The 72,089-nt window shown below is 33.6% G+C and overlaps 1 pseudogene; it reads left to right on the forward strand.

Annotated features, from left to right (window-relative positions):
- The first annotated feature begins 28,920 nt into the window (after positions 1-28,920).
- On the forward strand, positions 28,921-35,836 carry LOC144256102 (geminin coiled-coil domain-containing protein 1-like; annotated as a pseudogene).
- Positions 35,837-72,089: the final 36,253 nt, after the last annotated feature.

Genomic DNA, 72,089 nt, shown 5'->3' on the forward strand with positions numbered 1-72,089 from the left:
TGCTGTATAGTTAATTTACATTCTGTTACCTTAACAAATGCATTTATGTATAAAACATACTTGTAAAATGTGATTTGATCATTCATCTTTCTTTCTTCAGAATTAATTCTTTGTATTCTATTTTTTTCCACAAAATTATACATATTTTTATTTTAAATAAAGGTATCATGGGGTAGGCATGAATTTAAGTTCTGTTCAGCTAGTCTTTGTCAGATTTTCATTTATTTCTCTATTTATTGCTTCCATATTTTAAATTATAATTTAAAACAAATAAAACAAATCATTTTAGAGTTATACACTTTTTGCTTTTTAATGATTTTCATTAATTAATTTATCAAACAAAAATTTTAAACAGTTTTCTGTTTACCTTTTTTAGTAATAAATTCAAATTTGTGAAGGAAGAAGGAAAGACTTATAAGAAATTTGATTATTTCCTTTAACTTCAAATTTTCTTTTCTTTCATGTGTCAGATTTAGAAGGCACATTGAAGAATTCATAACTTTACGTCCAGGAGTTTGAATGTATGTTACATTGATCAAGCACATACTGTGAACCACAAGATGTTCTATGGTGTTATACATGTGCCAGTTTGTTTGATTATTTCAGTGATACTATGAAGTGATCATGATTTATTGAAACTTGCCTCATTGGATAAAAAGTCTCTATATTTATATAGTTATGAACATTAATCTGAACAACTTTATGATCCTCTATTCCTAGAGAGTAATGTCATGTTAGGATAAAAGAAAATTGAAACAGAATGACACATTTTCTTATTTCTAAAACATCAAGTCTAATAATGATAATAACTATTGGTACATACTAAAAACCAGAGTTCTGCTAGTAGTATTACATTCATTTTCCTGTTCAGCTCTCACATAGCTATCACTATTATCCATAAGTTTAAACTAAGTTCACTTTTGTAATAAAATCCTTAAATGACTTACCAGAGTTAATCCAACCAGTAAATGGAAGAGATAGGATTCAAACCTGAGTATACAGAATCCGAACCCAAATTTCTAATTTCTTCTTATACACTTATCTTTTCTTTTTCCCCTTTGCATTATTATTTTCTTGAAACCTTTTGCTAGGGTGAAAAATATATTTGAGAAAATTCAGAGGAAGTCTGCAGAAAGAGTATATGCTGATGATATGCATGTATACAAATCTCTTTTTGGAAACAGGGCTAGCCAGATTAAGGAAAGAAAAATTAATTGAATGTAGGACCATAGAATGTGGCTCAGTATTTGTTGCCTCAGCCCAAAAGACTATCATCACAGTTACACATTCAAAATCCCCAGGAGAAAACTTTGTGTAGATCTGAGGATTTAGAATGTAAAGATTGTTGACATATTGAATTACCCTGAAATAATATGTATTGGAAATACTTTTCTGTGTTGGAAGCCTTAAAAGAGACCTTAATACTTAGTTTGATAATTTACTTTTGTAATTACCATTAGAAATTAATCTTTGGCACATTATTTTTGGCATCTGTCTTCTACTTTTAAGTTCTCAAGATAAAAGTTTCCCTTTGTTGAAAAGAGATGGAATTTATGTGAAAAGTATTTATTCATTCATTTTATTCATCACAATGGTCTAGCTTGATACCTGACTTGTATTAAGATAATGACCAATTTTTCCCTTAATCAAACGCATGATTTTGTTTTTAGCTTTTAGCTGTAAAATTTATGGCCTCTTGAGATTTCATCTATAAGTCCTTATTGGTTTTACTAAAATAGTCTTGACTTTGTATTATTTTATTAAAGATAGTGGCTCCTATTAAAATTAGAACTCTGTTTTTTTTTTTTGTCTTAACAACTTTAGCATTATAATGAGTAAAAATCCATATTAATCAGATTGTCTAATATTTCTTTCTACATTCTAGTTGTTTCCTTGTCATATCCCAGCACTCTTTGCCTGTATGAGTATACTGGTCATGTTTTTCACACATACAGTCATGATTTAGAGTAAATTTTCTGTAAAAGATGGCTATAAATATTTGTTCTGTAAGGGTACAGAGATGATTAACTTGAATAATTTATGTAAATAATTATAAATGCAAATATATATTTAATAAATAGTGACTATCATCACAGTTACACATTCAACTGAACCGTATAAATAGATAGTAATGTTCTGAGGTGGTTATTATCATTATCATAATTTTTTCAGTTGAGGACTTGAGACAGAGTGAAATGTTCTGCTCAAAATCACATATCCACTAAAGCACGGAGATTGTCTCGAAACTGAGAAAATTATTCCCTCATCCTCAGTTAATTTGCTCAATGGAAAGTATCAGACACACTCATATGCAGACAAATGAATGTCTGCTCTTTCCAGAAGTACTTGAGAATTAAAATAGGACTGGGCTGTGAGGTAAATGAAAACTCTTTGTTGGTAGAGTTATTGGCAGACGTGGCAGTACTCAGGAGTTCCTTAAAATACAACAGGGAACAGCTCTCCTATATCAAGTGTCTATGAATATCTTCTGTCTCTGCCAAGGATAAGCAAGGCAAACTTATTTAACTGTTTGAACAAAGCTATTGTGACAAACAAACAAAAAAGTGAAAAGATTCAAAAGGCAAATAATCCTATATGTCTGAAGCATAAAGTGCATGTATGGTACAGGAATGAGGTGTGTAGGGAAGATCTAGAAGGCAGATTCACTCACTGAACAATCATTATTTTTTCTCATTTGTGTTCCGGAATGTGCTAAACAACAGAAGTCTAAAGAGAACAAGACAGGTCTCCTGCCATTGAGAAATGCAATCTGAGAGAGGAGGTAGAGAAATAAGCACCTTATTTTAACATGTTTAATGACCACCGTCATTTCCATGGGAGCTTGAAGGAAGTTCTAACTGATTTGGCCCAGAGCAGTTGACAAAAGTTCCATCAAGAAGATACTAGATCCTGAGCACCACAAAAAGAAGAAGGAGGAAGAGGAGGAGGAGGAGGAGGAAGAGATAATGAATTTCAGACTTGAAGGGTTGTAACAATTGTAACAATTCCAAGTGATGAGTAAAGACTGTGAAAAAGGCCTTAACAGATGAAAGTGCATGGTCTAGGAGAAGCAAAAATTAAACTTGGTACTTAAAATAATTGGAGACATAATCTTTCAATCTCAGAAATGGGAAAACAAACAAAAAGTACCATTGTAATAAGTAGGTCCCTCATATTTAAGATAACTTTGGGTCTGGGGCTGGAGCTCAGTGGTGAAGAGCTGACTTAGCATGTTCAGGATGCTGAGTTGAATCCCCGTGCTGGACAGAAAATTAATGTACCTTTCTTTACATGTCTAGTTTTAACATACACTAGCCCCATGCACATTATTAGAGCACTCTATCATAGATTTACTTTTTAATCTGACACAAAAATCAGAGTTGGTGATCACAACTTGCTTACTTTAATTAAACTATTAAATATTCCCCATTCTGAAGCAAGGAGATTAGAGAAATGTGAGCTATATATAGTCAAAAAGACTCAAACACTCAGTAACTAGAACAGACATCTGCTTATTGGCATAGGTACTGGGGGATATCCTCTCCTCACATTACTGACATGTCAGGACTTTTAACAGCTGTTATTAAGACACCACAGTAACGCAGGGATGTATGTAAACCGAGAGCATAATCACTAGGAGGACCAGGGGCTGATGATCTGACTGTGTTGAAATTACTCCAATGTCCCTCTAATTTGTCACATGACAATGTTTAACTCTGTAATATGGTTTTAAAATCTGGATTCTTGATGATTTCTTTTTCTTTTTCTTTTCATGAAGTGGATAATGATTTGTAAACTGACTCTTCATTTTCCCAAACCACTGAGCATTTTAAAAATTAGTTTCCATGAAATACAAGTGGTTTCAAAGGAAGTCTTGGCTCAAGTAGCTTCTGTTTGGGACTTTGACTGCCAGGATATCCATTCAAAGAAAGATGGTGATTTCTAAATTATTCTATTTTTACTTTGATATCCTCCCTGAAACTCTACAATTTTCTCCATGCTACTTCCCATGATCTCCTCCTGTTTATTCTCAGGATTTGTTTCCATTAGCAACTGCTGTTACTGGCCCTCAGTGTTCCATCAGTTACCAAATCTTAGTGTAAAAGTGGAAAACCTTGCAAATGCAATAATCTAGGGAAACCTTTCCACACAGATTAGTGGACATGACCTTTGGTTTTCTTTTTCAACATGTTAATATGTTAAAAGGAGATAAAAATCAAGAAAATTATTTATTTGGTATAAAACAAGCTAAAACAAAGAACCTTAATAATAGACACACAAAACTGGATTTTTTCCTCCAGATCTTTTGACTTGACTTGTTAATTCACTTTATTGCCTTGCAAACTTGACAGTAAACATTAAATAAATGTTTATTGTTAAGTACTTAGAAAATGATTAGAAAAAAGGAACTATGAGTCTTCTCTTGAGAAATTTACCAGTTAAAGAGACACATAAAAAATGGTTTGCCTAAGGATGCTAGATGACTTTGCATGATGCAATGTTAAATCTATTGTTTTTTGAGTGGAAAACCAAACTTCATTTTCTATATTTTAGGGATTCACAAATCTCACTGTGGATAGTCACTAGACGATTTTGATGTTTAGACATGTCTGGAGGTTCAATGATGGGGACTCATCTGGAATTTCTTTTTATGAGAAACTAAAGGACTTTATGGGAAGGAGGTCTAAATAGTGGAATGGATGAGGTATATAAAACATAAGTCCCTAACACAGTGGAAGTGTGAAAAAGAAACAAAGGAAGGTGTTAGGTTTCTAAATCTCTGTTAAAGACATATATGATGTACAACAGTCCATGGGCAATTCATGGGGCTGGTAAGCACCGAAGCTCACAAAGCCAACACTTTCTAACTAATGGGCCAGGATAAAAGTAGGGGAGAATGTCATCTTTAGCATTTATGGGCGATTCTGACAGTAGCATAGGTACCATGTCATCTTCTGCATAGGTACCATCAATTTTGGCCCTTGAACTGGAAATGCTGGCTATTTTGGTAGTGTCTATGAGGCTTAGTAGTGATTTTAGCAATCTCAGCAGAAATCCTTTCAATTTATTTATCTGTAGCAGTAGAGGAAAAATGTGGCAAATAACACATGATCATTGAGAGGGATTATATATTGTGAGCTCATGTGTAATATTCTTTGCAAACATTAAGCACTTGAAGGATCCTGGAAGTATTCACAACACCAGACAAAAGCCAAACAGAGCATTCATTATTTGGTACTATTATTATATTACCTGTCTCAATTTTAAGTGTCTTTGAGATGATTTTTCTGTGAAGAAAAATAAACTCTAAATGATAACAGTATGCTTAAAATTCATTCTTTCATATTTTCTAAATACTCCTATTATTAACTTAGACCTCTAATACATATCAAGCCTGTACCTTAAAAATTTGGTCCTTGCCAGAAAAATGCCTTCTTGGAAGCTAATCAATCTATGATCTAAATGTTAATCATATCCATTTCAAAAAGATCCATACAAGAAATTTATGTATACTCTTTAAATTTGTTCTGTGTCAACTGTGCCAGTTACCAACTTATTATTGTTCATATCTACCTTCACACTTCTTAGACCTGCTTTAGAATATCAGAGTAGGACCCTGTGAGTTTTCTCAGTTGGTGGAATATAAGTCCTCATTGGTAAAGGGCACAGGAGTGAAACTACAAGATGATGGAGAACAGGAGGAAGGCTCTTTTCTTTTGTTCAATCCTCCATTAACATTATTATTCAGAGAGGGGAAATTCAGGTTCATCCTCAGACTGTATTTCCCCAAAGAAAGCACTTCCAAGCAGCTCAGTACTTACGAAGACCAGTTCTGGCCTGTTGATTCTCTCTGTAGTGATCAGCCACTGCCACAAACTGCCACAAAACAACTCAGGCTGAACTCTTTGGAGGTGTGCTGGCCATGGGCAGGATTGTGTCTTCCTGTGGTTGCCATGACCTGCTCTGCCACTGAGGCCTGCATTTCAGTTCTGGGGGCAGGCTCCTTCTGCTAACCCTTCGTTCCTTTGTTGTGTGCTTCTCTCAGGAGAGAAATGGGAGCTGCTTTTTTTGCACCTGTCATTTCTGGACCTTGTAAATGTTCTGTTGTACTTTTAATAGTTTTTAATAGTAAAATATGATAGTTAAGAACTTTTCTTTAAATTTCTCTGTGTAAATGACTGATGTGCTCTTAGTCATCTGATCGCTCCCTGGTGGAAATATCTCATTTTCTATGTTATTTAATGTAACACATAAATATTCAAATAATAAATTTAGCATCACAGATAAAAATAAATCCCCATCTTATTGCATAATGGAAATCCATTTGTTTTACTTTCTATTTTGGTGTCTAGGAAACTGAGTGCTCAATAAATGTTGGTGAAAAATAATGGAATCCTTATACCAGGTTTGGCAAACTTTTTATATAAAGAGCCAGGTAGTAAATAGTTTAGGCTTTGTGGGTCACACAGTTTCTTTTGCAAATATTTAACTCTGCTAAAGCAGTCTTGGACAATAAAAACTGAATGAGAGAAGCTGTGTTACAGTAAAACTTTATTTACACAAATGGGCATCTGGCTGGATTTGTCATTGAGGTTGTTGATTGCCAAACTGATTTAGGTAATAATCTCATTACACAGATTTACAGCAAAAATATCATATTAAAATATGTTTTTGAGATGTATTACTCTTATTTTATTTTTTAATTTTTTTGTACTGGGGTGTGAACTCTAGGGCACTTTTGTCACTAAACTATACCTTAGCCCATTTTATTTTTTATTTTGAAACAGTCTCACTAAATTTTTAAGGCTGGCCTGGAATTTATCATCCTCTTGTCTCAGCCTTCTAAGTGGCTAGATTATAGGCATGTGCCTCTGTGCCCCATTAAGTATTTACATACACAAAAATGTGTGGACACACACACACACACACAAAATAACAAAACCAAACCAGAATTTGAATGGACCTTCCAGTTAATCTAAAATGGTGTTTGAATTCAATAAGGAAGCAGGATTTGATAGACGGAACCTCAGCTTTGGAATTATACTTGAAATATTAACTCTGCCATCTCCAGATTATCTATGTGTCCATGGGTGTTTTAACTTCTTTCTCAAAGAAAACTTTGTTTTCTTCTTATGCGGAATGGAGATAATAATTATTTGTTTCAAAAGCATATGGACATAGTAGTATTTATGAAATTTTAATGAATATATATATATATATATATATATATATATTGTTATTATTTTATACAATGGAAAAAAGAGGCCAGTTAGATGTAAAACCTGCCTAGAAACTAATGTTCATTTTGGGAAACAAAACAGATACATAGGGACAATTGATATACAGGAAGAACTGAGTTGTGTAGGTATATTATGAAGTCTACTCTTTTAGCTCTGGTTCAATATTATATCCTTTAAATATTTGTTCAATATTAATTTAGAAGAGATAGCACTGATGGCAGAGGGATTCTAGCCAAAGAGGAAAGGACAGCTGTTGCTATAGTCAGTCTGACTACCCCAAATAAACTATTTTTAAAAAGAAAAGACTGAGATACCTTTATTTGTCAAGGTCAAATACTACCTACTATCAATTGTCACAGGGGTTTGAAGCTAAGTAAATTTTAATAAGAGAAAATAAAATTGTGTGCTTTTAATAATTCAATTTCTGACCATATGTACTTATATGTATATACAGATACTTCTATAATGAAACATTTCTCTGTATACCTGCAATGTAGAATACACACATGAAATGAATGTAGAGAAAACATGTTTACAGAAGTCTATATCCAGTTCAAGAAATGAAACTTTTCCATAAATGAATATCCATTCTCTACCACCCAATTATCCCTTCCCTCCTGCCAAAACTCTTTATTTTTGCTTTTATTAACTTTTCAAAATTTAATATGCATGAAAAGAGCAGAAATATGTTATTCTTAACAGTAATTTTTAGTAATATTAGGTTAGTGATTTCAGTATGTGACTGCTAGCTATGACTTTATTTTCATTACCATATAGTAATCCATTGTATAAATATGTTAAGAGTTAAATGTACATTCCTCTTCTGCTTATGGTCTGTTAGGTTTTCCAAGTTCTTGTCCATTGTGAATATTGTTGCTATGAATAATTTTGTTTTTTATACTTACATATGTTTTTTATATATATGATTGGAACTCCTCTTTCCTAAGTTATATATGTCTTTGATTTTTCTAGAATTGCCAAGCATGTTCTCTTACTTTGTTTAGTAATTTTCTTTCTTTCTTTTTTAAATGTAAGTATGCCTCTATTTTATTTATTTATTTTTTATGAGATTCTGAGGATTGAATCCAGTGCCTCACATGTCTAGGTGAGTACTCTACCACTGATCCACTATCTCAGTCCCCTATTTAATAATTTTCTATGGATATTCCCTGTGTTCTTACAATGTGCGTTATGCAGGGGTTGAGTGCTGTGTTCTACATATTTCAATTGGGTCAAGGTTGCTAGTCATATTATTCACATTTTTTGCAATAATTATGCTTTTATTTTTTCCTGTTTGTTCTATTAGTTTATGAATAAGTTACATTAAAATGTCTGTTTATAGGTTCGTTTATATCTTTTCATACTTCTGTCATTTTATTCATCATATTTTATTAGACAATGACATTAGTTTTATTATACACACCTATATTTTAATTTTTCATTCTATCTAATCCTGGTGAATTAACTATTAACCAACCCCTTGATGTTTCTCTATATTTCTAATAGATTTTGTATTAAAAACTACTTTGATACACATAAAATTTAAGAGCTTTATTTTGGTTTGTGCTTATACTCCACATTTATCTCCAATTTTAACCTAGAATTGTTGTTCTTATGATTAGACTTGCTTTGTATGTAACATATTACTTTTTTATTCAGTCACATCTTTCCTTTAAATAGAGCACTAGGGCAAGTCCTAAGTTATATCATCTTTGTTATGCTTAATATTTATATCCGCCATGTTCTTATTTGGCTTTCTATTTATCCCATCTCTCTTCTTGCTCCTCATTCTGTTCCTTTTCTGTAGATTACATATTTACTTGGCTCCAGTTTTTTCCTCTCTTAAGAGAAAGACTTTTTTTGCGGGGGAGGGATACATTAGAAATACAATACTCTTGACCAAGTCTAATATTTATTTATACTTTTGCTTTACACTTAAAAATCCAAGGAATTCCTAATACTTTGCTTCCTTTTAATATTATATTTCCATCTGTTCATTCTCTCTCTGTATGTTTGTATCCTAAGGCAATATTTTATATAGGAAATGTTTACTAGATCCATCTTGATTTTTTTCTGTTTTTATGCATGAAAATGAAACCAATTTATAACAAGGGTTTATATGACAGTGTGTCCTGAGGGCCTTTGCATTCACTATTCCAGATGTCTGGAATACTTTTTCTTCAGATATTTGCAAGACAAAATTCTTATCCTTTAGCTTTCTTGACTAAAATGAACTGTCTTCAAGGAGACTTCCCATGACCAATTAATCTAATATCCACTTGGCTATTATTATCCAGTTTTATTTTCTTCTTGGAAGTTCTCTGTAACATCACCTTTTAAATTAATTTTTTTAGTTCATATTTTTTTCCTTTCTCCTTTCTTGGAAGCAAAATCAAAACTACTCCATAAAACTCAAGATTTTATATTTTTGTTTGCTTCTGTGTCTCTCCCAAAATAGAACAATGCCTGGCACTTGGAGGCCCTTGATATATTCCTATTGAACGAGCAACAATCTCATATACTCTCACAAATATTTCAATATGCTTTTAATAGTGATTGAGAAAGGGGTGGTGATTTGGAATATGCAAACTCATAGACTTTATTGTCAACATTAATGTCCATCAATAGTTGTGGAGATTCCATATTGTTATAAGCTTTGTAAATATCTCCATAGTAGGAGTCTTAATATGGTTGCATAGGAGTTCAGGTATATTTTCTTGCTCAAGGAACATGATAAATAGAACTAAATTATCCTACACGAGAAAGGGATAAAGCTACACAGAGGGATTTTACAGAAAGTGCGTGGGGGATGGGGGGAGAATGGTGATTGACAGCAGCTGCCATGCCATAGGGAAAGGAATCTCCTAAATTTGATGTGTTCTGTGTAATTTCGGTCTTTCTATCCCCCCCCCCAATTTCAGCAAAATACTGCTTATGAGTATTTTAGGAATTGTCTTTTGTTTTTGTATGTATGGTTTTAAAATATTTCCTTTTTACTTATTTGTTGTTACTGTTAGAACGTTTAATATTGGATTATAGAAGGGTACTAAATAAAAGTCAGGTTGTCCATAAGACTCTATTACGTTTCTGTTGTAGTTATTTCTGCACATTTGATCATTTAGATCATTAAAACACCCCAAGATTCCTTAGAGCATATATTTGAAAAAAAAGAATGTTAAGAAAACAAAAATATAAATATCCCAGTTTATTTGCATTATGCTTTGATTAATCAATGTCCTAGATATCCTAGGTATTGTATTCATCATATATACATAATATAAAGAAATATCACTTAATTCACAACAAAATTCCCATAGGTCAGCATTCAATAAAAAACTCTAAAGCTTATGTTATTGAGTCTGTGGGTGATGAAAAAGAAACATCAGAAACAAACTACAAAAATCTAATTGTATTTGGATTCAGTGGTGCATGCTTGTAATTCCAGCTACTCCAGGGGCTGAGGCAGGAAGATTGTAAGTTTGAGACCAGTCTGGGCAAATTATTGAGACTCTCAATAACTGTCTCAAAATCAAAAATAGAAAGTGCTGAGAATATAGTTCAGGGAAAAAGCATCCCTGGGTTTAATTCCCAGTCAAAAAAAAAAAAAAAAAGAAGAACAAAAAACAAAAAAACACAATGATTATAGATATAATAAGAGATCTGAAGTAGTGGATGAAAGAATTGGTTCCGAATATATTGAATAATTAAAAGTATTTGTATTATATATGTAGCAAATGTGTATATATATAAACCTATATTATAAACATGTGAAAATTTATGCAACATATACATTGAACCATTATTTTAACTTTTTAAAACATTTTCATTAGTGTATTATAATTATACATCATAGTGGAGTTCATTTTGATGCATTCAAAAATACATATAGCATAATGTGCTCCATTTCATCCCCAGTACTCATCCTCACTCTTCCCTCCTCCCTCCCCCCAATCCCTTCTTTTACTCTGTTGGTCTTCCTTCTAGTTATTGTTTTATTTTTAAATAGTGTATTATAGTTTATACATAAAATTGGAGTTCATTGTGATATATTCATAATGTACATGGCATAGTTTGGTCAATTTTTCACAACTTTTTCCATTTTAACTACCATTATCTGACCTAGTATTATATATTGGGTTAAACATTTTGTTTTCTTTTAGTGAATTGAAGAGTGAGTCACAGCAAGGTTAATTTTTTTCTGTATGATTTATAGGGTTGTTGTGAAAAGTAAATACGATAGTGGATATGAAAGTGCTTGGTAAGCTATAAAAGGCTGTGTGACTGTAAGTTATTAATATTACTTGTGAAATGTCAAACAATAAATAGGAGGATCCACACAGTAGGATGCTATTTAAGTTTATTTTATTCATTAAGTATGAAACAATATAAAACTTATGAATGCCTATGTATATGTCATCAAAATTGTGCTAAATGTTTTCTAGATGAATTTAAATCCTCCACAAATCTTAAGCAGTAGATAATAAATTGGTGTACAAACAGATAAAGTCTATCCAAGAACACAATTATTATTATAAACTATTGCTATAAATTGATTTAACTTTCATGTACAAAAATAAAAAATAAAAAAGATAAATAGTGGCATATCTCATCTGCTTCTATTAAGTAAGAATGAGATAATTATTGAGCTGAAATTTTCAATGTTTCAGAAATTTATTTTCCTGTAACAGTTTTGTTAATCACTTCAGTTGAACCTTTGTATGTTCACTCAATAAAATGTTATTAATATTTGCTATGTGCCATATACGGGGCCATGTTGATTAGTAAGTTAAACACAAGGTCCACCCTTATGAGACTGTTTAGAGCAGGCAGTGTATACAAATTAAAATAATAATGCTAAACAATTATAAAAAAATCTTTATGGTGGAGAACTTTTATGACAGAGGAAATAAAATGGCCCAAGGGAACATAAATAGAAGAATTCAAAGAATACCTCATAAGGAAAAGGCTAAGCCTAATCAGCCACAAAGGTAGAGAGAGGCAGAGATAGGTAATGTGTATAACCAGCAGCATAAGCAACCTATGGGGAATCTGAGAGATGAGGACCTGATACATGAGAGAAGCTTGGTGAACTCAAGCATTGCCAGAGGGTAGTTTGAGTGGAGATGAATGGCATCAGTATGTTAAAGAAGAGAAATTCAGAGGAAAGATCATTAGAGAATTATTGGTTGTAGGAAGGAATTGAGGCTCTCATAAAGATAATAAGATCTATTGAAGATTTTTAAGCAGAGGAGAGAGTTCAACAAATAACTGGTAGAGATTGCACAACTTAGTGGAAAATAAATTAGAAGAAAGATACACTGGATATATTGAAACCCTTTGTAAGCACTTTATAAAGCTGACGTCATCAAAGGAAAGATGTTAATAATGGGCTAATGTAGTGGAAGTGTTGACACAAAGTAGTGGATTGACTCAAGAAAAATTGAACAAATGAAATGATAAGGTGATTTATTGTACAGTCACTCAGTTTCACCCTTCAAAGAACACATTTGGTAAAAAGTCAAGGCTTCAGCTGGAAAGCCCTTCCCTTCCTTGAGATTACACCCCCTTCTGGAGAGGCCCATATCCAGTGACCAATCAGTATGAGGTTGCAACTTCTTGCTGAGGAATAGCCATAGGCTTAGCTGAGGTTTCCATTGGATGGCATTTTTCTCTCTACCCAATCTTACAAGTTTCTCATCCCTTTCATAGCTGCTGATCCCAAGAATACTCCAAAATAAATTTCTGCTAATTTATGCCTCATCATTTGCTTCTCAGGAAGCCCAATCTATGATAGCCAGATAAGGGGTGGGGTTGTATAGTAGACTGCCATGTTTCTGCCTTGAGAACTGGATGATAGATGTGCCATTTAATGAGATCTCTCAGATGAAAGCCATATTGGAGATGAAAAGAACTTTCAGAGGCCAGCATGACATCCTAGTGGAACTGTTCAGGCATCTCTTAAGTTTTCCAATTGGCTCTCTGGAGAAAAGCCATTGGTGGCTGAGAGAAAAGGCATTATGCAAGGGAATTAGCCACTAAACATTTGAAATCATGAAAGGGTAGATGGGAAAATAAACTGACTAGAAATGAAAACACATTTAAGCTCTAAAATTTACTGCAAGAAACCATATTTGGTACATGTTTTATGTTAACTCATAAAAATTGAGCAAATGTGTGAAAAGATACTATGGTGTTCCACTTGCTTTCAGCATGAGGTCTAAACTTTAGTTCATTGATGAGAATATCTTCTACCTTACACTCTCTGCTTGTGTTGAGACCAGTTGAAAATATTTCTGTAGAGTTAAAATTTGAATATAACAACAAGAATTCTTAAAAGAAATGTCTCTGGATGAAAGACGCATTATAGTACAATGGAGTTTAATTCTGTCTTTGAAAGTCAACTGCATATTTTGGCTTTTGTGTATTCTCAATTCAAAACATCTGCACTTATTAGTGGCATGGTAAAAATCTTCATGTAATATGTGGCAATGAAGGATCACCTAACCCAGAAGCCAACACAGAAGATATTCTTTAGGTGTTTCTTTGGACTTTCTTAGAAGACAAATAAATCTATCTGCAACTCTGAGAATTGCCTGGCCAGAAAATTGTTGATAAAAAAATTTATATCTGTCATTCATGGCTTAATTTTTATTGACCAGAAACTAAATTATACACCCAATTTTCTAGCACAGGGAAAACAAAATAAGACTGGGGACTAAGAATACTTTATCTGAGTGTGTGCAATGCCATTTTAAATTTTATTTGAAAAGACATTAGAAACACAGAAGATAGAAATTGTAATAATGGATCATGCAGAAACTCAGAATCAACATGCAACATTTATTACTACAATAAATATGTATCTGTCTGCTACAGAAAAATATTGACATGGGCCATGTTCTCAGTTTTTGGAAATAAGGTCTCTGTTCTGGGCATCTTCTGTTTGTTCTTTCAGAGGCTCTACCTCCCTTTCCCTGACTACTCTTTGCTTTCTGGGTGGCCACTCCCCACATCCAGGCACCCTGAGTCAGGACCAGTCTTCCCACCCTGGTTACCTCCACCATCCAGAGGGCAGAGATACCAGCTTACAACAGATGATGCCACCTATTGGATGAGAAGTGAAGCATGAAAGATACGGATCTCTAAAGCTAGCTACAACCCTGGTTTCTTCCTTTGAGTTTTTTGTTTGTTTGTTTTTTCTCTTCTAACCCTCTATCTTCTGGCCCCCACATCCACAACATATGTGAAACCAAGAACTTTGCATGAAATAGGACTTTGAGGACTAAATCATCTGAATAATACAATATAGAGGTGTTGTATATGTCCTTTTTTCCCTTTTCCTTTTTATTCTTTTATTTTTCTTTCCCCCTCAAAAATTTTACTGTTTTAACATCTGTATTTTTCTAAATACATATGTGTGTTTGTTTTATTTACTCTATTGTCATCCCACTTACTTGCCTACCTTAAATTACTTCCTGTCTATTCTTTTGCTACTAATCCTCTTCATTAGATTTCTCCTTCATACATCCTAAGATATATTAACTCTATATCCTCACATCCTACCTCCTCAGCATATCATCCTCAGCCCCACCCCCAGTTTATTGTACACCATAGAAACTGTAAACCTTTTTACAAAACTACTGATTATATTTTTAGATAATAATTGAATCCAACATTTCCGTACATCGAGACTAAATTGTAAATGCCCAAATAACAACAAATTGTTCATAGGTGGTATATTGTTGATATTGGGGAACTGTTAACATTGTCCTTCCCCAAAAAGGAGAGATCTTGGAACCCTACAAGAGCACTACAAACCTATAGAATAAAAACAATAATAATATAGATCCACAGGGCTGGAAAGAAAGACACACGAGCAACATGAAAAGACAAGGGAAGAAAGTGCCCCAAACAAATGAAGACACCACATCATTAGAATTATTGGCAGCTACAGAAGAAGAAATGACAAAGAAGGAGTTTAGGATGTACATGGTTAAAAATGTTGTGTGAACTCAAGGAAGATGTAAGAGAGCAAGTACAGGCAGTGAAAGATCACTTCGACAAGAAGCTACATAAATACAGGAAGCAAAACATCACTTAAACAGGGAGATAGGGGTTCTAAAAAAAACTCCAGAAATCCTTGAGATGAAAGAAAAAATAACCAAATTAAAAGCTCAAATGAAAGCATCACCAACAGAGTAGACCACTTGGAAGACAGGACATAAATATATAATCTTGATAAGGACATAGACCACACAGTGATAATGGTAAGAAACCATGAGCAGAACATTCAAGAAATATGGGATAGCATAAAGAGGCCAAATTTAAGAGTTATTGGGATAGAGGAAGACATAGAGGTCCAAACCAAAGGAATGAATAATCTATTCAATAAAATAATATCAGAAAACTTTCCAAACATGAAGAATGAATTGGAAATCCAAATTCAAGAAGCCCACAGAATGCCAAATGTACAAAATCACAACAGATTCACACCAAGGCACATTATAATGAAAATGCCCAACATACAGAAGAAGGAGAGAATTTTAAAATCCACAAGAGAAAGGAATCAGATTAAATATAGGGAAAACCAATTAGGATAACGTCAGATTTTTTAACACAGACCCTGAAAGCTAGAAGTTCCTGAAACAACATACTTCAAGCTCTGAAAGAAAATGGGTTCCAACCAAGAATCTTGTATCCAGCAAAATTAAGCTTTAGATTTGAAGATGAAATAAAAACCTTCTTTGATAAAAAAGAAAAGAAAAAAAATAACAGACATAAAAATTGAAAAGGAGCAAGTAAAATTATTTATTTGCAGATGACATGTTTTAATATGTAAAAACCCCTAGAGATTTCCCTGAAAATTTTTGGAATTAAAAACAAACTCAATAAAGTTGCAAATTCCAAAATCAACATAAATAAATTGGTTTTATTTTTTATACACTAAAATGAACTTCCAAAATGAAAATTAAGAAAATAATCTCATTTATATTAGCACAAAATGAATTTGTAACTTAGAAGTAAATTAGCCAAATTTAGGCAAATGTTCCAAAGTTATATGAGTATTTAGCCAAATTTAGGCAAATGTTCCAAAGTTATATGAGTATGTACTCAACCTCACTAATTATCTGGAAAATGAAAACAGAGTCTACAATGTGATATCTCTTTACATGTATGAAGGTACCTATTTTCTAAAAGCCAAAAGATAACATGTGTTGGTGAGGATGTAGAAAAAAGGGAATCCTTCTAAACTGTTGGTGAAATGTAATTGTACAACCATTATAGAAAACAGTATGGAAGTTACTCCAAAAATTATTATTATTATTATTATTTAATTACTGGGAATGGAACCCAGGAGCATTCTACTTTTGAGCTATATACCCAACTCTTTGTTATTTTTGTTTTATTTTTATCTTAAGGCAGGGTCTTTCTAAATTGCCTAGGTGGTCCAAACATGCAATCATTCTGACCTAGCCTTTCAAGTAGCAGGAATTTAGACAGTACTACAAAAAATTGAAATTACAATTATGTTATTATCCACCAATTGTTATTCTGAGTATATAAAATTACTTTATTAAGGAGATGTTTGCATCCCCATGTTCATTGCAGTGTTAATTCACAGTAACCAAAATATGGAAATAACATATGTGTCCATGAATGGAAAATGAAGTATGCTAAATATATATAATAAAATGTTATTAGAATATTATTCAACCTAAAAAAGAAAGGTTTTCCATTTGTGATGCCATGGGTGAACCTAAAGAACATTATGCCAAGCAAAATAAACCATAATAAAAATATAAATATTACATGATATCATGTATATGTGGAATCTAAAAAATATCTAACTAATAATTACAGGTAAATAGTACCAGGGGTTGGGGGAATGAGGGAAATGGGGAATGCTCGTAAAAGGGCATAAACTTCTAATTACAAGATGAATAAGTTTTGGAGACCTACTGCAAAGTAAGGTGACTCTGGTATTATACACTTGTTATTTGCTAGAGAATAAATCTGAATTGAAGTGTACTCATCAGAGGAGAAAAAAGAAAATGTAATTATGTGAGGCGATTAATTATCTTAACTACTTCTCAATGCATATGTATATCAAAACATCACATTTTACACCTTAAGCACATATAATTTTATTTGTCAATCATGTTTCAACAAAACAGGAAAAAATAACCATACTTTCTAAGTTGTTCCATCTTAATTATATTTAAAAGAATCCAAAGGTCACAGACATTAATATAATAAATTGTTCCATTTAGAAGTATATAGGCCATTGTCTGCTTTTTATGCCACCCTTATTTTATTTTAGGGCTTATGTTTTTATGGCCTTTTGAAATAAATCACACAGCTTTTTCCCCCCTATAATTTAAAGAAAACGATATGCTCATGCCAAATTTGGGATAATTAATCATAAAATTGTTTTGGCTTGGGAATTTTTTCCTGATAAATAAGAAAAGGTGGTTAAGAATAATTATTGGCCTTTTTTTGGTGGTGGGGGGGGGAGGTGCCAGGGATTGAACTCAGGGGCCCTGGACCACATCCCCAACCCTATTTTGTGTTTTATTTAGAGACAGGGTCTCACTGAGTTGCTTAGGGCCTAGCTTTTGTTGAGGCTGGCTTTGAACTTACCTCAGCCTCTTGAGCTGCTGAAATTAGAGGTGTGTGCCAGCACACCTAGGAATTATTGGATATTTTAAGTTTTTTGTTTTTATATGTCAATTTTCCCATTTTCCATTTTTTTTAATTTTTCATTTTAGGTTTTTAAGTTTTTAAAATTTCTATTGAAAACTCCTTTTGTATTATTTATGATAGTTCTTTACTATTTTATATAAAATGATAAAATTATAAAATAATTAATTTTTAATGTTGATTAATAATTACATGTTATATTCAAATTCATATTTCAATTTGAATTTATTATTAATTTGAATTTATTACATTTATTGATCAAATCTTTTGTGATTTTTGCATCTCATTTGTGCATTTATTATTTTTGTAGGCTCTATTCTATCACTTGTGATTTGTAATTCTTTGCATCTCTTTCTCTGGAATCTCCAGTTTTAGTGTGATGGATGGAGACAGTCTTACTTGTTATTTTGCTATATTATACTTAACCTGGGCAGCATATCTGTAACTCTCTTGATACATATTCCATGTGTATGTTTTTTTCTCTTCTTCAGGAACATGAATCATGTAAAGTTTGGTTCTCTTTTATTTTCCCTAGCTGTTGCTTTCAAAATTTTTTATTATTTCTTTCCTTTGGTTTTATGTTTATTCATAACTCCTCCACCTCACTACTTCTATTCTAAAGATATCTCTTTGTATTCCATGGACATATTAATGTAGTTTTAAATCTTAATCACTTTTTTATTATTTAAATTTTGTCATCATATTCGATTTTTTTCTTTTTTATAATTTAAAAAAATATTTGTTTTTAGTTATACATGGGCACAATATCTTTATTTTGTTTATTTATTTTTATGTGGTGTTGAGGATGGAAGCCAGGTTCTCACACATGTGAGGCAAGCACTCAACCGCTGAGTGACAACCTCATCCCCTGGATTTTCTTCTTGATCTCTTCTAAATTTACCTTTCATGGTCTTCTGTCTGCTCAACTTTCTTTCTTGTATTTATTTTTGAGTATCTTCCAAATAATTAATATTCTCTTTTACTATAAAAATTGAATAATTTATGTTTAAAAATTTCATTTTCCAGCTATGTTTTTTATGTCATGCTGTTTCCATTTTTAAACATTTTTAATAGGTTACTTTTAGCATACATAACATCATTATTCATTTTGACATAATTATAAAAGCATGGAATATAATTTGCTTTAATTCAGTCCCCATACTTCTCATTTTCCTCCACTTCCCCCATTTCCCTGCCTTCTACTCTACTGATGTTTACTTTAAATCTTTATTATTTTTTTGTAAGTATCTTGTGGATAGACATGATGTTGAGATTTACTGTGGTATAATCCTATAAGTACATAGGATAGTTAGGTAATATTCATTTGACTGTTCTAAATCCCCTTCCTGTAATCCACTGATCATTCTTCTATTTTGATGGAATTCCTTTTTTCTTTTTTCTTCCTTTTCCCCACTTACTTTGGACTGGTTTCTGCAAATCAGAGAAAACATTCAGCCTTTGACTTTCTGGGTCTGGCTTATTTAACTTAGCATGGTGGTCTTCGGTTCCATCTATTGAACAGCAATTACCATAATTTCATTCTCCTCCATGGTTGAATAATATTCCTTTGTGTATATATACACTACATTTAAAAATCTATTCATCTGGTAACAAGTATCTAGATAATTCCATAGATTGGTTATTGTGAATTGTGCAAGCAAATTTTTTTAAGAAGTAGAAATCATTTTCTGTGAAAATTCCTATGGAAACTCATATTTTGTGTTACAAAATCTTCCTCAGACTTTTTATCTTCAAAATCATAACCACACAGATAGTCTGAACATATTTTTTAAAAAGGGAGAGAAATTAAATAAACATATTTATAAAACAGTTCACTTAGAAGTCATTATTTCTGTGAAGAGAAAGCCCTAAAGAATGGGAGAAAATCTTTACCACATGCTCAGATAGAGCACTAATATCCAGGACATATAAAGAACTCAAAAAGCTCAATACCAAAAATACAAATAACCCAATCAATAAATGGGCTAAGAAAGTGAACAAACACTTCACAGAAGAAGAAAAACAACTGATAACAAACATATGTTGAACATCTCTAGCAATTAGAGAAATACAAATCAAAACTATTCTAAGATTTCATCTCACTCCAGTCAGAAAGGAAATTTTCAAAAATATAAGCAGCAATAAATGTTGGTGAGGATTTGGGGAAAAAAAACAGCACTCATACATTGTTGATGGGACTGCAAATCAGTGCAAACACTCTGGAAAGCAGTGTGGAGATTCCTCAGAAAACTTGGAATGGAACCACCATTTGACTCAGCTATCCACTCCACCATATATATCCAAAGGACTTAAAATCAGCATGCTACAGGGACACAGCCACATCAATGTTTATAGCAGCTCAATTCACAATAGTTAAACTATGAAACCAACCTCGATGCCCTTCAATAGATGAATGAATAAAGAAAATGTGGTTGGATGTGAGGGCAATCTGGCTGTGACATCTGTCAGCCCATAGATCACCATAGGGTATATTCTGCTCATCTGGCTGGCTAGGTTGATGTCTCTTTCCTCCCTCCCCATTCCAAGTGCGTCCCTTCCAAGCTACTTGCTAGGTCAAAGAAGATTGAACTTTCCTGATAGAAAAAGTGGTGTATATACACAATGGATTATTACTTTAATTCAATCCTCAATATATTCCCTGCACTCTCCTGCCCCCATTCTCTTCCTTCTACTCTACTAATCTTTCTGCTGTTTACTTATAGTTTATTTTTTAAAAAAATACCTTAAAGAAGAATAGATTTATGGTATTTGCAGGTAAATGGATGGAGCTGGAGAATATCACTCGAAATTCTAGAAAAACAAAGGCCAAACGTTTTCTTTGATATGTGGTGCTAATTCACAATTAAGCGGTGAAGGCTAGGGAAGAATAGAGGTACTTTGGATTGGGCAGAGGTGAGTGAAGGGAGGGGAGAGGTGTCGAGGTAGGAAGGATAGTAGAATGAATAGGACATTATTACCCTATATGCTTATATGTTTACATGACAGGTGTGATTCTACTTTAAGTACAACCACAAGAATGAGAAGTTATACTCCACTTATGTATGATGTATCAAATGTATTCTACTGTCATGTATAACTAATTAGAACAAAAAATAGAAGTGATGATTGTTCATTTTGTAGACTTGTAAAATGATAAAATATTAATTTATAGTTTTTAATTGGTTAAAAATATAGCATCCTCTGTGTTATGTAAGTAAATTGCTCCCCATTCTAAGCCTTTGGCACAGAAGAAATTGAAATAACTTTGAGTCAATTTGAATCCAAACTAAACTGGATGATTTGTTGTCAAACAATTTAACAAATTTGAAATCTAATTTAATTTTAAGATGTGAAAAAAATTAACTGCATCATACATTGCTGAGAATGGCATTTAAACTATGAAGTGACAGAGTATAGTCAAATAAACTCATTAATGGCGGGGCCATTTTCTTCTAATTTTTTTTTTCTAGTTTTCACTGGATAGATAAGACATGATATTAAAAGAACGTCTGGTTAAATTGAAATAAATATCCCTAGATGGCTACTTGAGTCCACTTTTTTAAAGTTATTTTCCCTTTCTACTTGAAAAATATCATTTTAAAACTCAATTTTATCAGCATTAAAATAACAAATTGATTTGTAATAATAAATTAACAGTCTTCTATCTAAACTTTATTTCTTTGCCTTAGCCTTATTTGAGTGAAAAGAGAATTTGTCTCCTTTTAATAGTTAACATATCATAACTGGAGGTTGAAAGTTTGCAATCTTGGGCCACAGTATATTCAAGATATAGTTAGACTTAGTATGATCTGTTGTGCAGTTGAAAGAGTACTGGATAGAGGAAGTTGTATTCTATTCTTAGGTCTTCAATAAAAGTCTGCATAACCACATTAACTATTCTTCGCCTTTGGACTTAAATTGTCATATATGGACAATGGAGATCAGGTCAGATGGTATCTGAACTCTTTCTTGATCTTAATTCTTTGGACCTGTGAACTTAGAGTATAAATATACTATGTAATTGGGAGAAGAAAATAAAAACATAGTCATTTTTTTTCCTTGAAAATTCAGTGGTCATAATTTTTATATTGAGCGTACAAGATTTCAAGTTAGCAGGCAATTGCCTGGAACATTTAGCATACTGTTTAAGCTATCAAAATGACATGATGAGATTTTCCTGGAATAAAGTCTACCAAAATAAATTTCCAAAGTACTCTATGGGTTTCTGATCTGATGTCTATAAATTATTATACAGACCTAAGTGTTTAAGAGTCCAAGTTACTTTTACAAATTGAGTTGACATTCAAAAGTATGCCATGTTCTCAAGCCAGTCAGCTCAATGGACAACTGCATGCACAGGATTATGATTAACCCCTTTTGTTCACCCTTCAGACCACCAAACAGTAGCATCCTAAATGTAACACTGGACATGGTACACCAATTTAGACTTCTTTTACTAGTAGAAATAATAAAAACATAAAAGTTAAATGGGCTTCCTCATAAAATTGCTTTCTGGGGTTGATATGTTCTTCTGGCATCCAGAGTCCCATCATATAAACTGACAAGCAAAACTAACTAGGCATGAAGGATTGTTCCAAATAGATGTCCAGCTCAAAACATTCTAGCTAATTGAAGAACAAGAAGGGTAACTGCTCTGCCATTTCTACAATTACAGCTGCATTGTTTAAGAACTTATGCAGGATCTGTGATTTGTGTCTGCTGCAATCATTCAACATCACCTAATGGGAGCAGGACAGAGTGAATACTATACCAGATACTTTTCTGGCTTTGCAGATGTAGAATAGATTGTAGTAAACTGAATATAACCCAGACTAGCCTAATTAATGACTCTCTTTCAAAGAGAATTTCCAGTTCATGTTGCCCTAAGAGATAAACAAAAATTATACAGACTCAAAAAATAACTTTTGTCACAAATTGGAACTTTGTACTGGTTCTAGATAATTAATAAATCTTTGGGATTATCACTTTAATTGAAGAGATTTAAAAAGATATAAAATTAGGTACACAGGTTAAGCAGAAAGTTTAATAATTGGTGGATAACTTAACTACAGTTTTATCTTGGCTTAATGAGGTCTCGGGCACTTGTCCTGGAAGACCAGCTCAGGCTTGGGAAATTATATGCTGTCCTGTGTCATTCTTTCCAGAGCACAGTCCTGGTGCTTGAAGGTCACTGGCTAATCTCTTCACTGTTTCTTGGATGGCAACTAGGTGTCCAAATTTGGGATCTGGTCCTTTTTGTTCTTCATGTCCTTTTTAAATCTCCTTTAGATTCAACCCTTCCTATTTAGATTCTTACAGATGAAAGAAAACTTAAAGCTTATTTCTGTGATCAGAAAAGGATTCCAAGCCTAATAATTCATAAAATCTATTTGTCTTCATTCTGATGTAAGAGGACCCCAGTCTTTGAACAAAATGTAGACATAGATCCTGAAATTACAACTCTTCTTAACGTTTTAAAGGGAAACAACAGAAAGAAATATAGAAGAATTCATTAATAATAAGAGAGAGAAAGAAAGAGTTGATGACCTGTTTTGAAGATGACTAGTGACAATTAGGATAAATGAACACAAGAATAGAATGATGGAATTACAGTGATTGCTTTAAATATTGAAAAAGCACATGTAAAAGAACAATAGTCATAATTACAACAGATTACCTACAAAAGAAGCTAGCAGATTGGCCTTGGATTTCTTATTGGCAAGCAACAATTCTAAGAGAACATGGAGCCATCTCTTGATGGTGTGGATGTGGGAGGGGTGTAAAATTGGTCAAAGATTTGTACATCATATGGATATATATATATATATACACACCTGTATATAATATATGTACATATCTATGAATATGTATGTATATTAAATAATGCAGATATATAAAGTATATGTAAAGGACAACAGAAAGGCAAAATTCACTATAGTATATTCTTATATAGATAGTATAATTTGATCATTTAATTTGACTGTCCTCTCTTTTCTCTTCTCTCCTTCCTCTGGCTCTATCCTTTCCTCTACTCCAGTGATTTCCCTTTTATTTTCATGGAATTCTCTCCCAACACACACACACACACACACACCACACAAACACACTCACACACACACACTTTTTTTGCCCTATTTTACTGTAGTTTCCATATATAAGAGCAAACATTTGTCCCTTGATTTTCTGAGTTTAGCTTATTTCATTTAGTATGATGTTCTCCAGTTCCATTTATTTATTCTGAGATGCCAGAATTTCATTCTTTTTTTTATGGGTGAATAAAACTCTGTTGTGTGTATATACTACATTTTATTTATTCATACATCTGTTTTCTAGCACCTGGGCTTGTTTCATGACTTGGTTATTGTGAATTGCGCTACTATTAACATTGATGTGCACAATGGAATGCAGATTTTAGTTCTTTTTGATGTAGAACAGGAAATGGTCATATGATGTTTTCATTCCTTTCTGTTGATGAATCTCCATACTGCTATCCAAAGTGGGTTGTACTAATTTTCAGTCACACCAAAAATGTATGAGTATAGCCTTTTCTACATATGTCCTCACTAGCATTTATTATTATTTGTATTCTTAATTATTGCCATTCTAATTGGAGTGAGATAAATATCAATATACTTTTGATTTGCATTTTCCTAATTTTTAGTGATGTTGGACATTTTTTTCATATATTTGTTGGATATTTGTATTTCTTCTTCTGAGAAATGTCTGTTTAGTTCTTTTAACCATTGATTAATTAGATTATTTATTTTTCTGGCATTAAGTTTTTTGAGTTCTTTATATATTCTGCATATCAAACCCCTGTTGGAGGAATAGCTAGCAAAGATTTTCTCCCATTCTGTAAACTCTGTCTTTTTCTTATATTCTGATAATCAATCTGCTGAAAAGAAATTAGGAAAAGCATAATAGGTCACAGGCCTGTGAGATAATGATATCCTCTGTTCTCAGGGTGCCCTGGTGAGGCCTGGGGGAAATGAGAACTCCCATAACTATCAACAGCCAGGAGAAGCCTTAACAATTTATTCTAACTTGCCACAAATGTTATTTTGAAGTACTATATTATGAGAAAAGCCAGAAAGCAATGCTAGCAAGTACAGAAAAGGTTTGTCTCACTTTGCAATGAATACAGATTGGCATATATTTCCTAGTTATCTCTCAAAGATGAAGTGAATAGTTACCATTTGAAAGATATGCCCTTAGGCTGAAAATATTTTAAACTTGTGAGGATTACTATAGTATGTGATTTGCCTTGATAAAATAAATAAAGAGCTGAGGTAGTTATAAAGATATTAAAGTAAATTCTGACTGAAACTTCCAATAAAACAATATCACAAATCACACACACACACACACACACACACACACACACACACGAGTGCACATGTGCATACACGTTTCCATACAGAGCTGATCTGACTCAGTTCCAAACTGAATATTTCATTCCTGAATGCATCCAAGGCCTTTCTCTTTTCTATCTAGTAAACTGCTAGAAGTTTTTCAAATTCATTATTTTTTACATTTTTGTTACCAGGATTAACAATTGACTCTATTTTTCATGCCTTTTGTTCATGTAGAAACAGTTTTTTTCACTGCATAGGTTACTGCATATATACTGGCTACTATGCAGACATGGCAAGTAGTAAGTCTCTATTAAAATTATTGATTTCTGCATATTATTCTGGAGGGGTGAAATTCAAACTATGCTTCAACAAATGAAATATGTCAGGTTCTTCAGACATTCTAAAAATTGAAATGTTAAATTTTCCAATGTAAAACATCTTCTCTAAATATACTTTATCTAAATGTAATAATTTTCTTTACAAACAGGTGAAATAAGAAATATTATCTTTATCATTACCTGGAGATTCAACCATTGAATCAATGGGAAAAGCTATATTTATAGAAAAAATTTAGAAATTGCTTATTACATTTACTATCGAATCCACTAATGGGATAATCATGGAGTTAAACAAAAGAATATTCCATATGCCAACCTATTTATCTCCTGACCAAACTCTGCTCACTCTCTAACCTTCTCTGTCTGCAGACTTGTTTTTTTTTGTGCAAAATAAGAGGTCAAATTACCTCTTATTTTGTTATATCTTTGCCCAGACAGGAGGTGGTACCCTGATTCAACAATTGGGCTGTTTGGAGCCACATTCCCTTTAACGCCATTGCTTTAGGCACAACACAAAAGGCAGTTTTAACTAATCTTATTATTAGCAGAAGAAAAACTATCTATGTGGGTTACATTGACATTACAAAGAAATGTTAACCTCCTTCTTTCATATATGTGGATACATAAGTGCCAGAGGATTTCCCATTATGGTTTATGGGATGCAGGTTTCAAAATACTAGTCATCATCATAATAGTAACAATTAAGTTTATACCTTAGTAGTGGATGTTAAGTAAGATGTCATGCATAAATCAAATCTTAATAATTAGTTTTTTCCCTTAGTTTTTGATTTGAGAATAGATTTATGATCTGATTTATGTTTAATTGTCAATAGCTCTTTGCTGTTTAGGGGTTCTCCACCATCATGTATACTCCCAACCTACCAAGATAAAGTATTAATGATTTGCCAAATATTGTTGTGCTTAAAACCAATCAAAAACTTCTTAAAATTATGTATTACCCTCAGAAAACAAAAACCCTGTTTTATAAATGTAGCATTCTTTTTCAGTTACTTTAATAAACAAGACACAGGAGCATATGTGTGTTCAAAGGCAGAGTCCCTCACCCCTAATAGTAAAAAGAGATACTATCCATTATTTAGTCAACAAATTAGGAAATAATTAAGCATTAATAAAAATGGCTGGTTTTTCAAGTAACTTCTAATGTATGTATTACTATGCTAATTTCCCAAATAAGAGGCTTAAGATAACCCCAAGTGACTCAATCATAGCACAGCAGCTTAAATCTGGGTATATTTTGATGCAAAGCTTATAGTCCTTTTTTGCATACCATGTTTAGTCAATTACCTACTTTGTATCATTTTGGGAGCCAAAAGAAAATCTGTTTTGCAGAGGCTCCTGTGTCATTTGTGAAAGTTTCCAAAAACACAACTCCATCCTCCTTTTGCTGTCCCTGCTGCTCATCAAAAAATGAATGAGGGTTTTGCCAAACATATTGTGTTGCTGGCAGGACTAAAAGCATGAACAGTTCTTTGCCTTGAAAAAGATCACTGATTCTTATGAATTAAATGCATTTTGATATGTTCTCCTTACCCATAATCTCAGGGCCTTACAGCCATTACATCTTTTTTTCTTGTTACAGTTAGAGCAGAGATGGACCAGTCCTTCATGTCACATACTGAAATGAGTCAGTGTTGACTGATCCAGTTCATCCACATTCCAGGCAGCGATCTCCAAACCTACTACTATTAATCTGAAAGTGTTTTTCAAATAAATGTCATTGAAGCAGGAGAAAAGGACTGCTCCAAGAGAAGCAGCTTCCCCCTCCTTTCCTTTCTTAATTTTGGATATACAGTACTTAATTAACATCCATTCTGTCCTAGTCATTTTGCTGAGTGCTAAGGGTCATGAGTAGAGTACAAAGAAGAACGAAGAAAGGTCAAAGCCAGAGTAGAGAAAGGGCTGTGCAAGCCAGAATCAGACGTTATTTTCAGTTCCTACACCTGTCTTGAAATACAGTAACATTGGGTATAGGGCTTCAACATATGACTTATGGGGAACACAACCCAGTCCATAACAATGCCCATTGATCAATAGCAATAACATGCAATAGAGAGAAGTTAAAGTCAAATGCCATAGGCATAGTAGTTAGTCAGAGGTTCAAATCCAAAGCCTGCCACTTCCCAATTGTGTTAACATTGGTGAGTTTTCTTAACCTTAGTGCTTCCTTCCTTCGTGGATGTAACAAGGACAATAAGTATCCTTTCTCCTATGGCCATCATCAAGTATTTTATATCTAATTAGAAGGTAAATTGAAATGAGAAGCTACTATTAGTTGTAGATAAATAGTTTCAAAGATGTTGTTACTCTTCTTTCTATGGTAGGCATAGTATTTTAGGAATTGTGAGAATCAAATGTAAGAGAAAAGACAGAGGAAATTAAATGCTTACACTATTTTTTCTTAATGAATTTATTTTATATAAATATAGTTGTGAGGCTAGGCCTACACAGAGAAAGATGCTTTAGATTTCAGAAATGTGTAGCTTAATTCATTCTTTTAAACAAATCTTTACTGAGCATTTATTATGTGTCAGAAATTGTGCCAGGCATTTTGGAGACAGCAGTGAGCAGAAATCGCTATTCTTGGGGAATTTATATTATAGAATTGAAATATGTCACCTCCACTTCCAGAATTGGGCAAAATAAGGTCCATCAAATAGGGAAAATAAATTAATTAAAATAAATGTACAACATAATACAAGTTAGCATTACATTGTTATCATGTGGACAAAAGATAGATAGGCATAATACTAGCTCTGGGGCTGTAGGACTGGCTTCCACAAGTGCCACCCCATCCCTGAAATACAGGTTTGGGACCTGCCATCCCTCACCATTGCCCAGGCAGACTTTCCGCCCTGCCCTGCCTGGCTGCGGTGTGGCGCAGGAGGAAGCGCTGGCCTTAGGGTCCCTCAGGGCTGCGCTGCCACCACCAGCCTCTGACGTCCTGCGCCAGGTGTGCAGCCAGCGCATAGGTGCGTGGGTTTTGAAGCGGCGCAGCATACCCGGTAGCCAAGAGCAAGCCGGGAGCCCACCCGCAGGTCCCAGATCTTGCTGTCGTGGTCGCCAGAGTGAAAGTGACTCTGGCTTCAGCTGGTGTCTGCAAGCTCACCGTCACCTGTTTGACAGCCTCCCACCAAACCAGAGGGCAGCGCTCGCCAGGAACCCCGAGCGTCACCGGCTCCGCAGATTAGAACTCGCCTCTTATAGTTCCTCCCTTCATTCCATTTAAAGCTCCCACTGGCTTTAAGAAAAAGTTAAGTGTGCAAGATGGTAAGTAAGGAACCGGCGTTTGCTAGTCCTCTGGCAAACCCTGGGGCTCTGAAAACTAATAAACTTTGTACTGAGAATTTATTCCATTTTTGGAGCAAGATTTCTTTGCTATCTACCAATTAAAATAGATCCTCTCCTGTCTCCTTTTTATTATCATCTGTCTTCTCTCTCTTTCTCCCTTCCTTTCCCACTGCCTTTCTCCCTGTTATTTTTATCCTTCATATCTCCCCCAAATTTCACCTATTCACCTGCACTTACTTTTCATTCCTCCTCTTCTTCCAGATTATGCACATATTTGCAAACACTTGGAGTTGAACTACTGTAAGAGTATTTGGGGTTTGTTTTCTTCTCAGGTGTCAATTGCCTAATAGTTTAGATCGATTCCAATAATAACCTCAAGGAAGGAGTCTGCAAACATGCTTTTAAAATGAAAACAAGAAAAATAGCTCTTGATAAACTTTTGGCTTAACTTCTTTGCTCTGTACTCCCCAAGCTACACTTGCTTCTGAACTTTTTTTTTTCTTTTCTTTTTCTTTTCCAAGACTTAACTCACTGGGAACATTAACAAAGTGTGACTTAATTGACTCATTCCCCCCCCCCTTCTGTTTATGTTATGACCAAGAAAGTACTCAAGCCAACAAAAGATTCGTAGTAGTCAAAAGGAGTTTATCTAAACCTAGGCTCTGCTTGAATAAATGGCTTTTACCTGATTAAACATTCACAAATAATTAGGAATGGACTGTTGTACAAATTAACCCAGGAAGGCTGCATACTTGTCCTTGTTTGGAGATTTGGAAAGAGTGTATGTTTGAGGTTTTAGAAGTGGCAAGCAGGGAGGTACTCCCTGGATCAGAACACAGTGAGAACACACGCCAGGCAGTTAGTGGTGGCAGGATAACTTTGCAAGGACATTGAGCCCTAGTGATGGAGAGATCTAGAGCTTGCAGTCTTTGCTTATTTCTTTCAGCTTTTAGATGTTTACTTGGAGTGATGTTATGCTGCTCTGACTGGAGCTGGGGCAAAGTTTGTTTAATCACCTACAAGGAACAAAGTTTATTTAATTATCTATAGAACAGAGAGAGAGAGAACTTATATATACATATGCACTTATGTCTATATATGTATATGTCTATATGTATGTATATTATACAAGTATGTATGTATATAACTATATGTATGTGTATGTATATATATATATATGCATATCACATATATACATTATATATATACATATATATATATATAATATTTGCATATACATTATACACAGCATGTGTTTGTGTGTATCTCTATTCAGATTCCCATAAGATCCAACAGAATGTTAGTTTGGAGGAGAAGAGGAAGGGAAGCATAAGACAATTATTGATTCAGAAGTTAGTCTATAAGATGCCATATTCTGCTTTTTCATCCTTTTTAATGGGTTCTTTGTCTTCCAAGGTGATTAGAAATAGAAATACAATTAAGATAGTTCTGACTGGCTTATTAGGTGAGCTAAGCATTACAACAGAAAATATAAATATGATTCATCCAATAGTAGTCTATTCTTTGTTCAAGAGACCTGTGGAAATGTTAGGAAAGTCATAAGAGCTTATTCCTTTTAAGTTATTATAATTAAACCACTCAAAATTTAATCTGGATCTAAATTTAACACCTTCACTGTTTCTTGATTAACTGCATGTAATTTCTGTGTGTTTCTCCCATCCTTCTCTCCCTCCACATCTCCATCGCCCAATCTCCTGGGACACCCCCCTCCACCCCAGCTCCTTATACTGAATTTCACAGAACACCATTCTGCCTTGCCAAGACCAGTATTTTGCAGGAGACCAGAGTTGTAATTGCCCATATTCCACTACACCGTCAGAAACTAGTGTTGATGTTTCCACGGAGACTTGGGTCTCTTTCTGGGCTGCTGGTCTCCTGGACAACAGTGAGCCCCAACAAGCACCACAGGCACAGGGTAAGTTCAGCTCTTCTGCTTTAGTGGTAGACCTGGAGCCCTTTTCAAGCAATGTGGCTGCAAAGCATCATGGTCTGGGACTCTGGAAAAAGGGATGTTATAAACAATTTAAGTTAGTCCAAAGAGTCTTGAATTTTACAACCTTAATTTCTTCTATTTGTACTTGCCAAATAGTGAAAATGGGATTCTTCCTCTTTCTTGCTGGACAACACATGTTTCTCCCTCTACTTTATAGTACTTTGAGATTCCCAACTCACTGAAAGAAACTTTCTGGGTCATATCTTATAAACAACATCCTAGTAGAATGTTTTTGGAGTCAAGATGCTAGTTTTGAAATTCAGGAAAGTTTCTAAAGTATGATAAAGAAACAAGAATGAATAACTTCATCTTTTATTACATAGAGGAGATTCTATAGACAATGCCTTGTAAGTAAAAACAATTATTCTCTTACACACACACACACAGGATTTCAAAGTGGGAGGAAAGTATAACATTGATGGAAAATTATGGATGTATTAATCTTGACTTGAAGGTTAGTGAACATTTTTATAAAATTAAGTGAATTTCTGTATAAATAGTTAAGTTTCTCTAAAAAGTTTCAGATGTCTTAGAATTAAATACCTATACTATTGTTTGACATATGCTCCTTTGGTGGACACAGGAGTTAAGGAAAGGCACACAAAAAAATGAAAACCTAAAAATGTTGAAGCACAATTACATATCATGGATAAAGTCGTTCAGTTTTACTTTTTTACTATAAGCAACAGCAAAGATAAAATGCCCAAAATCTGAACCCAAACTGTTTATAAAATTGGATTCCTGTTTTCTTACTCATTACCCTATTTTAATAAAAAATACTTCAGTAACAACAGTTTAAGTAGAACAGAGAAAGAGAATGGTATTAATGAGGGGGAATAAAGTAAAAAACCAATTAAGCATGCCCAAATGCTTTTGATTAACAGGCATAGCTTGCTGTCAAATATGAAAAAAAATTCTTTGTAAAAGCATAAAAAATATACAGATGAAAACAGTTGAAACAGAGAAGGTAGAATTTTGCAGTTTTTATCATGGTCTTCAGAGAAACAAGGTGCAAATTATTTAAAAGTAGAAATTGCTACTACATCAAATTCTGAATTCTATCCATTAGATTTAACAGGTAGGCAGACAGAAAGGGAAATAATAGCATAAAAATGTTATTAGATTATCAAGCCAAACACTATATTATTAAGTGTTGACGCTTAGAAAATAAAATAAAAATTATAAAAAGATAGTGGGATTGCAATATTATGGTTAGTGGGAGGGAAAGGTTAATAAACATTTGAATGAATTAATGATGCAGCTGAGAGAGTCTTTATTAATTTAACCAACAAGAATATACATATAAAGGGAAGAATGTGACCACTTAGTTCCAAAAAGAAAAAAAAAATCCCACTTCTTTAAAAACTTTGGCATAGATTGTATAAATATTTGTCTGTCACAGCTTGCTTCCTTCTTCTGAAAGCTTTAAATATTTTATTCTATTGTAAGAAGCAATAGCTATTTTTAGAAAGGTAATTGAACCTATTGCACTTTGGGAATGGTTTGGTGAGTTCATTGCACATAAGTCAAAAGTGTGTTTTCTATGCTACCCATTTTGTATATTCTCATAGAGTCATCTTCTAATTCGAGTTTTCCTATTCTGAACTCATGTTCCTAGGAAGAAGCTCAGCTTTCCTCACAGCTCTACAGAAATAAACAGGTATGTGTGGATAGTCAGAACATTGAGACTGGCCATGTACCCTGCAGTCCATTCTCCACTTGCATCCTCCCTTAAGTTCACGCTGCTCTTTTTTCCTTTTAAAATTCACATTAACTCACTTTAGAACTAAAATGAGCATATGTTGAGAGAGAAAGAGAGAGAGAGAGAGAGAGAGGTGTTAGATGAACAATCTCTCTTCCCTCCCTCCTTCTTTATTTTCCTCTCTCTCTCTCTCTCTCTCTCTCTCTCTCTCTCTCTCTCTCTCTCTCCCCCCCCCAATAAACACACACACTCATATACACAAATAACACTTTAGGAAGACATGAAGTCAGGCTCTGACTATATCACATTTTAGCTGTGTGACCTATCACGTCCACTATTTCCTCATCCATGAAATTGGAATATTTATACGGCATACCTCAGAGGGCTAATGGAAAGACCAAATGGAATCATGTCAGTATTTTAAAATGATAAACATGGATAATTGCCTGGAGAATTAATGATGATGAAAAAGGTTTTTTCCAGATATTGTTTCATTTTCCATATTTTATTCTTAATTGTTCCCCAAAAGTAATATGATCTACTGAACATACAGACAGATCAATCAGAGTGTGGCACCAGTCAACTATCTTTTTTTTTTCTTTCTTTCTTTCTTTTTTTCTTTTTTTTTGATGTTCAAGGAAGGAGTCCAGGTAAACGTTTCTAAATACCTTTTTCTATGTTTAAACAGTTGAATGCTGCTCATTTTCCTTTACACCTACCTGACTCCCTTGTGGTTAAAATTTTAAAAGTCATATAATACCCTCAAATACTTTGTAATGAATGAAAAATTCAGAGCACAAAACTGAACAATCAGGTGGTAGGGGGTTGTTGATTTCAGTCTCGGAGGACGAGAACTCCCTGAAATTGTGTTCATAAAACAAACAGAAGAATAATCAAGTTTAAGAAGGCTGAGGCACAGTGGCATTATTATAGAGTTACAAAGTCAATACAGTGGAGCAACCTTCACCATTGTCTGCTTTTTGCAGCTCCAAGATACTATGGTTCAGAAGGAAGAAGAACTTGCTAGGCTACATGAAGAGAATAATCACCTCAGACAATACCTGAATTCTACTTTGGTTAAATGTCTTGAAGAAAAGGCCAAGGTGTGTAATAATCTTTTTTATAAGGTCAGGGCAGTGATTTAAGAAAGGAAACCATTTATGTAAAATTTCTTAATTAAAAGCAAGAAGTGTACTCAACAACATGTCGTGGGATATGTGAACAGAATGTATAATATTTCTTAAGGAAGTACATGACTTTCACTAGAACTTTTATGTATTGTTTCTTAGAAGTATCTAGATTGCAGATTCTTTCCAGACATTATTACAAAAGGAGTTTCTTATATATCAAAAGCTAGGGGATTGCTGAGGAAACAGGATGATCAAAAGGAGAGTTAGGTGGAAGTCAGAGATTTAAAAACTCAGTTGTTTTAATTATCTTCTGACTTTAGGAAAATCATTCTCAATTAGGGATTTGGTTACCTTTAGCTACAAAAACTAAAAATCTGTGAAAAATCTCTCTCAATCTAAGATGCTATGATTACTGGAGCCTAGTATCTTGAGCACCAATTCAGTATATACAATTACATTATCTTTTATTCACATTTTTCTTATACTTTTAAATGAGCTATTTCCAACTCAAAGATAGCTTGCCTATAGTTTCTTTGTGTTCTTTTTTCTTTAGTTTTATGTTTTTTTAGTATGTGTTTGCCATTATGTTATCATTATTGTTTCTATGACCAATTTCTACTTTACTCTTAGACAAACTATTATTTGATATTATGTAATCTAAATTGATTATGTGTCTGATGCCTTTACTGAATCCAACAGTTCAGAGAAGAAAAGATATTAGATTTGATTACTGTATAGTAAGCTTTCTTAAAAAAAATGACTAGCCTGGGCTTCTAACTCCAGCCAACATTCCTTGAAAAAGACATTATTAAATTATTAAATGACATTAATTAGCTTTACCTTTCTTGACCTCAGTTCTCCAAGATTTAAAATAACTTTTTTCAAGGGATTGCTTTGAAAGTTAATGAAATAACACAAAGAATGTTGTATAGTGTTTAAACAAGAGTTTTATCTATATTCAGATAACTTAGGTTTAATTCTAGGCTAAGGGATACTTAGCAAGTCACAAATATGTCTGTGCCTTAGTTTCCTCATTAATAGAGATTTTCAAGAGTATCTATATCCAAAGAAATAGTGCATGTGATCAATTATTCATAAATTATAACAAATGATAATTTGTTTACTTTATCAGTAATAATTCAATAAACAATTGCTTTTATTGTCATCATTGTAAAAATTATTACGTCCCTGATTTGAAATCTTCAAGACATTCTCTGCTTCTTTCAAGTTTCAAACTGAGAGTAAGAAATGAATTCAGGTTCCTAATAAATAAGATGTTATCATGGATTTTACTTTAGTAACAGACACTAATCTAATCCATTTTACTTGTATGTGAAAAAATATTAGAAATTTAACCTATTTTTTCTAAAGAATGAGGGTAACTAGTAGATACTTAAAGGAAGTATAATTTTCAAATGTCACTTCTTCAGAAATTTTTGTCATCAGATGAGTTCTCCAAAGTGTGTGGAAAATTCAGAAAGGGGAAGAGGAAACACAAAGATCAGGGATACTCTCCTGCTGAGATCCCCCATCCCAAAAATGTCAAGAGAAACCTCTTTAGTGAGTTTGCTAACTGTGAAAAACCACCTGGGCCCCATGTTGATCCCTGGGTGCTTCAAACACTTGGATTGAAACACCTCAACACCATTGACGACACCAGCTAACTACAGTACCCTCGCCTCTCATCCCAGAAGAGTGGCTAGCACATACTCCCATTTTCCGAGTGATGTAATTGATTATGAAAATGTCCCCAGAGAGGATGTGCCAATCAACTATGGAGGTGAAAGAACAACCCCCTTGCACAGCACTGCCAGCCATGAGGAAGACTTCCACTACTTTTCTCAACTTTCAAATCCCCCAACAGAGGTGCAAACACTTCCTTATCATCCAGCTGATGTGTCACCCAACAAGACAGAGATGGCATTTTCCACATCCCTGAGTCCTCACTGTAATGTCAAAACTCATTCTTTCCACCAGGGACAAGCCTTTGTGTGTAGAGATGAAGAAGGAGGCTGGAAGTTTACCTGGGTCCCTAAACAGCTTTAGTGACCCCTCTTGTATCACAGAGCACTGCCAGGAACTCTGTTTACAAAGACCTCTCTTGCACTTGAACCTGACTGTGTGGAGCACAGAAGCTATTGTCCAGACAATCTTTAGCCACTTTAAATGTTACTCTCAACTACCACTTAAATTTGTAGGGAGTAGCTTCCAAGAATTCATATGAGAGGCATATGCTCTTCCTCCACCTGAACTTGACTAGTTTGCACATCAAGGTCTGCTATCAACTTCTTCTCTTTGCCCTGTACTTGAAAAGGTGTTTTCCAATCTTTTGTAGATTTCTTCAAGACCTAGATATATTTTGCTTATCATGACCTGTTTAACACCTTTTGTTCTCTTGTCAAGTAGTTTAAATATGTATGGTCTTTATTTCTCTCCCTCTTGTACATTTCTTTATTTCTGAAAACTGCCTTTAGAATGAGTCCTATTTTTGCTTCAAGTACTTCCTCCTGGTTGTTTAAATTGCTACAGATAGGGTAAAAGCAAGTGTCTGCCCATCACCACTGCTGAAGATGTATTGTGGATATGAGTAAAAGTATGTCCAGGGCAGCTCAAAGAGTCACATGTTGCAGGGTGGCTTTGGCAAAACATCTCTAAGACAGCTGTGACTCCACTGATAAGCAATACCACTGAAAAATGACAAAAGTTAAAAAGAATTAAAGTTACTTCAAAATGTCTCAATACCTGCTTCCATTGGCACCTGGCCATTGTTTCTTTAACCAACATGTCTCAAAAATGATATTTCTGAGGAAATGTTACACAACAAATCATTATCTTAAACTGCACAGATGCTGGCAAACTCATCACTAGCCCAGATCTGACAATGTCACATTCATTCCTTCTGTCAGTCATGTATTCATGTAATTCACCTAAAATATCTATAGAATACCTCATGCTCACTTTGTAACAGGCATTGTAATTCGGGATGGTGATAAAATGTGAGCAGTTTGGGCCCTGTGCCCACACTCATGAGACCAAGAGCCATTCATCTGCTGTCATCCCTGACAAAGCTATTTCCCTTGTATGAAAATTCAATTTTCCCAGCTGTAGAATACAGAACTTGATTAGATAACTTATAACATTCTATGAATGAAGGCTGGATCCCATCAGCTTTATTTCTATTTGGTCATTCAAGGCCATTTTTCCCTTAGATAGATACTGCATGTACTAGGTAGGGTGAACTTTATCTGCAATGGAAAAAAATAGAAAAATAAATATGAGTCACTTGTAATGAGCATTAGAAATCATTTCTCTGATTACAGGATTCTTTTTTCCAGCATGAGCCCACTTTGCAGGTTGATTCAGTCACCTCTATCTAAAATAGGATACATTTTAATTTGTAAGTAAATGTGAATAGATTGAATGAAAGCATGATATCAAAGATCTCTTCTTCCCTAAATTTTTTAAGAATATTTTTGGTGTTCTTGACTGTTTCCTTCCTTTCCATCCTTCAAGCTCCCTACTGTTCCCAGAATAAATTATGCATCAATGTCGGGCACCTATGCTTTTTTGGACAACATGATTAAATTCACCAGGTTGAAAGCCATCTTTCTGTTTCTATTCTCCTCTCAATACTTCACTTTGCACAATCAACTTTTTTGTGTGTGTGCTATTTGGAATTCTTTGTAACCAAGACATTTCTTTTGTGTTTGATCATTGCTTTATTTATGTTGTGTGGGCAAATATCTATTTTATAAAGCTTTGTTACCCATTAGTTTTCTTTATAATTCATGAAGGGGAATACAAATTAGCAATTAATATTATTCTCGGGAGTATTTTAAAACTAAGGAAGAGATAGAATATGTTCTACTCCCCCCCCAAGCCCCCCAAAACACAAAAAGTACCTTTTACATTCTGGTATCTATGCCTCTTGTGGGTGAAATTTATCTCTAGAATAACAAATTTAATTAGAATTGATTATACTTTACTACACAAGGAATTAAGTAAGCAATGGAACTATTTTAAAACCCTTATAATCAAGCTGTAAAACTAAATTTACCAGTTAACACATATTTTTTGCAATATCCATGTGCCATGTTATATGTTAATTACCAAGAGGAAACACCCAGGCTTCTCACAGTGCATTTGGTGCATAAAAAAGTCACCAAAAATATCAAAGCTTTTGAAAGCTTTTAAATGAAACTTGGTTTCAGCCTGGTTAAAGAAACTATAGGACATTTATGTGGCAAATTATGATATCTTCTTCTAACTTATATCATGAATGATAGTATGGAAGAAAATTACCACATATGTTTGCAATTATATTTATAAACATTTGATATTCATTTGAATAATGTATACAAAATTATTTTGTTAATGTTTTAGAAATTGGAAATTCATTTCACTCAAGTATATGTTCTAACTTTTATAGTTTTATCATGCATTTCCAGTAAACCAGTTAATATTTTATTAAGATAAAGTGGGAAATGAAACTAAATACCTTTGTGATTATGATGAATAATTTTATATTGTACATAACATTTTTAATAATGGACTTTTTTCTCCTGGATTTTTTTTACCACAATCTTGTATATTTGACTCTCTTTTGTATGATATATGATATGGCCAGATTAATATCCTCAGAATTTAATGGTTCCTTCTCTCCTCTTGGATACATTAATGATTTTTCCCATGTTAGGTGGCCAGAAGAGTCAAATGCCTTAGGAGTACAGCACTCTCTTACTTAATCTCACAGAAAAAATAGAATTCAATTTTTTAAAATTTGATGACACTTCCAACGTCCTCTGATACTCTGAAAACAATCCTGTGTCTTACTAGTATCTGGAAAATATGGACAATTGGAAAGTCTCAGTTCTATAGGTGATGTTTAATAAGTAGGGTTACTTAAAATTGCAGTGATGTTAAACTATAATTTTGAAAAGATTAAAGAATGTGAATAAATAAAAAGACTTTAATGTACTTGATGTAATTGAAAAAAGCAGAATATGTTTTTAAATATGACAAATGGATTCAACAATAAATCAAAGTAACACAGATATAGCAGAAAATATAGTTAGTACATTTACTGATAACTACTTTTATTTTGTACTAGGGATTTAATCCAGGCAGGCTTGTCCACTAAGCCCCATCCTTAGCCTTTCTAAAATATTTTGTTTAAAGACAAGATCATGCTGAGTTGCTTAAGGCCTGGCTAATTTGCTGATGCTGGCTTTAAACTGCCTCAGCCTTGGGTGCCACTGGAATTACAAGTATGCACCTGGCTCTTGGCCATCCACTGATAACTTTTTAAATGTATAATTTTTTGCCTGTTAAGTTCAGGTATACAATTAGATATTTGTTTCAGTTTACCAAAAGATTCACATATGGTTAAATAATAAATGCTTAATTTTAATTTTTTAAAATAAAACCACATATATTTGGTTTTCATGCTAGAAGTTTATGGTATGATTATATTTCTTAACAATCTTTTCATATTTTTATGTACCTTTTTGTTACATGAATTCAATTTTAATCCTTATATTGGATATTCTGCAAATGTAAAATATAATTCAACACTTAATAATAAGCACTTAGATGATATGTTTTCTTTTTGGTTTGAACTTTTTTAAATTATGGAAGTCAATTTTGTGATGAACTTATGACTAATAAATAAATGACAAGTCATTTAATTTTATGTTCAGCCCTTAATTTGGAAACATGTTTTCAGTGAATGGAGCAATGAACTAAGAAAAAGGTTTTGTTTCTCCTATAAATCCTATGTCATAAAAATATGTATTTCAAGTTACAAATGTGTGAAATAGTAGTATTATTAATAACTGAGGCAATTATTCAATAGATATAGCTGGTGTCAAGCTCTTCTGAAGATATAAAGATGATGTTATATAAAAAGGATATATATATATATATATATATATATATATATATATATATATATATTAAATCTAACTTATGTATAAATGAGAGAAACATAACTTCAACATGATTGATTAAAGCAAGGGTGTAATAGGCTCTCATAATGAAAATGTCCACATTGCAAGTATGGAAGTATGGTTGATTCTATAAACCCAAAGCGTACTGTCAAGAATCTGGTTTGGGATTTCAAGGGAGGTGATATTTGGGGATGGATTCTTGAATGGTGATAAATATAAAAGCACACAAAAGTAATAAAGAAACCAGCTCTGTGAGTTTGAAAAGGAAGCTACATCTCATAAAATATTTTCTATTTTTGGACATTCTCCTTATTCTTCCAATTTATAATCCTGTTAAATGAGTAAAAATTGAGTTAAAGGTTCCATACTGGTCTCACTTATGCCATGGATAGTTGTAAACATATTGGATTATCTGCATGTGAGAATTGTGAGCAGGATTTCCTTAAGGCCATTATGTAGACTATGTAACAGTAAAGGGGAGAATAATATCAAGAGAAAATGATTTGGGATTTTCATATCAGGCCATTAACCCTTTCTATTTGGACATTCTTTTGGTATCATTGATGGATAACACTGATTTTATTTAGTTTTTGTTTTTTTTTTTTTTTTTTTAGACAGGGCTGTTTGATTTTTTTTCTTAGAGAATAGTGCTTAAACCTTGCTCGCTCTAAATAACTTTTGAATATGAATGTAGTCAATACAGATTATTAAACACAGATCAACAGAATGAATTAGATGGTGTGAATTTCATTTGAAAAATTAAAAACCTGGTCTGAAGGGTTGTGCAGGTAATAAAATAATAAATAGGGGAAGCTTAAGAAAAGCTCTGGCATTGACTTTAGATCTAATGCTTTTTCTACTATAAGACATAATAATCATTTTGGGGACAAATCAACATACTTATAGACCACTGGCTGTTACAGTGTATTACAGGATTCAGATATAGAGGCCCCACAAGTATAGGGGGGTTCTTAAATCTTTATTTTACTGTCACTGGAGGTCTATTTCATAGCTTAAAAATTCCATCATTGCTAACAGACATTGTTCACAAGAGACCTAATTCACCTTCCATCATTTTGAAATAAAGTAGTGTGTAATTTGAAGCCCATTTCAAAAATTGGTATGACTAGAGTGGCAAAGCATGAAAAGGCATCATGGTCAAAAGTATGAATATGCTTCTTAAGGGCAAAAAGAGAAATTCTTTCCCAATTACTACTGCTAATATTCATGCCTAGAGTAGCTATGTATAAGCAATCCTTGTGAAGCTTCTCTTCCTCTCGTCATAGGAAATAGACTTTATATACTTCTTCAGGTGATGACATTACTCCCTTCCAGTCAATCCTTTTAGGTTTAACACCAGGGGAAAGTAAAATCATGATATTTACAATGCTGAAACCACTGGTTCAGACACGCCATGGAGGTTCTATCTTCTCTTTTTGGAAATCAGGAGTTAAATGGTAACTTTCAGGAACACAGCAGATTTTTCCTCTCATCTCTATCCAAGGTTTATAATCTGAAATAAAAAGGCAGAGAAAGTATTTCAAAGTAATCTCTCACTTCAAAAGAGTCTTTAAAACCAAAAGGATAGTCCCCCTGGGATAAGGTCCAGCTCTCTCAGGAATTTTCTGAAGGTAGTGTTCCCCCAGAGCCCTCCAGTTGCAGTGAATCTGAGAATAAGAGAAGCTCTTTAATGAATGTGCTGTGAGAAACCAGAACACCTGGACACAATGAGGCAAAAGATCCAAACATGTCCTCCTTTCATTTTTGTCTCCTGAGATTTGCCACTTCACAGAAGCCTCAATGTCATCCTCCCTCCATCCCTGGCTCACAGGGGAGATCATCCCAGATGCAATCTGAAAGTGGCATCTGTACAGGACTGCCCATGGCCCCACCTACCTGGTAGAGCTGGGAATATAGCTCAGTCATCCTAGCCTCCATTGAGAATTAGAGCACATATTGCCAGAGACTTAGCCTTTTCTTCCTTTTCTTTTAAGGACCACCACTACTCCCACCAAATCCATCCTATCGTCCTCACTCCAAATTTAGACAATCATTTTAATTAACATACTTCTTCTTTGAAACAATACAGAATGAATTCAGATTCTGTCATATATCCTTAACCTTCACACAGAGTAAAATATACATTTTAAATTCTCAAATGAAAAACTTCATACTTCATAAAATGCAGCATTCCAAAATAATTTATAGCTATTTCTACTGACTCAGTTAAATGAATATTCAATGTTTTCATTGAATATCCAAAATATAAGATCACATTTCAAAATGTGATCTTATATTTTATGGACTGTAGTCCATGTCTAAAAGGTTGATAAGTAGAGAGAATCTAGGAAAGGATTCACTGATGGCATGATGTTAGAGACATTCATCAAATTATACTGACAACAAATACAGATAGAGGTAGGAGGAAAAATAGAAGAAAAGGTATGGGGCCTATTGGGGAAATGAAAACTAGCCCAGGTGGCTGCAGGGTAGCGTTTTATAAAATAAAGCATGTGTTCCGGGGAATCAGCAGAAATTTCTGTATAATGAGACACACTTCTGCTTCTTTGGATGTTCTGTAAATACAAATGGAGGTAACATATACTGAGTCCAAAAGGGCAAGAACAATAACTTACACATGTTAGTTGTATCCTTGAAATAAAGCATCATCTCTCATGCTTATTTGTACAGTTTCCATTAGAGTCTGGTTTCTCTTCATATCATATAAATCTTTTGTATTTTATTCTTTATACTGGTTCTAGTACAGTAATTAGTAAAAAGGAAAAAAAAAACCTTCAACTTTTATAGATTTTCTTTAATAGTGCTCTGAATTTCTTCAGACTAAAATAAAACCTTCATAGACAAACCTATGGAATGTTTTCAAATCCCTAAGTTCTTTTAAAAACAAACTGCTATTGTACTTTTTTTGAAAATCTAATATGTACTGCACCTACAGCATAAGGACTAAGGAGGCTACATGGCAGGGGGCATCATCTTTTTGGAATATACAATGGAAGAGTGTCTATCCAAATCCCTTTCCCACTACAGGAAGGAGGGTGGGAATGTAGGTAGAGACATTCAAGATAATCATGTGAAGAGTAGGAGTGACAGCAAGAAAGGGTATGTGAATGTTTTTTTCCTTAACTAGACACTGATGCAGAAGCACAATATGCAATGCAGGGCAACAAAGATGAGGCAGCAGAGTAACCTGGATCCTCGGAGTTCTTTAAAACAGGGATTCCTAGGTCAGAACAAACACTATAGAATTTCTCATTTCTGGGTTTTAAAACATCCCAAGTGTACCTGGTCCCACTCATCTCTAAAGTAATGGGCATAAGTAACAAGAAGCTCCAGAATTCACATCTGACAGTCTAAGCTGAAGGTGGGGAGAAGAGGAACAGATTGATGTGGTCAAGTCAAAATATGTGGAAATTCTTGGGTCCTAAAATGATGTCATAAAGGCATCCCACAAAAATATAATTATCTAATTTATTGCCCAAAATATGACAAATAGTAAACTGGAAAGAATGCTGGAACAATAGATAAAATCATAGATTACTGTAATTAACCAGGACATATTTCCACAATATAAAGGAAATACAGCATCTGAATGCCTGTCACAGAGAGGAAGGACACCAGCCATTTCACCTAGGGAGACCACAACTGTGAATAAGAAGAGATTAAACTTCATCTGTTTATGTAGATGTGCATCATCTTAAAAGAAGGAAGCAGATTTGTCAAAAGTGGACCTTCCTCCATTCTAATGTGCCTTGAACCACAAGTTTAGCCCACCCTGAGGGAGGGGAATAAGTTATAAGATTACCAGATTAATCAATTAAAATATTATATTTTATTTATTTATTAAATAAATATCCATATTATTTACTGGAATGTATTACAATTCTTCTTACTCATATAGAGCTCAATTTTTCATATCTCTGGTAATATACAAAGTATATCCACACCAATTCGTGTCTTCATACATATACTTTGGATAATAATGATCATCACATTCCACCATCATTTATAACCCCATGCCCCCTCCCTTCCCCTCCAACCCCTCTCCCCTATCTAGAGGTCGTATACTCCTCCCATGCTCCTTATCCCTATCCCACTATGAATCAGCCTCCTTACATCAGAGAAAATATTTGGCATTTGGTTTTTTGGGGATTGGTTAACTTCACTTAGCATTTTAAAACTTACCTGGACTCTGATTCATGGACTAAAGTGACCTAATATTTATATTGAAGTGGAAATGTAATTCAGTAAAGTTGAACTCAGAAAAAGGAAGAAATAAAGATAGTTCATTCCAAATAATATAAATCACAATTAGTCAAGCCAATATACCACTGACAAGTGGTGTAGAGAGTGAAAAATGAGTTGAAGAGAGAACTAGAGTGGGCTTTTTGAGATGAACTAAGGTTCATCTGCAGCTGGTAATAAAAATATATAGTAAAACAAATTTGAATTACTAAAGTATCACTCTTAAGGGTCAGAAAAGAAATAAATTGCCACAAATTAACCTATTTGATATGCATTTATACATTTTATATCAGAAAATAAGTAATAAAATGTTATAGATATGAAATATGTTTAATTTTTTTTCTTAAAATTCTGTAACTTTTTTCAGGTTAATTGTTTTTTACAATATGATTTTCACTAGTTGTGGTATGGTCAATTGTGTGAATGTGCTATAAGATATTTAACTAATTATTTCTCATATATGAATGTTGTATTCAATTTTCCTTATTATACATAATGAAACTGTGGAAACACACATGAATTTTCCAATGATTATGCCTGGAACTGTAGTTGCTTTGTGAAACGGTATTTAAACTTTTAAAAGTTTGCACATAAATAGCAAAATGAAAAAATGCCTTAAGCCTTATAATTCTCAGTTATCTATTTACATAAAAATAAAAAAAATATTGTATGTAGAAATAACAGTGAACAGAAAACTCTCCATATAAATTTTAATTGGCTACTAATTTTTAAGAATTAGAATGCTTCAGAATGAAACCCCTGATGAATGTTTTGCTTTATCATGCAAAATCTTGCATCAAATATTAAAACACTTGTGAATTTGCTTTTGGCATGTCTCTGGTGCATTGAAATAAAAAAAAACTCAGTAAAATTTTGATGGACATGGAAAATTTCACTTTCTGATTGAAGGGTAACAAATATAATTACTGTAATCAACAGAACTTGTATTTAACTACTTTTGCTTAAAATTCTGAGATACCACTTATCTCTTTTGCTAATTCTGTCAATTGATAAGAGTGTTGAATTTTGAGTCCTGAGTGTTTAATTTCATAAATAATTTCCATTTTTTTCTCATTATAGATGCAGCCCATGCTCATTTTTTCATGGGCCACATTTTACAGGAAACTTATCAAAGGAAGTTCTATGAATCATCTTCAAATTAGTTTTATAAGAGAGTCCCTAATATCATATTGTATGTGATTTTGTGTGTGTGTATATTTGATGTACTTCATATTTTACTCCTCATATGGAAAAGAAAATCAGTAATATTAAGTTATAAAATGAAAAAAATTAATCTCACCTTCATTTTATGAAACAAATTACTTCTAAAAAACTAAAACTAAGAGAAACAATAAAAACCTTTTAAGTGGGGAGCAGTGAGAGAAGAATTGTGCATGAAATTTTATTTTCATGTATATTTATGTTACTATCCAAACCAAAAAAAAAAAAAATCACAGAAAACCTAAAGAGAGATAAAAAACAAAAGTAATGACCAGAAGTCATGGTCACAAACAAGTGATGGATTTTCATCCTCCTAAATCAATGGATCATCAAATACACACAAGAGAAAGAAAAAAGTTATGTGACTGAGTTAGACATCTAAGCAACAAATACTTGAGACATTTTCTTTCTTTATGGAATGACGATTTTAGTGATAAGAATTTCAGATCTTTATTTGCTTATGTCATTGTAATAGTCCATACCCACGTATGGATTCCTAATTCTTAAAACATTTCACAAGTAAATTAATTTCAATTTTTCATTTAATGAAATTTAAATACTACTTTCTGGGTTGGCAAAAATCAAGAGTGAAAACATAGAGGAATGTAGATACAAGTTTCCAAGAAATGTAAATAAATTTTATAAACTGTTATAGGAAATGCAATAAAACAGCAAAAATCAGCCATAAACATTCTATAGTTTTATGTGGATGCAAAATGTAAAATGAAACTCAATTTTTGGAAAGGATTCACCAAGCTCACTTTGCTAAATCAGAAGGAACCTGGTACACAATTTCTTTCCAAAAACTCAGAGAAAGCTGGGAAATAATCTTTTTGTTCTTTATGTCATTGATTTTTACCTTAATCTTTTAAATGTGCTGTGTTCTCCAAGATTTCAACCAGAATAGAGAAAGTATAAAAACTATATAACCATCTGCTTTCTCTTCTTTTTCTTCCAATGTGTCTATGATTAATTCCTACAGTCCTACCTAGGATATATTTTTTTCTGAGGTGTGACTATTTTATTATCTTTCTGAAGTATTTTTTAATGTTAAAGCTGAATTTTAACATTTTTCTTTGTATTACAGGTTTAATAGTCCTTATCCAAAATGGTTAAAACCAGAAGTACTTAACATTTCATTTTTAAATTTAGGAATATATGCATATAAATAAGTGAAATATCTGAGAATGGGACCCAAGTTTTAAAGTTAAATTCCTTTATTTTTATTTATTATTTTTATTAGTACTAATAGTGGTAGTATTTTGGCACTGGCAGTTGAATCCAGGAAACTTTACCACTGAGCTATATCCCCTTCCCTTTTCATTTTTTATTTTGAGATAGGGTCTTATTAAGTTACTTAGGGTCTCACTAAATTGTTGAAGCTGGTCTTGAACTTGCAATCCTACTGCTTCAACCTCCCAAGTCTCTGGTATTACAGGTGTGTGTCACTATAACAGTTGTTCATTTATGTTTTTTAAAATATATTTTGTATGTTTAAAAGAAAATTTGAGAAACATGACAAAATGCTTCATTGACTACTTTTCACAATAAAATATGCAACATATTGTTTTTCAAGCACACACTGAGGTACTCTAATAACAGATGCAAAAGCATAACAGTTATGAACAGACAAACTATATCCATAAAGAAATAGGTCAAGCCAGGTATAGTGGAGCACACCTGTAATCCCAGATACTTGGGAGGCTACATAGGAGGATAACAAGTTTTAGGCCAGACTCAGCAATTGGGAAATCTTGTCCCAAAATAAAGTATAAAAAGGACTGGGAATGATACTCAGTGGTAGAGCACCCCTGGGTTCAAGCCCCAGTACAAGAGAGGTTAAAGAAAAAAATCAAAAATAGGTCACAATGTGATAAATATAAAATCACAAAGAGAAGTAATGTTGTGCACCTGGCTTAATAAATGCCATCATCTCAAATTCAGTGAAAGACTCCCTACATCTTTTGAGGAAACATCAAAAAACATGATGGGTCAACATCACAAAACCAATTGCTCAAAGACTGGAGATTGAGAAATTTTTATCTGTCACAAAGGTAGATATAGAAAAAAGGACATTTCTTAATTTACAAAGGAATTTTCAATTTTTTAAATGTAAAGTCACAATGCTTCCACACTAAGTCAACATTGTGATAATGTACTTTTGCAGAATTAAATTTGCACAGAAAAGCATAAAACAAATTACACTTCATCTAGAAGTATTTATACTATTTATAACTCCAGTATGGAAAGTAATATGAAGATGAAATACACAACAGCAAATTATAAGAAATAATGCTGACAAAAATTTTGGTAAAAACCTGAAAGTTCAACATCAAAAAGTACATTACAGGGAGAGATTATGGGCAATTACACAGCAGTAGTCTGTAAGTGCTGACCAACTTCCAAGATCATTAGCAATGTTTTGAAACCTTGCATTGAGATAAATAGCTTATTTTTCTTAAGGCATGCTCTCCTTGAAGAATACATCCACACTCATTTTCTAGTGATGCTTCTCTTTTTGAAATTCTTCTATGATTCAATATAGAGCAAAATAAGCATAAAAATTTCCCATTTTCTGCATCATGCTTATATGTTCTTTTGGGTGCATAGAAATCCATTTTGCATGCCTTCATATATAGACCACAATTTTAGCAGAAAAATACTGATCAAATGGCAACATCATTGCATATATTTTTCCCCACTTTTATAGTATTGGGGATTGAACCCACAGCTGCTCTACCACTGAGCTACAGCCCCAGCCTTTTTTGTTTTAATTTGAGACAGGGCCTCACTAAATTGCAGAGGAAGGCCTTGAACTTGTTATCCTCTTGCCTCAGACTCCAGAATAGCTGGATTTATAGGCATGTACCACTGCACCCAGCCATCCTTGCATTATCTTCTTTTCCCACGGTGCACATAATTATTTTCGAATCAGTGACTTTGTTGGCCTCTTCAGGCAAATATGGTTTCAATCCATTAGAAAATTCTGGTAGTTTTCATCCTTGTTGTATCTCATGACCAACACACTCATTTGAATATTCTCACATGTGCATTGAGCTGAATCAAAAAAACAAATTTTATTGGTAACACCTTGAAATTTTCTTTTAGAAGCCTCGTTCATACCTAATTCCAAATCTGTCATTATGAGAACTCAAACCTATTTTCTTCAGCAAAGCACACCAAATCTTCAAATAAGTCTTTTAAAACACTTCACTTTTGCCCAGTCCTTAATACATAAAGGAGCCAATAAGTTCTTGATTTTTCAGATCCAACAGGAACATGAATTGTATGTATTTGATAAAAAAAATTAAAAACCAGTGGGACAGTTTTGAAACATTAGCAAAAGGGAGATATATGATTTTTTTAAATGTGTCTATCTTCTTCAATGGTCAAATAAATAACAAAGAACAGTTCACATTTAATGGGTTTTGTGACAGTAGAGGAACCCGTCACCAAGTGTCTTCAATTCAGAAGGTCCCTAAGACTGTCAAATTCTTTTTTTTAGAGAGAGAGAGAGAGAGAGAGAGAGAGAGAGAGAGAGAGAGAGAGAGATTTAATATTTATTTTTTTAGTTTTTGGTGGACCCAACATCTTTATTTTTATTTTTATGTGGTGCTGAGGATTGAACCCAGCGCCCTGCACATACCGCTTGAGCCACATCCCCAGCCCCCCACATTCTTTTTATTCTCTGACAAAGGGCAGTTTTTGAAAGTAAGCATGGTGCTATATGTAAAAGGACTGAAGCAGTATACAACTGAGTAACTTGGCAGGGTGAACTTCTGGTATTTTCACCTGCATTTTCATTCCTTCTGTGATCTTTGAGGCAATCACTGCACTTTTATTTGATGAGTGGTTTTGGTCTACAAACTTTTTAAATACATGTTGTACACCTGAAAGTCTAGTTATTACTTGGGCATTACTATTAAGAAGTGTTCTGTTTTCACAGCACCAATAATAATTGGCTTTAAATTTTTAAAAAATTTTCACCATTAAGTAGACTATTACACTTAAATTATGACAGCCTTTTTGGGGAAGAAACAATTTCACAGATTTCTTCCTTGTGTTGTAAAGAATACAGTAATAGAGACCAAAGTTTGGCTTCCATAATACCAGATCTGTATTGGCCAGGATCTTCCAGTAAGATATAGATACGTAAGTAGATGAGTGAAAGAGTTATTGGATGAACTAGCTTACACAATTATGGTACCTAAGAAGTTCCAGGACAGGTTATCTGCAAGCTAGAGAGTCTGTACTGCCAGTAAATAGGTTAGTCCAAGCTCAAAGGACCTAGTTAAGGGAAGCCAATAGTGTTAACTCTCCCTAGAAGTCCAGAAGCCTGATGACTCAGGGACCACTGATGTTCTGGAGTCCACAGGCCAGGTGTTCTGGTATCTAAAACAGCAGAAGAAAACTCTGACCTAGCTTTCGGAAAAAGATCAATTCACCTTCTGTTTTGTTCTCTAGAGTTCCCCCTGCCTACTGGATGATGTTGTTACCCATCCACACATAATGGAATCTTCCCCACTTACTCAGCCTGCCTTACACTTTAATCTCTTCTGCAAACATCCTCAGAAACACATCCCAAATAACACTTAACCAAGTTTTTTATTATTCATTCACCCTAACACAGTGCAATTATCATGTACAGGAATAAAATCATATCGATCTCTTTCCAGAATTCAGCTTTCTACCCCTCTTATATAGTTTATATATATATATATTTTTCCCATAGAAATTGAAGTTTTAAGCATTTTAGCTTCCAGGATTTCAAATCTTAAGATCGTACTTTCAGGATTATGATATGATTTCCGGGTTTTTGGATTTTAGGGACTTTGGTCTCTTGGGATTTCAACATTCAGGATCACAGCATTTGGATTCTGACTTTTAGAATTATGTCTGGCACCACCCATTTAGTGCTTTCTCCCATTCTATGTAGCCCTTATCATGTGACTTCTCAAAAATACATGGTATGACAGCTTTACTAATTTATATTCACATGGTTAATATCCTCTACCACAAGACTTAAGAATTTCATTAAAAACTTGGCGTAAACACATGAATACTAAAAGTACCAACAAGTTCAACTAGGAAAACACCATTTCCAGGTTCAATATCAAACACTGAAACATCCATGCAATTTTGTGTTTCTGCATCCACCTTGATAGTCAATTTATATTCTCTTTCCCAAACCAGATTTCTCTGGGAAAGATTTTGGTTCTCTCACAGACAGCATCCCAAGGCTCAGGAGTCCTAAGAGCAGAAATGATCAAGCCATACTTCGCAGAACACCTGTATTCGGACCGCGCTGCGGTCAAAAGCGGCCGGACCCTAGCTCAGGAACCTAATTGGCTTTTCGGGGCGCCATAGAGACGCAAAACGCGGAAAGAGCAGGCTCAGGCCTGGCACCTCTAGGCGGTGGGAGGCAGCTCTCTCTACTGCTTCAGATCTTGTGTTTGTGTGTGTGTGGGGGGGAGGGCTCTTATTTGTGTTTTTTGTGCACCTTGCACACAAACTTTTTGTTATACAATATTTATAAAAATTTACAATATTTCTGGCATGCTTGTATTGACTGCAACCCATCCTATGAACTCACGAGTTGAATTTTCCACTTGTGGTATCCTGTCAGTGCTGAAAATGTTTAGACTTTGTGTCATTTTGAATTTCTAGTTTTTGAATTAGGGACGCTTATCCTGTTATACTGTAATGCTTATAAAATCCCTACCATCTGGAAATGGATGACTTAGCTTTCCTAAATACAAGGTCATGTACATAAAATATTTAAGAAATAAGTCACATTATTATAAATAAAATCATATTAACCTTGCAAAATATAAAGGAACCAAAAGTGTGATTATTCCATACATTCTATCCCATGGATTTTTCAATCTGTTCAGATTTTGTGATAACCAACACTTTTAGGAATACTGACATATTGGGAAATTTTATGAACACTATTCCTGGATTTTACAAAAGCCAGTAAAAAGTATCCCTCACATTGGTCTAGATTTAAATGAATCTTAAGATTATCTGCTGAAGTTCCCCAGAAGGGTTATTTCTGGTAAAGTTATAATGGATTATTATTTTTTTCAGTTCACAGTTGTTTGGTTTTAGACAAGTTACTTAAACATTTTAGGACTTAGTCTCATTTGTAATATTGGCAAAATCAAAGTAACTAATTCAAGTTTTTAAGGTGACAATTAATTATTCTTATTACATATAATTAATAATTTAAGTTTTAAGACAGTACTTGAATTATTTATAGTTGCTCTTGACACATAGTAAGCATGGAGAAATTTTAATTATCATCATCACCTCTATCATGATCACCTATAAAGAGACACATGATATTTTGAAAACACAAGTTATGAGAACTGAGAGATCTGCAAAACAGTCTAGAGCAACTGAATATGGCTCCTATGACAATTACAAATAGAAAGCAAGTAGATTAGTAAGGAACAGAGGCTGTGAAAGGAAAGGGATGATCAACGAAGTTTCAAGGACTGTTCCCTATTATATCATCTAGCTCTTGGGTTGGTCTTTTTCTTTGTATTGTTACTGCTGCCACCAACATATATTGGAACCATAATGTATGTTCCCTACCTAAAGTCTCTGGTAAGATGCTTACTTCCCTTAGAATTACGAAACAATGCAAACAATTTATTTTTACAAAACATTTGTATAATTTTATATCATTCATGCTTTTTCTAATATTAGAAAAACAAAAATAAGCAAAAACAAATATACAGCTATAATTCCAGAATCACTATGCACATTTCTATATAATTATTATATTTTCTTTAACATGAGTATTTGGTTTACAAAAACAAAATCCACTGTTATTTTCTTTCTATTACATAAATTTTCAAACATTTAAACATACATGAGTCTTGGGGCTGGGGTTGTGGCTCAGTGGTACAACACTTGCCTATCATATGTGAGGCAGTGTGTTTGATTCTTAATACCACATATAAATAAATAAATAAAAGTCCACTGACAACTAAAAAATAAAAAAATACTTGTATCTTTAAGAGTCCCCTTTCACTTCAGCAATAATCAATCTATTCACATCTTATTTTATCTATTATTCTACATATTAAGTCTTATTTTTACCATTACTAATAATAACATGATAAGCATATTGAGTATTTTAAAGCAAATCTATCATTCCATCTGACTTATTATCACTACAATATGCATTTTTTAGCCAATAAGCACTTTCTATATAACCACCATCCCTTATTACATCTAAAAAATGTTCCAAATTGAATGGGGGGGAAAACTGAATGCATTTCCTCTAAAGTCAGGAACAAGATAAGGATGTCCACTTTCACCACTCCTCTTCAAAGTAGTCCTTGAACTTGACCAGAGCATTTAGACAAGAGGAGGAAATAAAGGTGATAAAAATAGAAAAGGAAGAAGTCAAATTTTCTCTGTTTGCAGATCATATGGTCCTATACAGGGAGTTACTCAAAGCTTCACTAGTAGACTTCTAGAAGTGATAAACAAATTCAGCAAAGCAGCAGGATACAAAATCAACATACAAAAAATAAAAAAAAATATCTCATCTGAGAAAGAAACAAGAAAAAAAATCTATTCACAAGAACTTTAAAAAAAGAAACCTTAGGAGTAAATCAATCCAAAGTATGAAAACCTTTACAAGAAAAATTACAAAACCCTGGAAAAGAAATTGAAGAAAACACCAGAGGACGAAAAGACCTCACTCTTTATACATAGGCAGAATTAATGCCATTAAAATGGTCATATTAACAAAAGATATTTAGAGATTCAATGAAATTCCTGTGTAAATACCAATGAAATTCTTCTCAGAACTAGAAAAAAACAATCCTAAAATTTATATGGAAGAACAGAAACCCCAGGATAGCCAAAGCAATTATGAGAAAAAGAATGAAGTTGGAGGCATCACAATACCTGACTGCAAATTATATTACAGAGCTATAGTAACAAAACCAGGATGGTACTGGCACAAACACAGACATAGCCCAATGGTACAAAAGTCACCTCAAAAAGCATCAAATACCTAGGAATAAGACAAACTGTTAAAAAAAACATAAGAGAAACTCTCCAACATATAGGAATGACAGCAACTTTCTCTATAGGACTCCTATAACTCAGGAAATAATACCAAGAATTAATAAATGGGATGGTATCAAATTGCAAGAGAACTTAAGGATGGGAGAAAATCTTTGCCAACTACTTTTCTGACAAAGAATTAATATTTAGGATATGTAAAAAAACTCAAAACCCTCAACACTCCCCAAATAAACAATTCATTCAATAAATGGGTAAATGAACAAAACTGACACTTTTCAAAAGAAAAAGTACAAATGGCCAATAACTATGTGCAAAAATGTTCAACATTTATAGCCATCAGGAAAACACAAATCAAAACTATTCAAAGATTGTGTCTAACTCCAGTTAGAATGGCAATCGTCAAGAACACAAATAAAATAAATGATGGTGAGAATGTTGGGGAAAAGGAACACTAGGACTGGAACTATAGCTCAGTGGTAGAGTACTTGCTTTGTGAGTGTGAGGCTCTGGGCCAGATCCTCAGTACCACATAAAAAATAAATAAATTAAGATATTGTGTCCACCTACAACTAAAAAAAATAAAAAAGGAATAATAATACACTGTTAGTGGAAATGCAGATTGACACAAAGAAACACAATAGACAACTATGAGCATTCTATAAGTACATACTGAAGTCTTCAAGCAGTTTAATAAGCATTGAGTTAAACGAAATGAGCCAGATTCAGAAAGTCAAGAGTCATATTTTTTATCTCATATGTGGGAGTTACGAAGGAAACAGGAAAAATAGGTAATTTTCATGATAATAATGGGGAGAACAGTAGGGTAGACATGGGGAGGTAGGAGGGGGGGGGACAAGAGGAAGTATGGGGATTAAAATTGTTATGTGCATATACAAATAATTCAATGAAATCCACTCTTTTGTATAATTATTATGCACCAAGAAAATATTATTTTATTCTATAACAGCTATGTATTTTTTTGTATGTAACATTGATTTACTGGAGAAATGACAATTTGTTATGTTGAATTGGCTGGCTTTGAATATATGAATTCATTATGGATATGTTTTTGCATCAACATACATAAATATTATTATTTTATGGCTTCATTGTGTGTTATTTTACAATAAATCTCTTTAAAATATCGAAAATCCCAAGAGACCATGAAATAAAATAAACATAAGAAAGAGGAAAATAATTCATCTACAATATACATATTTCTTATTTTCCCATGGGTCTTTTCCTAACACTTCTAGTCCATGTTATGTTCTAATCTGCTTTTAAGATAATAAATATGGAAGAGTAAGAGAGAGAAAGAAAATGGGGCGGTGGTAGGAGCTTCAGCAAAAGGCAGTTTGCTATCTTGTGCTTTTGACTTAAACTTAACTGAATTACTAGATCCTAACACTTGGTTTTTTCTACATAGAAATCACTTTAAATCCACCATTCAGAAATTCTCTACTAATCACTTTGACCTTTATATGAGTAAAACAAAGAATTTATTTCTATATGCACACTGAAAAGTATTATGGTACTTAATCTGAAGAAGCACATTAGGAATTATTTCACTCCTCATTTAAGATTCTAAATTATTAAACAAGTATGTGCCTCTATTATTCAATTGTTCTATTAAAAATATAAACAGTTCTCTTCTGGCCCTTGTGACCTTGGGATTAATTTTTGTGCATCAATTAGTTGGTATCAAGCTCAATATTTTCTCCATATAATTATGCATTTGACCTTGCCCTATTTATTTAAAAAGCTATCTTTTCTATACTACCACCTTTATCATAAGTCAATTTTACATGAAAGAATAAATCTGTTTATTGACTTCCTATAAAACATTACTGGCAATATTACACTGTTTGAGTTACTGTATATTTAAATTCTTGATATTGAGTAGAGTAAGTTCTCACATCTTGTTGGTGGTATTCCAGAATGGGTTGACTATTCTTGACTTTCATCTGATTAGACCCCCACAAAAGTGTCCATAGTAGTCTACCTTAAAATTTGATTTGAACCTGTAACTTACACATTATAGGAGGGCGGGAGAAGTTTCAGGGCACCTCCATTATCTTGAGCCCTCTAATGCAAAAGGAAAAATAGATATTAAAAGGCATATATATATATATATATATATATATATATATATATACTTAAGGTTAATGGAAATATGTTGAATATTTCAAACTATTAGGATCACTAGCTTTCCTGGTTATTTTTTAGATTGTGGAGAATTATTTCTAGAATGTTTCTGTACTACAGCCCCTTGGTATACTCAAACGTTTGTATTTTATCAATGCAAATAAAATATGAATTAATAATTAAAAATATAAACAGTTAAGGTTGGCAAATATTGAAAACCTGATAAAGCCTGTCAGTGCCATCCAAATGAAGTATGCTAACAGATTGTGAGTCCTGACCATAGCATAATATACTTTTACCCTGCCACTTTCATAAGATAAGTATGTAATTGAAAAAATAGTATTCTTCAGAGCTCAGTGGTAGAGTGCTTGACTAGCACATGCAAGATGCTGGGTTTAATCCTCAGCATCACATTAAAATAAAATAAAATAAAATAAAATAAAATAAAGGTATTGTATCCAACTACAACTAAAAGTATTTTTAAAATAGTGTCCTTCTTTGTACAGATGAAAACTTCAATATAGAATTTTAATATTGCTTATTCCAGTTCATAAATAACTAGATCTAGAACACTGCTTTCTTAAAAGTTTTGAGTATATAATCCCTTGCACCATGGCATTTTAATAGGTGTATTTACAATGATAAGGATAATTTCATTTTATGGACCAATTTGAAAAAGTCAAGCAAAAACCTTTGTCCATTTATAATGGACGGCAGTGATTTTGGATTAGGTTATCTTTTATGTTTTATTCAGCCCTAGGGCTGAATAATAATTGATTAATTTATTTAAAGGATGCATATTAAACTGCTTGAAGACTTTAGTATATACTTATAGATTGCTTATGGTTGGCTGTTGTGTTTCTTTGTCAATCACTTTTGTATATATAATTTTTGCTTATTATCAATGGCAATAATTGCCCTATTGAATCCAAGGTATACAAAATGTATGAAAACATCCTTGATTCCATTTCTCTGGCCAAGGTGCTGAACTCAACCTGGGAAATTTTATTTCAACTATCAAGCAGCCTAAGAAAGTTCTGATTGCTGTTCATTGTATTTCTAATCACATACCAATGAAGTATATATCAAAGTGCTAAAAATTATCTCAACATCCCCCATAGTTCCCAAAGTAGAAAACTAAAGTCAAAATTACAGCATACAGTAAAAAAATTAAACTTTATCATGGCCTGTTTAAAATGCTGCCTATCTGTAAAACAAGTAAATTTAAAGGATATATATAGTAGAACTTAAAGCAACCATATACACATAACATAAATTACAGTATTTTTAGAATATGATTTATAATTACAACAAGAGTCACATCAGCTAGATGGCAGAGTAAGAAGACTTAGGCCCCATCTCTCCCACACCCCACAATGTTCAACTCATAATTATTCATAGACTAGACTATACTTTGAAAATACCTAGAAACATGATAGGTATAACTGAATTAGGAGGGTAAAAGGAATAGTCTCACTCTGACCACACCACCCGCTTCTCCTTCCCAAGTTAGGATAGTACCAGATGGAGGGGATTTCCAAGAGGTCATGGTTCCTATAGAGGGGAAAGAGAACCACAAGCAGGCATCTTCTTTTGTAGCTTTATGAAATGCTTCCTGAAAAGCATGCTGTAATCTCACTTGACAGAGGACACTAGGAAAATAGAATGGTGTGACTGCATAGAATTCAGGTAAAAGCAAAGAAAATGGCTAGCATATAGATTATGTTCTTGCTAGATGTGACAATCAGGAATAACAGGAAACAACATAGAACATTTGCAAAGTTGAGTGGTCACCTTTAAAAGCATGGTGTGAAGCTCACTCTAGCTTGAACTATTAGACGGCTAGCTTCCCTAGTCAGCGCACCCCAACAACCTCACTTGGCCCTGTTCACCTTTGTTGACTTCAGAGAAGCAAAGTGGCTGTAATGGTAAGATTTGTAAGGCAAGCTCAACTCAGCCATAAACCCATTCTGTGTCTCCACTTAGAGAGGACATTTTCAATTACATATTTCTAAGGAATCTAAGGAACATGTCTATCAGTACCACTTGTCTAGAACAGTGACTCCACTGAAACTCAGAGTTCAGTCTGCATACCTATTCAACTGCAGATTCCAAATACATGGATTACCCAGTCATGGAATGCATTTTGTTGCAATCCTGAACAAAATTCATAGCAGTGACTAGCTTATAGCTCCACCTGATAATACAGTTTAGCTAAGGTTCTCACTGATAAGGAGAGCCCAGCTGGTAATTCCATCATACATCAAAGCAAAGGCAATAGCCCAATCCACTAGAGAACTCCCAACAGGCTCTTCCTGCCTGAGTAATCACATCTGTCTACACTTAATTGTTTGATGCTCTCTTTCTGCCTAAAAACACTCATAAAAGCCAGAAGACAGTACTGTGTCCTCAAATGCACAGATAATGCAAATTCTTAAAGATTATAAATAATCAGAAAACCATGATATTTCTCAAAGAAACAATAACATATCTAATAATAAAACACAAAGAAAACGATGTCTATAAAATTACAATAAATTCAGAGCAATGCTCATAGGCAAGTTCACCAAACTATAACAAACAAATGGATAGAAAACTTAATGTAATTTAAAAAAATAATACACAAAAGTGAAAAGATAGATGAAAAATAGAAGCAATAAAAAACAACACATAGGAATCCTAGAGATGAAGAATACAATGATTGGCTAAAAATTCAATAAAAAGCTTCAACAGCAAAGTCACACATCAGAGGAAAAAAATCAGTGAACTAGAGCACAAATCATTTGAATTATCCAGCCAGTGGAGCAAAATGAACAAAGAATGACAGTCTATAGCAATTATGGAAGACTATCAGTTTTGATGTGAGGTATCCCCTAGAAGTTCACATGTGAGATGGTGTAAGAAGAGAAGAAATGTTTAGGTTGTAAGAGTCTTAACTCAATCAGTCATTTTATCCTGTGATAGGGATTAACTGATGAGTGGAAACTGAAGTGGTAGGATGTGGCAGGAGGAGGTGAGAATTGGGGCATGGCTTTGTGTATATATTTGTATTTGGTGAGTGGAATCCCTCTCTGCTTCTTGATCTTGATGTGAGCTGCTTCTCTCTGTCACTTTTCCGCCATGATGTTCTGCATAACCTCAAGCCCCAAGGAATGGAGCAGGGCTTCTATGGACTAAGACCTCTAAACCCATGAAATGTAAAATAAACTTTTCTTCCCTAAAATTTTTCTGGTCAGATCCTTTAGCCAATGAAATAGCTGATAAAACAATCAGGAAGTCAAATATTTGTGTAATATGAATTGTAGAGAGAATAATGAGAAAAGGGCAAAAAAGCAGCTGGGTGCAGTGGCATACACTGTGATCCCAGCAAAGGGGCGGCTGACGCAGGAGAACTGCAAGTTCAAAGCCAGCTTCAGCAGATTAGCGAGGCACTTAGCAACTCAACAAGACCCTTTCTCTAAATTAGAAAATATTAAAAAGGGCTGGGAATGTGGCTCAGTGATTAACTGGCCCTGGGTTCAATCCCTGGTATGGGAAAAAAAGGATGGGGGACAAAAAAGCATATTTTTTTTAAATAATGGCTGAAAATTTCCCTAGGTCAGTGATAGATGCTAATACATAGGAACAGGAAGCACAGAAATCCACAATCAAATTAAACCAAAAGAGAAGTCCACCTAGACATATAATACACTATTAAAAATCAAAGACAACTTATGAAAGCTGTCAGAGATAAGAAAAATATTACATGTGAAGGAAAACCAACATGACATCCATGCAGCTCATAACAGAATTCAAAGTGATGAAAGGAAACAAGACTAATTCACCATATCTTTCCTGTAGAAATGAATGAGAGATTAAGATTTACCCAGATAAACAAAAACTAAGAAACTTCATCATTACCAGATCTATTTTTCAAGAAATGCTACAAAGAATCATCCAAGTTGAAAGACAAGTATACTAGTGAATAACATGAAAACACTTGAAAGTATAATGGTAAAAGTAAGTACAAAATTTAATTTAGAATTCTCTAATACTGCAAACGTGATGTGCAATCATTTATATGTACTATGAAAGCTAAAAGGCAAAATTATTATAAACAATTATAATTATAATAATACATTGCCAGATATGCAATAGAGAAATATGTGAATTATACTACTAAAATTTGAAAATGTAAGAGGAAATATGAGGTTAATATATAGTCATATTTTCCTCTTATTATTACAAAAAACTTAAGTTGTTATTAGTTTAAAATAACCTGATATAAGACTGTTTTGGTAAACTTTATTATAACCACAAAGCAAAACACTTACAAAATACACACTAAAGACGAAAAAACAAAGAATAAAACAAATAACTAGAGAAAAATCACTTAACTACAAGGGAAGATAATAATAGAGGAAGAAAGGAGTAAAATATCTACAAAAAAATTAGGAAACAGCAAAATAAGTAATAAATCATGATCTATCAATAACCATACTAAATATAAATGGATTAAGTTCTCTAACTAAAAGACAATGTGGCTTAATGAGTTTGAAAAAAAAAGACTCAACTCTCTGTTGTCTGGAAGACTCCCTTCACCCATAGGATAGACATACTCTGAAAGTGAAGAGATAGAAAAAATATTCCATGCAAATTGGAACCACAATAAAGCAGGGACAGTGACACTTATATCAGATAAAATAGATTTTAAATTAAAAGACATATAATGAGAAAAAGAAGCCCATAGCATCATGGTAAAAAGATTAATTCAGTAAGAATATATAACAATCACAACTATATATGCACTAAACATGGGAGCATCTTAGTATAAAAAGCAGATATTAATAGATTTAAAGAGAGAAATTGACAGCAATATCATATGAGTAGGAAACTTGAATATCTCATTTACAAAAATGGAATCATCCAGAGAGACAATAATCAGAAAATATTGTTAAAATAACTATGCTATACAAAATAATCTGTGGATTCAACAATGCTTATCAAAATACCTATTGCATACTTCAGAGAAATAGAAAAAAATCTTAAAATTTGTAGGGCCCCACAAAAAAAAAAAAAAAAAAAAAACAGCCTAAGAAGTTTTGATTAAAATAACAAAGAGCTGGAGACATCACACTACCTGAACTCAAAATATAATACAAACCTATGATACCCAAATCATTAGGGTCTTGGTATAAAAACAAAAATGTAGACCAATGGAATGGAATAGAGGATTACAATCAATTGATTTTCAACAAAGGTGCCAAGAGCACACAATGTCAGAAGTCTTTTTTCCATAAATGGTGCTAGATATACACATGCAGAAAAAAAAGAAGTTAGATCCCTGTCTCTCACCACATACAAATCTTCAGAGTATGATCTGAAATGATAACACTTACAGAAAGGTTACAGGATGTTGGTCTGGGTAAGGGTATTTTTTTGAATAAGATCCCATATGCACAGAAAGCAAAAACAAATGTGCTAATATTATTTTCTAAAGTAAACTTCTGCATAGCAAAGGAAACAATTGACAGTATGAAAAGACAATATAGAGAATGTAGAAAATATTTGGAAGCTTCGTATCTGACAAGGAGTTACTATTCAGAATATATAAGAAAATGAAACAACTCAATACACCCCAAAATAAGTAATCAAATCAAAGTGAGTAAAAGATACAAATAGACAATTCTCACTAAAAACACATAAGTAGCCCATATATATTAATATATAAATATATTTACATACAAATAACATATAAATATACATTTACATGAATTTTTAATACATGAATTTTTAACATCATTAATCAGGAAATGTAAATCAAAACCACAACAATATATCACTTTATCTCAATTAAAATGGCTAATATCAAAAGACACATAGATGTTGTATGATGTGGCATGGAAGTGGGGTAAGGGACACTGTCAATGGGAATATAACTTAGTATATCTCTTTTAATAAATATTATGGAGGTTCCTCTAAAAATTGAAAATAGATCTGCATATGGTCCAGCAAGCTCACTACTGGGTACATATCAAAAGGAAATGAAATCAATACATCAAAGAGACATATGCACTCCTGTGTTCTTTGCAGCACTATTAAAAATAGCAAAGTTATTGAATCAACCAAATTGTCCATCATGTATGAAGCAATAAAGTAAACATGGTATATATCCACAATGGAATACTGTTTAGTAGTTAAAAACAGAAATCCTGACACTTTCAGAAACATGGATACCCTGGAGATTATTATCTTAAGTGAAATTAGCCACAGAAAGATAAATACCATGTGATCTAACTTATGAGAAATCTAAAAAAGCAAATGTCATATAAGTGGAGTGTAGAAGAGTGGTTGCCAGAGGTTAGGATGGGGAGGAATGTCAATATACACTAAGTCAGGCAGAAGGAATAAGTTCTTGTGTTTTATTTCACAGTGGCTGGCTATGGTTAAAAATATTATATTAAGTATTTTGAATTTGATCTATTTAATATTGAATATTTCAAAACAACTAGAAGAGAAAATTTTGAATGTTCTTACTTCAAATAAATGATAAATTTTTGAGGTGATAGAGGTGCTAAATACCTTTACTGTTATACAATTTATACATGTGTTGAAACTTTGCATGGTACCTCATTAGTACTTACAAGGATCATGTATCAATTTAAAACTTATTAAACAATTTAGAATGGCTCTAATATTAATGTCTTTATTAAAACATTACATTAAAATCATTTATGAAACTGTATTGTGATGCATTTTCTCACTATTGTCACTGAATTTAACAATTGAATATAGGTAGGAGGCAAGGATCCTTTTCTGTGCCAACGCCTTTGTTCTACCTGGAATCCACCTGTTTTCAGCTTCTATCCTTAATATCTCTCCTCATTATATATATGGGTGCCACCTAATTGCTTTAATTTGATACATATCTCTTAAGTGAAACAAATCAGTTGTGCAGATGATCATCCATTTATTATGTTGTCAGCATCCACTTGTACCTCATCATTGAGGGAGAAAAGGGAAAACATGGGGGATAAGAAAACAACTAACCTGAATAATCTGCATGTCATAAAACGATGCCATACAGAATAGAATCAAAAAAATAGAATCAAAATCAAAAAAATAAATGTAAAATGAAATTATTTTTATCATGGAAGTAAAGTTATTAGAAAAATATGTGGATTAAGGGGATAATATCTGTGAAATAATGTTAAAATTTTGAATAAGAGAATGTGTCAGAGCAGTTGAGAGGAAAGGAAATTGTGAGAATGAAATTATGCAGGAAAAAATTGGGAGTGCATAAAGAAATGGCAAGTAACCAAGAAAGTTAGGTGATAATCTAGTAGAGAGTATCTTGTATTCATTCAGAAAAATTTACTGGGTTTAAACTTGTTCTTTATAAAACAGGAGTGTGTGCACTTCTGAGCAAGAAAATTACATAATTATGTTTAGAAAGATAAAGATGGCAATAAAAATGTAGGAGTAATGAGAAGGAAGCAGAATTGAGTTTTGTGAATATGCTTGCACTGGTAGTAATAGAGAGCAAAGTTAGAAAGAGCAGCACTGTCTTGTTGACAGCCATTATAATATGCTATAATTACTGTGAAGAAAATATTTGAATGTAAACTCATTATTTTTACATAAATTTGAAAATTGTTTATAATAGTAGCAATTTAAAAGTTGTCCATTCAACAAATAAAATATTAATTACTCAATGCAGAAAGCTCGATATTCTCAGTTTAGGAAATAAGTAAGTCCTCATTTTCAAGGATTTATATCTTAGCTTGGGACACACACACATGTGAATAGGTAACTTAGATCTCATAATACAATGGCAGGGATATAAACCACATTGAGAGGACTCAGCAATGTGATGTAGAGGAGAGGGCACTGCAATGTGAGTCTGCAGGTGTGAATTCTGATATTGGTTGTCATGTCCTGTCCATGTGACCTTGTGTACTGAATCAGATTCTTTAGAAAACAGATATTGATCCAAAGACTTGCATGCAGGAAATTTTCACATACCTAAAGAATTATGAGTCAGTTTAGAAAACAGAAAAATTGAATGATGATAGGGTCCATATAAGGCCCTTAAGACCCAGTCACCTGGGGAGCTTTGAAATTGAGACAGCTCTTTGGAACTGAGGCAACTGAACAGTATTTAGACCTTGGCCTTGAAAGTGAGGTTAACCTTGAGTGGTATATTTTCCTTCAGCGGAACTCAATTTCTTGAAAGAAACTCAGCATCCTATAATAGTCACATCAGAGAGAATTAATATCTGAAATTTATTCTGAAAGAGGTTCTGAGTGGTACAAGACTCAAAATATCTCCAACAATGTACTCCTTGCCCTTCTTAGATTCACTTGCTTCACTAGTATATCCATCCCATCTTGGGAGAGCTCCTACAGAATTCTAGCTGATGTTTGGTCTTTATTCCTTTGTTACAAGAAAAATTTTAATGTGACAAACTCTGATTTTCCGACTGCAGTACATCTTGAGCCTACAATCAATACTAAGTTTGTCTCTTTTCTATCATTCTTTCCAGATATGCTTCTAAAGCACCTCTGCTATGTAGGTAGCTGACATAGTAGTGACCCAGGTAGTAACCCTGATGCAGCCTGAGACCCCAGCCACCATGGTCTTTAAATGCTGTAGTTAATGTCTATTTATCATCCAACTAGGCAAGAAAGTGCTAGGAATTACATCAGTAGATAAAACAGATGCTGATCATTTCCTCCTTATCACTGTTGTGTAATAATAGCTCATTCTCCTCCTGCTGCTGGGGATTAACTATTCACACACATAGTGACCATTCTTCTTATCTGCTGGTCTCTTGTCATAAGGAGCCTAAATGAATATGTGGTAACCATAGCTCAAAATTCTGTAGGACTCTTTCTATGTTTCTGGTGGGGGTGGATCTTCTCTGGAATAGGACAACTAGAGACTAAAGCACAAGTTCCTCCAAGTGAGAATTTAGGGTAAGGGTAAGTGAGGTCACTGATATCTCCCATCTTTGATTTGGGAAAAGAATATTCTATCATACTAGAGCCTATGACCCAATTCATTGATTTAGGGTATAACTACAACCTGGAGAATAGCTTAATACTTAGCATCTACATGTTGATGCCTAATATGCATCTGCTCTAAAGTTGTCATATGCTGAGTGGGACGGTGTATGATGATGGGTCATGAAGCCCATTTTCATACCTTTTGAAGGGAATTTTCCTTTTTCTGAGGTGTTATACAGTTTTTTTAGGCAATGAAATGCCTATATGAAATGCTATAAACTCTTAAGCCAAGACCTATACTTTAAATAAATATCTAGCTCAGTCAAAATTAATGATTTCTCCCTTCTGTAGCCTTTAGTATTTGGAGAACAGGTACTGAATATTGCATCCAGGGACACTGTACCATTGAGCTATACCACCAGTACTTTTTAATTTTTGAGACAGGGTCTCACTATGTTGCCCAGGCTGGCCTCAAACTTGCAATCCTCCTTCCTCAGCCTCCCAATTCACTAGGATTACAGATGTGTGCCATAGTGCCCTGCTCAACTTCTTGAAATAAAACTGATTGTTCTGATTTTTCTCCTTGAAGGATTGGGTAGGGACTCTCTGTTTAATCTCTGTGGATATTGGGTAAACTCCAAAAATTTAGGTAGTTGAAGCTCATGGTGGTGAGTCTATGCAAATATAACTTCCATTTCCATCATTAAAGTTACTCCATTTTTTAGTCCACTGTGGTTCATTGCACTGCCAATGGTCTCCCATGGTAGAGTCCTCTGCCAGATGTTAACTTGGAATAAGAAGTACTTCACAGTTCACATTTAATCCCACAGGGAATTTTTCATTTATCATCTTGCAGAAGTATGAGTTGATTATAAAGATAGAGGTTTCTACTCCACTATCCCTACTTCAATAGCTTTGAATCCATAGTCCAAGACTCTGACATGGATTCAAAGACAAGTATTACAGACAAGTATTCCCATTCTAGGTATAAATCAAAGGAACAGTGCAGTAACTTCTGAGATGTTCATAATATAATGCAATTGAATTCAGCTTGGTCTGGACAAGAAATTTGTCTATTATCAGGAGCTTATTTATATCTGTTTTAATAGCAAGACTGGCAATGATTGAGACCCTCAGGTTTTGATAACAATTTAAGCTCCATGTTCAACAGTTCTCCAAATATCAGAGTATTCACATTTTGACAGTGCATGTTTACCTGATTAAACAGTCCTAAGTTCTTTGAGAGACTGGGAGAATCATGACTGACTATATGTTATGGTGTTATAAAGTCATTCCACATGAAGACCCCACCTCTTCAATACTTTTCAATAAGTATAGGGATTGAGAATTGGTTAAGATCTAGAATCTGGGTGTAGGGTTGGGGTATTTTATTCAGATGGCTGCTCATATACTTGTTGGAGGACCCTCTCTTTTCCTAAGGAATTCTGTGTCCTTGGGACCATTTATTTAGTTCCTGGACTAAAAACAGGCATTGGTACTATTACCAAATGATTGTATTTGCTTTTATCTGGTCTCTTTTACTTTTTGGATTTTTAAAGTTCCCATTATTCTCAGTAAGCCCTATCAACTATCTAGTTCTGCTCTTGTTGGAATGTGTGGTAAAGGCTTCCCCAACCTGTCTTACTACTGGAAGGCTGTGGAGTCTTCAAGAAGTAGGGTTTAGCTATAAGTCTTCCAGTCATATGTGGGCCCAACACTGCAGGATATATTGGAACCATGGTCCCTCCTCTTTCTCTCTTCAATTCCTAGTTGCCATGATCTGAACTGTTTTCTATGCCACTTGCTCCCATCACGCTGTAGGCTAAAAATAAGGTCAACCAATGATGGACTAAATTTTCCAAAATTACAAGCCAAAATAAACCTTTCTTATTGCTAAATTATCTCAGGTATTTTGTCATAACAACACAAAGCTAATTAATACACCTACCAACTATCCTGGAACAGAGAAGATGTTTATCCCTGTGCTGTTCAAGCATGCTGGTTCTTCTCTCCTCAATATATTGATAATCACTCTGGTTAACAGAGTTGTGGGGTCCTATTTTACAATGGAATCAGCTGTTGCATTTTCTTTCCTCAACTAGTATATCCATTAAAGCCTGGCTATTTCCATAAGCATCCCTGCATCTTATGCCTTAGTATTTCTGTTCCTTTTGGTGTAATATAGAATGTGTTTGTATTTTTCAACAGATATTTTAACAGTGTGTCAGTACCAACTTTCATGATATTTTAAAGGTTTGAATCACTTATCCTTATCAATCCTTTGATCCAATATTTTACAATCCATTTCACCATGTGTTTTCAAAACATCCTAATGTAAATTTTAAGAGAAGAGGCAAGAAATTTAAGACATAGGAATAAGATTCATAAATGATAGCTATCTGTTAAGACATGTGGATCTATTGGCATTATAGGTTAACTTGATGTTACTCATTTGCATGTGAAACATGAAACACAAAACCTGGTACCATTCCAAAAATAGATCACCTCTTCTAAAGCACACAACTTTGGGTATGCACATGTATATACATATAAGTTCAAATTTAAATATTTACCCACACACTCTCTCACATGCTGTACCAGGGAGTAGCAGCAGGTTTAAACTAGGTCAAAGGATGAGAGTGAGAGAAGTTCTAGTCCTTTAATGTTTAAATGATCCCAGTTATGCTTGAATGAGAAGAGTGAATTCAACTTGCCAAGGAGGTTAGCAGACAGTACTCTGAAAGGTCAGAACAATCTGGTCATGGATCACCTTAACTAGCACCGGTCCACTGACTTACATTTCAGTTCATGACTGTAATCCATTATATCAAGTCTAGGTTAAGATGAAATAGTTCTGACAAAAATAAGGTAAGTGGAGGAAGACAGATAAATTGCTAATTTAAAACTAGAACTCTCTGGGACCTAACATACTTAGTCCAAGTTAGAGCACCACCATAATAAAGTCATAGGAGAAAACTGATTATTTCAGAGATAGAAACATTGCCAATGTCAACATGATTTTTAAATATGAAATAAGGAAAGTCAATCATGACCTAGTATAAAAAAATAAATACTAAAGCAGGTACTGCTCATTAGTCATCTATTCTGAAAAATTCAAAGCTTATTTATTTATTTTACTATCAGAGTGTTAAGAGTTCATGCTACTATTGATAACAGTCAAAATACTCTAATGTTATTGTCTTTCACTACTTGGTGTTGTATTGATTACACATAATTACACGAGGCACCAACTTCTATACCTTTACCCATCCCTATATTTTGAGGAAATATTTTCTCCCTCTAATTCTCCCTCTAAAATGTTCTTATTGCATATTTTAGTTGGAAGTATAATTCTTATAATAATTTCATAAGGACACTTGAAAATGTAGGAACAATAATTTGATTAAGTGAAGAAAGGGAAGAATACATTTCAAACCTCTTTAATTTTATTTTAACTGATTCAATTAAAGAAAAGGGTTTTCATGAAAGGCATGCAGAGCCTGGCAGACCTAAGATTGCTCCTATCAAGAGTACCATCTACTAAGTTGAATCATTTGAAATTTCCATTTCTATAGGAGAAATGTAGTATAATATTGGCAATTTTAAATAATTTAGTCTATCTAAATAGGTATCTGTAACAAAGTTGAATGAAGAAAAATCTGTGAATATGCTCAGCATATTAGACTAACAAACAATATATATATAAGCAAAGAGGCAGAAGTGACCAATTGGCTTTTGGAACCATATAATTAAAGTGAATTTTTTTCCTGATAATTAATACCTGACTGCAAAATAACTTTTAATTTCAAAATGGTCAGCTAATTCAGATCACTTGCAGCTATTAAACATATTTTAACATTTATCCCAAACATAGGACTAGTAATTATTAGACAGCCTAACTAACCTAACCACCAATATCTTGCTTGTTGGGTAATCTAACAATGTACTTTTTACTCTAAAATCATTGTGCCATATCTTACTAGATGAAGAAGCCTAACTTTTGATACAAAAAATGACTATATTATATTTTATAGTATATTCATAGTCTCTTGGAGGTCTTCTATAAATCCTGTAGCATCTCAAAAGAATTAGAAGGTGAAATTGTAATTATTTGCCATGCAGAGTAATAAAGGAAAGCCTCTAACTTGGTCTTCCAATTTTTGTGAATCAGTGCTGCCATTTTTGAAACAATACTTTAAAGTAATCTAAATATTTACTACTTATCTTAAAACTACTCCATTGAAAAAGCTGTCATTTACATGTATATTTAACTAGGTCACTGCACACCAGTGTATAGTGATCTACTTTTATTCAAATAGGTGCAATCAAACATAAAGGTGAAATACTTCTAAGGCCAATAACAAAGCCATTCCAGTGGCTAAAATCCAACATCTGAAATTACTGATGTCCTGCCATGATGTAGAAAACTATCAAAGTGATTGCTCAAGAATGATTGTCTTGGAAATGACTATTTTTTTTTTACATATAGCAATATATAAAAAAGAAATATATTCTGTCTATATATATTTTTAGATCTAGTTAGCAAAGTAGTTCCTAATATTCCTCTAGTACTTAGAACAGTGAGGAACACATAAAACAGATGTTCAGAAAAGTTTTGCTAAAGAAAGAACAAATAAATAAACAACGACACCTTTAGTAATTATGTAGTATCTCATGTTTACAACACATTGCCAATTAGGAAGTGTTCAAACAAATACAATACAATGAATATTCAGAGGATGAAGAATGTATTAGTATCTTCATAAAACTTGGAATTAAAAGATAAATGTTTGAATTATGTTTGTGTGTTTTTCTCCTTTAGATAACCTTGAGCAAGTAAACAGTCTTCATTTCCACATCTGTAAGTGGGGTTAATAAAACCTCTATCATAAGCTCTGCTTGCAAGAATTAATTGAGAGGTTGCATGTAAATAATGTATAAAAACAATTAAAATGTTAGAAGTTCTAATTAGAGAAAACTCTGAAAATGAAGTCATAGATAATATTCCAGATGTGGCTACATATAATTTTTAATATCTTTAGGAGTCCCTTAGGACTTTCAGTATTCTTACACAGATCAGGTCATTAAAACTCAGTGAGAATATGTAACTGGGAACGTCACATTCTAACATATCATTCAAGGCATTATGTTCTCCTTGCTTAGTGTCCTCACAGACCTCTGTGAGTGGTGTGTATGCACACAAGGAACAAGGAGCAGGTACCGAGGTTGACCTTCACCAACTGCATCACCAGTAAAGGAAATATGAACACCCAGGTTCTTGGCTTCATTTGCAAGAAAACTTCTTTTCCAAACCCCAGTGTCCATTAACAGATAAAGCGTCTCCCAGCTTGGCTCACTTGTGTCAGTTCCTACATGTTAATTTAATTTTGCTAGCTCTATTCAAGCCTTTCTCACTAGGCTCACTATCATTTGGGTGTTTGTTAGTATCCACTTCATGTAGAATGGAGGAAGAACACTAGGTGAGATCAGATGTCAGAATGAAACCTTGCCCCATGGAGATTTGAGACTAGGTAGCAGTTTTTCTTTGTTGGTGCAATAACCAGCAATGAGTGCCTCTGATCATTGAGATGACTAAATCTTAAACAAATTGAGCTACTTTCTTTGGCTGGCTTCATTTGAAAACACTGGGACACTTTCCTTTGTTACAAGTGCATTAACGGTCTACACAGCAGTGCCAGATTCTCATGTTTTTCTTCAGATTGCCACTGAACATAGCCTTTGTCTCATAGAAACCTTTTCTTATGCCTCACGATAACCATTTTTTACGCCTCTCAAATTAAAATAGACTCTTCTCTTTTCCTCTCCCATGGAACCATGAGCATTTGCTTTACAGTAATCCTACAGTGTATAATTATCAATTTACTTAGTCTTATCCTGTCATTGCAGTGTGAGTTCTTTGAGGGCAGGAAAGTCCTCCACATTATTCTTTTTCAATATGCCCTGTAACAGCAATTAGAATATAACACCATTCAACGGCTATGTCTTAATTATGGAAAAATGAAGCTAGGCACAAGAAGTCAAATACCACATGTTCTCAGTCATAGTAGAAGCTTAAAAAGTTAGTTTGGTAGAAGCATAGAGTAGAATAGTGGTCAATGGGTACCATAAAGGAAAAGGGAGGGAGGATAGAGGAAGGTTGGTTGGTGAATATCAAAATATAGATAGAGGTAGTACTAGTGTTCCACAGCACAGCAGGGTGGCTATAGTCTACACCAATTTGTTATATTGTATGTTATAAAGACCTAGAAGAAAGGAGATCCAATGCTCCCAGAAAAATTAAATTATAAATGTTAAAGGAGATAACAAATGCTAATTACCCTAATTTTTTCATTACACATTGTATACATGTATCAATGATCACACTCTACCCTATAAATCAATGCAACTATTATGTATCAATTAAAATATTTTTAAAGACTGTATGGACCATCTATGACAATTGCCTCAGTGGTCTCTCCATTAACATTATAGTATAATTCTGCTAGAGAGGGCTTTGAGGAAAAATCTGGTATTTTAGCCAAGAAAATAAAAATCTCACCATAGACTCACAGAAGAGTAAGATAAAGAATATAAAAACTAGTTTAATATAGATTATTTTTTTCACCAAAACCATGAGAGAAAAGTTAAAGCCTTTGAAATTAAACAAACCCTAGTTTTCTTTGCATATTTCTTAGTTTACAGAGCCATTTTCTGAATGATTTTATGCTCAAATTGAGCCCTAACTAAATCTCCTTGTACATAGGGCATGTTGCTTTCTCTTTTGGTGTTGTTGCCAGAAACTTCAAAGATTTTAGAGGCTCATCCCATCAAGAGGACATCTGTGATTCTTTTTGTAGGGTGAAGCCTGATGGGGACAGTTGGGAATAACATCTCAAAACATGGCACTGGAGTAAGAATGCTGTGGGATTTTAGGGTGGATGCCTCCCTGGTTTTCAATTTAGGGAAGATAAATATGGAAATCTAGAGAACTGGAGGATTGCTCTCTTCTATAAGTGATTCTGTATTATTTCTTTCATTTTTTTTCTTCTGAGCTGAGCTGCTGTGGATCTCTTTGGAATGTCCTGTTCATTTCAGCATGGATGCTCTCAGCAGTTTGTGGCTTGCTGGGATGTTTTACTTCACCAGCCAGAGTGTGCTTGCCAGATTTTGTTGAGAAATAACAGGAGGTCATACATGGTGTCAAGGAAATGTTGGCATCCTCAGAGAAACAGGTATTGTATTAGTTGCAGTGAATTCAGACCTACTGATGGTAGGATTAATGAAATCCATGTCTGGCACTCTCCACAGCTCGATGGAGCTTTCAATGAGCAAAGCCAGGACACTGGAGAGGCTCAGCAAGCCCCCTGGCCCCTCGCCTGCTTAATCAAGCCAGACTTGCCCAAGGAACCTGGAAAGCAAGTGCAGGCCTCTTAAGAAACCAACCTATAAAAAGGGGCAGACAGAGGAGGAGAAGAAAGACAGAGGACCAAAGGCAGGAGGGCAGTGGATGGAACAATGCCATGAATTGTCTGCCTTTAGCTGCTCCAAACTGAAATAAAATGAACAGTAGAAATCTTCTATTGACTGCTTCCCTCTAAGCGAGATTAATTAATGCAATATCACAATGAGGTAAATATACTTATGTCCCACTTTTAGAGGTGACAAAGTGCTTCAAAGAAAGA

This window comes from Urocitellus parryii, chromosome 7 (assembly GCF_045843805.1).
Source record: "Urocitellus parryii isolate mUroPar1 chromosome 7, mUroPar1.hap1, whole genome shotgun sequence".
In the NCBI taxonomy this organism is placed as follows: Eukaryota; Metazoa; Chordata; class Mammalia; order Rodentia; family Sciuridae; genus Urocitellus; species Urocitellus parryii.